This window comes from Terrapene carolina, unplaced genomic scaffold, assembly GCF_002925995.2.
Source record: "Terrapene carolina triunguis isolate 2854851 unplaced genomic scaffold, T_m_triunguis-2.0 Scaffold20, whole genome shotgun sequence".
NCBI lineage: Eukaryota > Metazoa > Chordata > Testudines > Emydidae > Terrapene > Terrapene triunguis.
Genome location: NW_020664371.1, coordinates 1 through 69609, shown reverse-complemented (window position 1 = coordinate 69609; position 69609 = coordinate 1). Strand labels below are relative to the sequence as shown.

Below are 69609 nucleotides of genomic sequence, written 5' to 3'. Positions count from 1 at the left end.
CGGTCGGGGAGGGGTACATTGATCATTCCAGGGAATTCATGGCGGGAAGGGGGGGCGGGGGGGTTAGTTTGGTTTCTGCAGGGATTTTCCCTGTTACCAGCCACGCGGTCGGGGGAGGGGTACATTGATCATTCCAGGGAATTCATGGCGGGAGGGGGGGGTGGGGGGGTTAGTTTGGTTTCTGCAGGGATTTTCCCTGTTACCAGCCACGCGGTCGGGGAGGGGTACATTGATCATTCCAGGGAATTCATGGCGGGAGGAGGGGGCGGGGGGGTTAGTTTGGTTTCTGCTGATGAAGGTTAACAGGAAAACCTCAGCAGTCAACAGGCTTTGATTGGTATGTTGGAAAGGAGGGCGCAGAAGCCGAAAGACAATGGCTTACCATGGCTGCCTGCAAGCTGAATTCTGTTGCCCGGACCTGCGTCTGTGATCTCTAACACCAAAGCCACAGGCACTCAATATTAAGATGGAAAATGCGACCTTGTACTGAAATCACATGTGCTATGTAATGTGAATAGTGTTCACCATGAAAGAGTATAAGCATTGTTCTGTAAAATGTATCATTTTAAAAACTTCTCTACTTTTTTTCAACCCTCCCTCTAGCAGCTACAAATGTTTCAAGCCTCCCTCCTGCGTCCAGAAGGCTATCTCAGATAAGGCGTCATAGAAAGATGACGCGAGACGACATGTTCAAAGAAATAATGAAATCCACCCACAATGAAAGAGCTCATTTGAATGAGTGGAAGGACACTGTATCTAAATTTAGGAAAGATGCCAGTGAACGTGAGGTCTTGAGGGATGCTCGAGATGAGAGGTGGCAGGCTGCAACGCTGGGGCTGCTGCGTGAGCAAACGGACATGCTCCGGCGTCTGGTGGAGCTTCAGGAACGGCAGCAGGATGACAGAGTGCCGCTGCAGCCGCTGTATAACCTACCTCCCCCCTCACCATGTTCCATATCCTCCTCACCCAGACGTGTAAGAACGCGGGGGGGGAGGCTCCGTGCACCCTCTCACTCCACCCCAGGGGACAGCCCAACCAAAAGGCTGTCATTATATTGAATTTGATCAGTGGCCTTAGACTTCCCTCTTATCCTCCTCCCAAACCTCACCCAGATTACCTTCTTGGTTCTCTCCCTATGTTTATAATCACTTAATAAAGAATACATGATTTTTAAACGATAGTGACTTTATTACCTTTGAAAGAAAGCTGGGGGGAGGGTGGGTTGCTTACAGAGAATGAATGAGAATGAAGGGGGCTGGGTTTCATGAAGGGAGAAACAAACAGAAATTTCACACTGTAGCCTGGCCAGTCATGAAACTGGTTTTCAGAGCTTCTCTGATGCACAGCGCTTCCTGGTGTGTTCTTCTAATCGCCCTGGTGTCTGGCTGCGCGTAATCAGCAGCCAGGCGATTTGCCTCAGCCTCCCACCCTGCCATAAAGGTCTCCCCCTTACTTTCACAGAGATTGTGGAGCACACAGCAAGCAGAAATAACAATGGGGAGATTTCTTTGGCTGAGGTCAGAGCGAGTTAGTAGCGATCTCCAGCGCGCTTTTAAACGGCCAAATGCACATTCTACCACCATTCTGCACTTGCTCAGCCTGTAGTTAAACAGCTCCTGACTCCTGTCCAGGCTGCCTGTGTATGGCTTCATGAGCCATGGCATTAAGGGGTAGCCTGGGTCCCCAAGGATAACTATAGGCATTTCAACATCCCCAACGGTTATTTTCTGGTCCGGGAAGTAAGTCCCTTGCTGCAGCCGTTTAAACAGATTAGTGTTCCTGAAGACGCGTGCATCATGAACCCTTCCCGGCCACCCCACGTTGATGTCGGTGAAACGTCCCTTGTGATCCACCAGTGCTTGCAGCACCATTGAAAAGTACCCCTTGCGGTTTACGTACTGGGTACCCTGGTGCTCCGGTGCCAAGATAGGGATGTGGGTTCCATCTATCGCCCCACCACAGTTAGGGAATCCCATTGCAGCAAAGCCATCCACTATGACCTGCACATCCCCCAGAGTCACTAGCTTGTGTAGCAGCACCTCAGTGATTGCTTTGGCTACTTGTATCACAGAAGCCCCCACAGTAGATTTGCCCACTCCAAATTGATTCCCGACTGACCGGTAGCTGTCTGGCGTTGCAAGCTTCCACGGGGCTATTGCCACTCGCTTCTCAACTGTGAGGGCTGCTCTCATCCTGGTATTCTGGCGCTTCAGGGCAGGGGAAAGCAAGTCACAAAGTTCCATGAAAGTGCCCTTACGCATGCGAAAGTTCCGCAGCCACTGGGAATCGTCCCACACCTGCAACACTATGCGGTCCCACCAGTCTGTGCTTGTTTCCCGGGCCCAGAATCGGCGTTCCATGCCTATAACCTGCCCCATTAACAGCATGATCTCCAAAGCACCGGGTCCCGCGGCTCGATAGAATTCCATGTCTATATCCTCATCACTGTCGTCACCGCGCTGCTGTTGCCTGCTCCTCTCCGCCTGGTTTTCCCGGTTCTTGTTCAGCATAAACTGCACGATAAGGCGCGAGGTATTTACAATGTTCATGACTGCTGTCTTGAGCTGAGCGGGCTCCATGCTTGCCGTGGTATGGAGTCTGCTGCGTTCACCCAGGAAAAAAGGCGCGAAATGGTTGTCTGCCGTCCGTTGCTTTCATGCAGGGAGGGGGGGAGGGAGGGAGGGGTGAGGCTGTACCCAGAACCACCTGCGACAATGTTTTGGTCCCATCAGGCACTGGGATCTCAACCCAGAATTCCAATGGGCAGGGGAGACTGCGGGAACTATGGGATAGCTATGGGATAGCTACCCACAGTGCAACGCTCCAGAAATCGACGCTAGCCCCGGTACATGGACGCACACCACCGAATTAATGTGCTTAGTGTGGCCGCATACAATCGAATTTATACAACCTGTTTCCCAAATTCGAATTATCTAAATTCGGATTAATCCCGTAGTGTAGACATACCCTAAGTTCCACAGGCCAGAATGAAAGCACACCCATTACAGCCCACTGATTGGTTTTTCAGTGTCATTGTAGCAGCCCAAACATTACAAAAAACAAAACACGCTTACAACTTGGAACGCCTCTCCTGCTTGCTTCTCAGAAACATTGCTGATATTTATTATCACAGTACATCTCTCTGAAAGCCCTTGTCCAGAGCCAGTCCGTAGTCACTTGAATGCTTTTTGTGATCTTTTATGATTCATACAATTCATTAGTAAACAGCATCCTCAGATATAATTGTCTGAACTTTGCCTTTAAAAGCATCTATTTATCCAGCCCACTCGAGTACGGGGCATGTGCTCCACTTTCTGTGCTTGCAATAAAAAAAAAGACACCCGAGAGCTGCTATGAACTGTCAGCCTTGGATTTCCATGCCTTTGAAAAAGCTGCAGTAGGGCTACTGATGTGAAAGGGAAATTATATTATTCATGGCCATGAGCTGTTTCCACTTAAAATTCTCTCCAGGAGACATAAGTCACACAATGCTGCCAACTGTAATACTATGATTATTGCAACAGCCACGTCTTATCTTGGGGCTGATCTGGCCAGGTGCTGAGTACCCACAATTTCCACTGAAGTCATGTTCAATAAAGAGTTTGTTTGAAATTGAGAGCACTTTGCTCTTTGCAGGAGACAATCAGCACCTTCCCCCACCAGGCCCTTTGGTCGGATATGTAGTTATTACCAGAAGAAGATAAGCACTTACTTTCAATCTGTACAATTTCTCAACCTCTTTCTGCTGCTCCATGCTATCACAATTAGTTATACTTGTAAGCAAGATTGGTAGCAGAGGATGTATGCGGTAAACAGGCTACATTCCACATCCTGGTATTCAAAATACCAACATCCTTAACTGAGGGTCAGACCCACTGTGATGTTCCCCTCCTGTTATGTGGACCGGTGATCTGCTAGGTCACTCCAATCCTTGACTCTGGAAGCCAGCCTTACCCTGCTCTGCTGTGAGAACCCCCACTCCTGGGCTGTACACGTAGAGCCTCTAGCATGTAAGCTGCTCCCAGCTACATGAAAACACTTTTGGCCAGCTGTTGCTTAGATTGTGCCACTGAATGACACTAGCCAGTATCTCCAGTCCCAGACATAACCCTAGAAACCTCTGTCTTGCAGTGTCCAGTTGTGCCCACCAGACGCTGCAAGCTTATATAAGTTAATCAATTTAACAAAGAAATTGATATGTACCAGGCTTGTTATCCCCAGGGGAGTCTCTGACACTTCAAACCAAACGCACTGCTTCGGGTAGAACAAACAAACACGTTTATTAACTACAAGAGGTAGATTTTAAGTGATTATAAGTCAAAGCACAACAAGTCAGATTTGGTCAAATGAAATAAAAGCAAAAATGCATTCTAAGCTGATCTTAACACTTTCAGTGCCCTTACAAACTTAGATGCTTCTCACCACAGGCTGGCTGGTTGCCCTTCAGCCAGGCTCTCCCCTTTGATCAGCGCTTCAGTCGCTTGGTGGTGGTCTGTGCACATGGAGGTGGAAGAGAGCATGGTAAACGTCTCTTCCTTTTATCATGTTCTTTCTTCCCTCTTGGCTTATCTCCCCCTTCCTTCAGAGTCAAGTGAGCATTACCTCATCACAGTCCCAAACTGACCAAGGGAAGGGGGGTGACTCACTCAACAGCCCAACAGATTCTTTGTTGCTGCTTAGGCCAGTATCCTTTGTTCCTGTGAGGCTGGGCTGGGTTTGTCCCATACATGCCCTGATGAGGTTTGAACTGCCCTGCTGCTCCTGGAGAGTTTTGCCTGGGCTTGTTTTAAGCCATGAGGACATTTTCAGCCTCATAACTATATACATGAATTACAACCTATAACATAACTATAACAACAATGCTCAGTGCATCATGAGCCTTCCAAAGACACCCGACATGACAAACTTTGCATTGGATACCACACAATTGTATTATAAGGATGAACATGGGGGTGCAGGGTGTTCTCCCGAGGTACAGAGTGTCACACCCACACATTAGGATGATAATCTAGGCCCTACATCACAGTTCAAAATGAAGAGGATCATTTGGTAAAGATCAGATGCTTTCAAATACAGGCTGCTTAGAAGCCCTTGATTCCAGATCTCTATTCTGTTTCCTAGGCCCATATTACTTTTCACAGCAAATTCCCTGTCTTGATAAGTATGCAGTACTATAATCCCAGGACTACGTGCTTATGAGACAGGTTTCAGTAGCTACATTATTAGCAGCCAGAAATAGGAGGTGTTTGGACAGTTGGAAGAAAAAAATATTCATGTGGAAAGATAAAATGAGCCAGATTCTGTTCTCATTTACACTGGTGTAATTAGGAGTAACTCCAGTGAACTCAATAGAGTTACATCAGGCAATATCAAGGTCAGATCTCAATCTGTTTGTTCACAGTTAAGGTTGCCAAACACTTCCCAGTATAAGACCCTGTTTTCAGTTGTTTATAACATTACCCAGGTTTAACCATTTGGGCTGTCATTTTCCAAGCTGGGTGTCTGCCTGAGGCTAAATTTTTTTTTTTTTTTTTTTTTTTTTTGTAGTTTTAGCAAAAATGATTCAACTTTTTCCAAAAATGAAATGAGGGGAAAATAGAATATTTTTAACATGCAAAATAATGTTTCAGATATTTAATTGAGAAGCTGTAATGAGAAGCTCCAGAGCAAGGACTTAGTGTTAGCTGAGAGTGTTACCCTGTAGTCAGCGTTTTGCTGTTTCCATGAAAAAACACCCACATTTTGCTAAGTTCTAAACCTTTGAAAAACTGCAGTTTGCACATGCTCAGTAGAGACTTGTTAGAGTTTGGCAGCTAAATTCTCTGAAGCTTCCATCTGTACTGAGCATAGTCCAGCCCAGGGCTGCAGGGGCTGAGCAGGACCTTCCTTGCAATTGTTCCTCTTGGCTGTCAGGGACCACCGTGGTGCCAGGAATGGAAACTGAGAGCAGGGAGACACACTCTCCTGTTCTCTCAATGCTCCCTCTGCTGGCACCCAGGCAGTGTGCAGGAGGAGGAAGCTGCCTGACTTGAATGCAGAGAGGACAAGAGCCAGACCGGGAGATGGAAGACATAGGTTGGGGAAAGGAGCCAAGTTGGAGGGAAATTGGCACTGGCTGGGCAAGGAGTCTGGGGCAAGGAGCCTGAAGAAGAGACTAGGATGAGGTACTCAGGGAGGAAGAGCGAGAGACAGGGTGGAGAAAGACAGACTTGTATGGAGAGGCCCTCTTGTGTGTATGCTTTATGACAGTCTGTAGTTACATGGTCATCATATACTATGTTTTTTCTGGGGTGGACCATGCTCTGGGGATAAACCAGGGTTGTGTAATGAAGTGGACTATTGTCCGTAGGGCCCCCTGCCCTTTTTTTTTTTTGCAGAAGTTGGAAGGTGTGTAGTGAGTTGGGCAGGGGATTACAGGAAGATAATAGGTGGTCTAATGGTTAATGTAGTTCAGCGCTGCCCTGCAGAACTGGATTTATCCCTGCCTCTGACACAGAGTTCTTATGTGATGCTAGGCAAATTGCTTGAACCACACTTTTCCCAGGGGGTCACTAATCAGGTGTTCCTCATTTTCCAAGTGCCCAACTTGAGATGCTAGGGCCTGATTTGCAGAAGTGCTGAGCACTCACAGCAGCAACCGAAGTCAAGGGGAGCTGTGCTTTGGACTTGTAAAATGCTATATAACGCTAAGTACTCAGAAAAAAATAAGATCCCAGGAGTTTCAAATCAAGCACCCCACATTAGTGGATACTTTTGACCTTAATCTCTCTGTGCTTCAGTTCCCTGTATGTACAATGGGGATAATAATAGCCCCTCACCTCACAGGAGTGTTATGAACATAAATCAGTATTTGTGAAGCTCTCAACTACTCTAGTGATAAGCACCATAGAATAGCCCATGAGGAAATCAATAATTCTATCTGCAGAGCAGGGTTTGAATAGCATGCAATAAATACGGCCTAGGGTCACACATTGAACAATGAGGAGAAATCAAAATGTTGAATAGCTGCTCATTAAATGAGCACTTTCCATCCTGTGCACTGTAAGACAGAGGTCGTGTGGAAAAAATAGTATGTGATCATATAATTAAAGACTATCATAACGCATACACAAAGGGGGCACAGGCAGCCTTAATTCTGACATTTCCTAACTTTTGTAAACTTATCATTCCTTTAACATTGTTTTTTGTATGTAATATTATTACAGAGTCTCAAAACAATTGGTAAACGGATTCTGCAATCTCATTTCATCTCCTGAAAAACATCAATTGGCAACCTTTACATGCACCGTTTAAGTTTTTGGAAGTTTTGCAACTGATTTCAGTGGGAGTAGGAGTGGTGCCATAGTCCCACTGAAATCAATGGCACTAGTCACATGAGTAACAGCTACTTTCAAGAATAAGGATTACAGAACTGAGTCCCTACCCTACAAAGATGATAAATTTGGAAGTCAATAGAAACCTAATCAGATACTTTCTTACAGTAGCTAAAGACTTCCCTACAAAGGTTCCTAATGATCCTCCTTCTGTGTCATGGCTGAAAATTTCACTAATTTTCTTTCCTTCTCCAGCAAAGACCTGATTTTAGCAGACTCCCACTGTCTCTTTCTTAAGGTCCAGAAGCTCACACTTAATTGCTCTGCCTAGGATTTCAAACCATATTAGAGGTTTCAGGACATAATCCTTGGACCCAGTGGAACGTAAGACCCGTAGGTCCTTAAACCATCATATCATTCAGCTCTCTCTTGGTTTCTTTCAAAGAGACAGTCAGCATATTTAGGCCATAAAGTTAACATTCCTTAAAGAAAGGTAAATTCCATTCAATATCTTTAGAGGCTAAATATTAACATAAACATTGGTTTGGACTTCAACACCATGTCTTAGCCACTGAGAACTTGTATGGGCAGAACCACACATACTAGTGGCCACATACATTTCAGAACATTAATATTTACTAATAATTGTCTTCTGCAATGTGTGGCCGACCCATCTGGCCAAGTCTGAGAGGGCTCCACTAAGATCCTACTACTTACTGTACAGTGGAGGAACTTCACCATCAGGATCTTTAGAAGAACCAGCTCAAGGAGGAGTCACCTTGAGGCCAGGAAGTAAGGGACAGAGAGAAAAATGCTGAAGGTACAGGAGGAATTCTGATCTCTGAGGTGGGACTGGTAAGTGGAGAAGTTTAAATCAATGGACTTGTACCAGGGTTGAATTTGGACCATGGTCTTTGCCTCTTTGTTCTTTTTCTGAAGTTGCTTTTTTGCTATTGATTGTGACTCAGACGGTAAGAGAACCTCAGTGACTGCCATAATATACAAGGCCTCATGAATACTGTGGCAAGGAGCCTGGATTCTGTGAAAGTCCAGGAGAGCAGATTGGAAATTCCTCAGCAGCATCAGGTACATTAAAAAATTAAGGTTTTATTGAATTAAACATTAACATGAATAATACAATCAATACAGTATTACCTGTGTTATTAATTTATTATTACATTTAATTGATTTCATGCAGTCCAACATTTCTAATGTTCCATGTGCTGCAGAATTTGGTACAGAAAATGCAAAAGTTCTTAGGGAGAAAGCTGGATGTTTTGGCAAATAAGTAGGGAATAGTTGGGACTTTTATGCTTTGGAAGGTGTGGGAGACAGTTTGAAATCATAGAGTACGTATATTAGCTGGCTGTTTCTGCTAAAATGATCAGCAGTGAAACAGCTAACTGTGTTGACATTAAATTATCATTTTTCAAAGCGGACCCCACACACTGAGATGAATGGGACAGTGCACATCTTTCTGAGAGTTCTCGTTTCAGGCTGGTTGCAGACTCAGGCAAACATCAATTCATCGAATGGCATTTGGTTCATAGAATTTTTTTTAATGAAAGGTTAGACTCTTGAGCAAAGTTCTGTTGCAAGAGGTGGACTCTGTACCTAAACACTATGGAGCCAGGGCCAAGAAATGAGTGAACACATGGCCCTGGCTCCATAGTGACCTCATTACAATTGTTGTTGGAGATTTTTGTATTTTTATAGGAGAAGAATCTATAAAAGAAAGCTCTCATCCGGTTACAGAGGCCTATCATGAACAAGACAGTGTCCTGACAGGTGATGGTGATGTATGCATGTGAGCCTGGAGGTTTCCAGAGTTTATAACAATGCAGTGACTTTACTGGAGTTATCTCAAGGATGAATCTGGACCCATATTACTGCATGTGGCTTTGGTTACTTCACATACCTATGTCCAGATCCTAAAGAGCTGCTGATCCTAAAGATATTTCCCTCAACTTGCCTGACCAGAGAGATGCACCCCAGGCAGATATAGCTAGGAAATTAATTACTCTTTACGTATTTTATGGTGCTCAACGAGTGCTAGGTCTGGTTTACAGAGTGAATAAAAGACAAAGGGTGAAATGATGACCCTAATGAAGTCAATGGGAATTTTGCCACTGCCTTCACTGTGGCCAGGATTTCACTCAAAGTCAAAGGGTTTTGAATCTAAATGGAGAGGTGAGCCACAGGGTGAGGATAACATACAAACTAAAAAGCAGTGGGGTGAGGGAAGACAAGAGTCCCAGTAAAAATTTCACTTAGTTAGTCCATTTTGTCATGGGCACATCTTGAAGAGTTAAGTGCGTCTCTCTGTATAATGTATATATGTTCTACATAGTCCTAATTCTACCCAGATATTCCACATAATCCTACTTTTACTCAGATATTCCAATGTACATAGGGAAAAAAACAGGGTGGCCTGGTTACAAGACAGACTTGCTTTCTAGCAAACTTTCCACATTCCTGAAAGTTTTCATTGATAAATTAGGCAGTTGGGTTGCTGGCCTGCAGCCAAGCAGCTCCTTTAGTTTGCATCTACAAAATGGCAGCTTTCCAAATAGGAGCCATCAAAGACAGCAGAGCAAACACAGCTCAGAAAACAGCGCTGTTCGTACTTCAGGGAACCATCACACTGCCCTTGGCTTCCACTTGAGAGGGCTACAATTCCCCCACCTGGGCAGAACTCTAGTTCTGTGACTTTTGCTTGCCAGTGCTCACTCTTTCACACACACAACAAAACAAAGGCTCTTGTCCCCTTCTGAACTCAGATCACAGAGGGTGGTTCCCACAAGGACTAGCTCCTTCAGACTTTAGACATCTCTGGGTCTCTCACAGCTTCACAGCAGCCATTGTATACACGCTTCTGCGCTGAAGTGCTCTTTCTGCTTATTTTCTTCCTGCACCAGAATCAGAGGTACTAAGTGGGCTGGAAATGCAAGGGTGAGACAAATTCCTTCCAAAGGGCTTGTCAGTAAAGACAATGTTCTGGGCAGCCTACATTCATTACCTTGGGTGCTGCTCCTTTCACTGGCTCAGCTCCACAAAACACTAAATTAGGAAAAATTGCAGTTGAGTGCTTCTTTTTTTCCCCAGTAATAAATTCCCAAAGGAACATAGGGCCTGATGCTGCTCCTAATGAAGTCCCTGAGAGTTTGCTGTTGAGTTCAATGGATGCAGGAGCAGGCCCCCAATATTTACCAATTCTTTCTTTAGTGAATAGATAGTATTTTTTAAACTGAACCAAGAAGGAACAGAGGGACAGCATTTAAAGGATATTTAGGTGCCTACAGATGCAGATAAATGCTTTTAAAAATCCCATAGGGGAATTTTTAAAAGCACCTAGGTGCCTAACTCCCACTGATTTCTAATGAAAGTTGGGCATCTCTAGGTGCCTACCTGCATCTTTTGGCATCAAAGTACCTTTAAAAATCTGGGTCAAAGCCACCACCAAACAGTGCTTCCAAATCTACATGAAGCACATTTTAACAGAGCATTACTCAAGCTTGCTTTAACATTTACTCTTTCCTGTGCAGAGTAAAATTCACTTACAGCCACTTGTATTTTATGTGCTTCAAAAAGTTCTCTTGTAGCTTTACACCACCACCAGTTTTTCTCTGTCTCGGTTTCTAATTAGCTTTCTTTCTTCTTTTGTTTCCTTATTCAGAATGCTGTCTGATATCCCTCCTCCTCCTCTCTGGGAAGGTGAACAGCTCCCTCATGAGCACCATTCAGTTGCTCATCTGGCACAGGTTAGCAGACACCACTGTAGAGCAGTGGTTTTCAACCTGTGGTCAGTGGACCCCTGGGGGTCCTCAGATTATGTCTAAGATTTCCAAAGGGGTTTGCACCTCCATCTGAAAATTATTAGGGGTCCACAAATGAAAAAAAAAGTTGAAAACCATTGCTCTAGAAAATCAATTTATCTACTCTGCAGTTCATTTTTCTCCTGATCCAATCGCTGGAGTATAAATCCAGGGCTGAACCCAGGAGTGCAATTATAAGCCAAGCAATTGGCTGCCCGTCAAACCAACTCCACTTCAGTGTAACAAAGATGGAAAAAAATTGCTCACTACAACAATATGAAAGTGCACATGGGGAAAGACCCACTTACTAAGCAAAAACTAAGAATTATGTTTGAAAATAAAGGTTCTCAGTAGAAGAGACATTCTTGAGTCTCATTTTGGAAGCCTTCAGGTTGCTGAAAAGTGACAGTTGTGACACATCAACAGTACAGGGATCCCATGTTCTAAGCCAGTTCCTGTCTTGCTTTAAGATAAATTTAACACTCAAAAGAAGAGCTTTACAGTCAACGTGTTATTGGACTGTTTAAGCAATGATGACCTCCAGCTCAGACATCGGTTGGCAATTAATGATCAGCTGGCCATTGACTGCAAAGGAAATGTCTGACCTGACTGTCATTATGCAGGGCCGGGGTCCTGGGTAAGGTGGTGCAGGTGGCTCTGGGCCCCCAGAAGGGGTGGGGCCTCAAGCAGAAGGGGCGTGGCCTTGAGCAGAAGGGGCTAGGGTCAGACTCCCCCAGCCAGCCCTTTCAGCACTGCCCGGCCCGCGCCGCCCAGGGCTCCAGCAGTGATTTAAAGGGCCCAAGGCTCCGGACGCTGGTGAGGTAGCGACGGCAGCAGCCGGGAGTCCCAGGGCTCTGGTAGCAATTTAAAGGACCAGAGGCTCTGGCCACTGCTGGGAACCCCAGACCGTTTTAAAATCGCTGGGCCCCAGGGCAGCTGCTCCTTTTGCCCACCTCACCCCCACCCATCAGCGGCCCTGCCGGTACAGACAGCTTTTCTTACCGGTAAACCATACTGGACCGTACCAGCTTATTTTCACTCCTGTACGAGGTGCTGATCCTGGGGATGGATCACTTGATGATTACCTGTTCTGTTAATTCTCTCTGAGGCACCTGGCATTGGCCACTGTTGGAAAACAGGATACTGGGCCAGATGGACCTTTGGTCTGGCCCAGTATGGCCGTTCGTATGTTCAAAAGCAGGACACTGTCTATGAAAAAAACAAGCTGCTGGCCTCTCATTGCTACTTCTTGTTAATTTTAAACCCTCAGAGAAATCAAGATGTTCATTTGAACTTGAAACTTTCAGCCCACATCATGGAGACTAACAGGTAGCGCACTCAGTCCTGGGAGCCAGACATTTAAAACCAACAGAAAACTTGGGTCTGAGTCAGCATTTTGGACATGAGACGGCAGCGAGAGAGGAAAGAACTATTTGCTGCAAAAGGTGGAGTTCAGCCTGCTCTGTTACAAACACATTTGATTTCAAAGCCCAGCCCATTTAAACAGCGCTATATCCTGCTTCAACTGAAATTAACCAACTTGCTAAAAAAAAATTGAATAAACTAATTAGGAAATAGGCCTTTCGCTGTCAGCCTGAGGGTCACTACAGGACTTCCAATAACACAATCTAAAGATCAATTAGAAATTTACTTCAAGAAATGGATGGAATCAAATAAATGGGGACATCCATTTCCTATAAACAGGGATAAAAATAACAGAAGGAATTGAAATTACATACAGTTAAAGGCATACTGTTAATTGGATGGCTCACTATGCCAATTTCTGACTATAAACCAAAGGAAAAGAAGAAAAATAGCACGAGATCATTTCTAATGATAGCCTTTGATTAAAAGATATCCAGGTTCTTGTTTTTATTGTGAGGGCTAGATATGAGAGTCCACTCTCCATCACTGCTTCAGGTATTTATGCAAGTAATTCTTGCTGGTGGAAGAATTCTCTTCTTACACTGGTGTAAGTGAGAAGCAGCACTATTGAATTCAATACGGTTACAATGCTGTTAAACCAATGTAGTGAGAAGAATCTGGCTTGAATGCCAGACACAGTGATGGAAGAATAAACCCCAGGAGATTCTTCCACTTGTACAATAGAAAATTAAAAAGTAATACAATAAAATAATTAGCCCTTCCACCTTCCATCTGCAGATGTCAAAGTATTATCTAAATGTTAATTTAGGAAGAGATTGTGAACTCCTGGCTCCCACTGGTGAGCTGTTACTGACACGAGTGGTCCCATTGACTTCATAGAGATTGCTAGTGGAGTAGCTACTCATCAATGTGGGGATGGGGATTACCATGTGGACCTAATCCTTAAATCACCACTGTGAAGCAAGCAAGATTATCCCCTTCTCACAGATGAGGAAATTGTAACAGTGATATTAAGTGAATTGCCCAAGGTCATATAGTAAAAGTTGGGATCAAAATCTGGGTCTTCTGCCTCCTGCCCCAAGCTCTATTCACCAGACCACACTTCATCCATGGTACATACAGTATACTGCATCTCTCCTAGACAAAAGAATATGTACCTCAGAGGTGGAAGTTGATCCTGAAAGCATTCACTGTATGTAATTTGAAATGTGTGTAAAGATCTCATATGGGGATAAAAGAGTTTCCTCCTCAGGGAAATTAATGCAATCTAGTGCACACCAAAGGTAAAACATTTGCTCCTCAGAAGTGTTCTGTGATACTCCGAGATTAGCCATCTTTGATGGGGGTTGTATAGCAGTGCTCACAACAGGTTCTGGCAACTCCCCTCCAGCAGTAACTCACATTAAAAAAATTTCGCATTCCAATGACTGCATGTGTGGTTTGTCAGCTATGAGCAGCCAATCTCCAGTTCTCATTAATCCCTCAGAAGCAGACATAATGGCTGCTCTCATTTTTATTAATATTAATGGCCCATTACAATGTTCAAGAGGAAACCTCTGACACTATGGGGATTAAAAAGAGCTGACATTCAGTCCTAGACAAGGCTACTGGGGAAAAGATCAAAAGAAAGGTGTGATGAGATCTAGGATTTTCTTAAGTGTGCACTAGGCTGCGAGGAGAGGAACAAATCCCCATGAAACAAGGGCAAATTCAGTGGGGGAAAGAGGCAGATAGAGATTTGGGTCGTGATGATTCATGCTGTTCTAGCTTTCTTCTCCAATAACTTAAGTTATAGAGCATCATCGGTGTGTACACAGTACTATGTAACTAATAAACTGTGCCGGACAGGTAACAGGATCCCTACCCCAGTTTACAATTCAAGGGTCTGCGCCAATACCCACTGAAATCAAAAGACCCCCCTCAGGCTTCAGTAGTTAGATCAAGCCCTAGTTTTAGGCTCAAGTATGTATATGATATATTATGATGCAACGGAAAGAGAGAGTAGTTTCCAATGCCAACTAATTGAACCTGGGATGACCCTTGTATTAACAACCTCCAGATCCTGGGCTGACTGGACTTGTCGAATATGGATGAGTGTGCACACGGGGGGGCTATACACTTACAAACATCAGTTCTGAATTAGCTTCACGAATTTCCATTCCACCTGCCCTCCCTAGCCCCCAAGCCAATAGTCTTAGTTAGGCTAAAATATATTAATTGTGGTTGATATGACTTATGCTCTCCTAAGAGGTTATGTACGTCAGCTGACTCCCCTCTGAAGATTTATCCACCATGCTGTGTAGATTTGAAAGGTAGTGGTTGTCTTGTAGCTCAGATTTATCCCCTATATACTCCCTGCAGTCTTTGAAAAGTATTGTTGAAATGCATAAGCAAAGTGTGCAAGCCGAGTTTTACACTGCAACTGCACAATGTCAGCCTGACATTTTGATCCTATTGTTCTGGGGTTCTGGCAACCTGTGGCCTTTTCAAATCCTTTATTTTGTGCAAATGTTTTTTTAAACTACAGTTGCAACCAGGTGCTTTTAAAGTCCTCATGCAGTTCAATTCAATGCCAGTCCTTTCTTAAAAAGGGTGACCAGGTCATATATTTCATGTTGGCATTTGCCAACAATTCATCTCAAGTGCAATCCTTTAGTCTGTTTTCTAAACACCAGGGCCCTTTCCCAGAAACTGTACATGCTGTTCTTTACTCATTACTACACCTTTTATGCAAGCAGTGGCAGCAGCTTTGAACACATGGCAACAGGACTTGAGATTTTCCAAGAAAAAGCTGACATCGGACTTCACTATGTTCACAGTATGCAAGTTTAGTTGTAGCTGTGTTAGTCCCAGGATACTAGAGAGAGAAGAAGTGGGCTGTAGCCCATGAAAGCTTATGCTCTAATAAATTTGTTAGTCTCTAAGGTGCCACAAGTACTCCTGTTCTTTTTGCGGATACAGACTAACACGGCTGCTACTCCGAAACCTAGAGAGAGAAGGTGGGTGAGGTAATATCTTTTATTGGACCATCTTCTGTTGGTTAAAGAAACAAGCTTTCGAGCCACACAGAGCTCTTCTTTGGTCTGGGAAGGGTACTCCCAGTGTCTAAGCAAATTGCAAGGTGAAAAGAAGAGGAGAAAGTCCAGGATATACACCTTAACATACTCAAACCCACCTTCACCAAATAAAGACACTCCACCAGAGAAATAGATCACATCATGGAACGGGTCACCCAAATACCCTGAGAGAACCTGCTTTAATACAGAAATAAAACCCCCTCTGACTGCACACCCTTAGCTGTCACCTACCACCCCATACTGGAACACATACGGGGCATCCAACAACTACAACCCATACCCAATGGGGACCCCATCCTGAAAAAAAAAATCTGTCCTGAACCCCAAGCCTTCAAACATCCCAACTCATGGGCAGCAGGTGGAGCCCCACTTTGGGGAGACTAGCCCCCAGCTCCACCCCTTCCGCGGCCAGAGCTCCCCTGCCTCCCCCTCCCATGGCCAGAGGAGTGCTGGGTCAGCCAGAGCCCTGAGCCTCCCCCACTCCCTCCCCAACCTGCTCAGAGGAGCCACCACAGATGCGCCTCCCCTCCGCAGACCCCAAGCCACCCTGTGGGAAAATTCAAAAGTTCTTGGCGTCTTCTCTTTTCCAGAAGAAGAATCTGAGCTTTTGATATGCTGTATGCAGGTTCCGGGGCAGCGGAGGCGGCAATACGTGTTATTCAGCTTTCTGGGTTCATCAGTAATCTCCCTGGAGATCAGGAAGCAACCCAGGAGCTGAATAGCAAATACCATCTCCTCAGTCGCCCCGGAACCTGCATGGGACATAATAAAAAGCAAAAATTCCACCCTCCAAACCCGCAACTGAGGTCCGGCGGCAGCAGCTGGGCTAGGGGAGGACCTATTATACCCACCACCCATGCCCCAACTTCTCCACACTCATCATCAGAGGCAAGCTCCCCACGGCCCAGGACACATGAATGCAAAGCAGCACCGACCCTGCCAGAACAATAGATGCAAAACCTGCAGCCATATCTCCACTGCTACAATGATCAACACTCCCCACAACACACCTTTCAAGATCCATGAGTCCTACACATGCCTATCACAACATGTGGTGTACCTCACCCAGTGCACTAAATGCCCCAACAATTATGTAGGTGAAACCAGACGATCACTATGCTCTTGAATGAACTCACACAGGAAAATGATAGAAGACAAAACAGCCTATCACCTGTGGGTGAACACTTCTCACAAAGCGATCACTCTGTATCTGACCCATCGGTCCTCATCCTCAAAGGAAACCTGCACACCACTTCCAAAAGATGAGCTGGGAGCTTAAATTCATTACTCTGTTAGACACTAAAACTCATGGACTGAACAGACACGCTGAATTTATGGCTTATTACAACAATCTGTAACCAACTATCCCCCCCTTTTGGTCTTATGATTGCAAAGGTGTTAATGGGCCACTCTACCTTGAATAATCCCTTACAACATGTGCTATGTTTGCTAAACAAACTGTTCCACCTTGTATTTGCTCTGACACTGGGAGAACCCTTCCCGGACGTGAAGAGGAGCTCTGTGTGGCTTGAAAGCTTGTCTCTCTCACCAACAGAAGTTGGTACAATAAATGACATTACTGCAATATGCTTTTTAATAAGGAATGAAACTAAAGTGAGGAGGTTGCCACTGTGAACATAAGGATGTGTGTGAGGTAATGATTCTAAATGCTGCAGGACTAGCCTTGCAAACTGTACTGTTTGGAATTAATAGAAGTGCTGTACTTTGGGGTTATTTTAATTAGGGTTACCTCTGGGATCACCGAGAAAGTAAATGTTTGACACAGACATGCCATTTACCTGTACATTTTAAATGTCATACAGCTACCCAAGGCTAGATACAGACAGAAGAGGAAAGTAAGCTGGCTCGCTCTGGGAGCAGAGTGCCAGTCACAAACAAGGCTCCCAGAAAGCCTATTGTGGTTTTTTCCCAGGCAACCCAATTCCTGGCATGACTACGGATGCCACTCCCTGCTCAGTGATCTCTGGACCTTGTATTACACCGTATGGCCATGTTTTCCTGTGAATTAGAACGAGTTGTGTCCGGGTCACATATACTACGTTGTATGACACTGATGAATTTTATATTGCCTGATCCAAATGCTCTAGATCAGGGGTTCTCAACCTTTTTCTTTCTGAGGCTCCCCCAACGTGCGATAAAAACTCCACAGCCCACCTGTGTCACAATAATGGCTTTTCTGCATATAAAAGCCAGGGCGGGCATTAGGGGGTAGCAAGCAGGGCATTGCCTAGGGCCCCATGCCACAGCTACATTGCTCAGGCTTCAGCTTCAGCCTCGGCTGGCAGGGTTCAGGGCCCGGGCTTCAACCCCATGTGGCAGGGCTTCAGCTTTCTGCCCTGGGCCCCAGTGAGTTTAATGCTGGCCCTACTTGGTGGCCCCCCTGAAACCTGCTCGCAGCCCCACCCCCAGGGGGCCCCAGACCACTGGTTGAGAACCACTGCTCTAGATCAGCAGTTCTCAAACTTCATTGCCCTGCAATCCCCTTCTGACAATAAAAATTGCTACAGGAACCCAGTGCCCTGTATTACTCTACAGCCCCACACAGGGGGCTATAGTCTGGGGCCAAAGCCCTCAGGCTTACGCTTCAGCCCTGGACAGTAGGACTCCGGCTTCAGCTTTCTGCCTGGGGCCCCAGCAAGTCCAACACTGGCCCTGGCGACCCCCATTAAAGGGAACTCACGACCCACTTTGGGGTCACGTCCCACAGTTTGAGACCTGCTACTCTAGATCAAAAGAGAGAAGAAAGGATAAGGAAAGGAAGGATTTTCTTGTGGACAATCCACAAGACTGGGAGTTGTGGGTTCTTAGTCCTGGCTCGGTTACTGACTTACGTGCCCTGGCACCAGTCACCCAGCTTTCTAATTTTCAGAAGTGCTGAACAGAGTCACCTCTAAATGAAGTCAATGGCAGCTGAGCATACTCAGAACTTCTGGAAATTGAGCACTAATCATGTAGTGACGTTCATATTTTAAAGCCAGAAATGACCATTGTGATCATCTTATCTGCCCTCCTACCCTCACAGCCCATAAGACTTCTCCCAATTAATTCCTGTTTGAACTAGAGCATCTTTTAGAAAAAACATCCAATCTTGATTTAAAAATTTCCAATGACTGAGAATAGACCACAACCCCTTGGTAAACTGTTCCAATGCTAATTATCCTCCCTGTTAAAAATTTGCACCTTATTTCCAGTCTGAATTTTTCTAGCTTCAACTTCCTACCACTGGCTCTTGCTATATCTTGGTCTGCTAAATTAAAGAGCCCATTATTAAAGTTCTGTTCCCTATTTAGGTACTGTGATTAAGTCTCCCCACGACCTTCTCTTTATCAAGCTAAACAGATAGACTCAAGGAGCTCAATCACTATAAGGCATGTTTTCCAGTCCTTTTATCACTGGCTTTTCTCTGAACCCTCTCCAATTTATCAGCACCCTTGAATTGTTCACACCAGTGCCAAATACAGAGGTAACATGAACTCTATACTCTTACTTGATAGTCTCCTGTTTATACATCCTAGGATCACATTAGTCCTTTAGGCCACAGCACTACACAGGGAGCTCATGTTCAGCTGATTATCCACTATGACCTCCAAGTCTTTCAGAGTCACAGCTTCCCAAGAGAGAATCCCCAATCCTGCACATATGGCCTATGTTCTTTATTCCAAGGTGCCACACTTTACTTTTAGTTGTATTAAAGGGCATATTGTTTGCTTGCACCCAGCTTACCAAGTGATCCAGGCTGCTCTGTATCAGGGACGTTATTATTCATTATTTACCACTTTTACCATGGTAGGTTTTTGTTTGCCATGTGTACATATAACTAGAAAGATTTACTACTGAAAACATCACACATTTTTCTCAATGCAATAACTGATTCTCTCTGTATTTAATCATTTGCTTAACCCTAATTTGTTTGTCTACCTAGGCTCATATGCCACATTCACCTTCATAGTATCGGCGTAAGGAATAAAAAGATATCATAGCAACAGTAGTTTTGTGAAGAGTTACCACCACAAACAGCTGCACTGAGGTGATCAGGAAGTCCCCATGTTCAATGTCCATTCAGTTAGCTCCTTCCTCATTTTTCCCCTACCTGCCCATGTGAATTTGCAGAAAGCAGCAGGTATTGGAATGGTGGACACTGGAAGCAGAGCATGAATGGCTGATGACTGATGGGGACTTTCCGAAAGAGCAAAGGGAGGTCCCCACCCTGAGTCATGCATGGGAGCAATTGACCCAACCAAGGAGGAAAGGGACACCAACCCACGGCCACCCCAAGAGCCCCGCTTTGAGGGGCACAATGAGCTCCTACACCAGATGACCAAGGACCCACAAACCCAACAAGTGATCCAACAACTGCTAGTGCCATGTAAGTTCCAGCAGGACTTGCTGCAGCTGGAACACTCAGTGCCCTGGTCCAGACACCTGGGGTAAGAGAAGACCCTACACTGGGTGGCCCTTAAGTTTTTCTGGACCAGCATCCATAAGGAAGTAAGTGACTTCTGTGCTTCCTGCCCGAAGTGTCAACGCGCCAGTCCCAAAGGAATACCCAAAGCATCCGTGATCCCCCTCCCAGTGGTAGGAGTGCCATTTGAGAGGAGAGGCATGGACTTAATCGGGCCCTTAGAAAAGAGTAGTTCTGGGTTCTGCTACATATTGGTGGTGGTAGACTATGCCACTCAATACCCTGAGGCTATCCCCTTGCATTCAACAATGGCAGCCGCCATAGCAAAGGAACCCTTAGAAATGCTTGCTCGAGTCAGGATACCAAAGAGATTCTGACAGACCAGGGAGCCAACTTTTCATCCCGACTAATAACGGAGCTATGCAAGCTACTAAACATCCAGGCCATGAAGACTTCAGTCTACCATCCCCAGACTGACGGCTTAGTCAAGAGATTTAACAGGACCTTGAAATCAATGCTCTGTAAATTCGTAGAGGATGATCCATGGCATTGGGATACTGTTACCTGCCTTGCTGTTTGCAATACAGGAGATAACCCCGTGGACGCTTGGGGTCTCCCTATTTGAACTGTTGTATGGAAGGCAACCCAGGGAGATCCTGGACCTCCTTCACGAGACCTGGGAGGAACGAGAGTCCTGCGTTACTGGGTCCATCCCATATATATTACAACTGCGAGAGCACCTTAAGAGGCTTGGAGGGTTTGCCCATGAGAATTTAATGAAAGCATAACAGACCCAGGAGCAGAGGTACAACCAGGGCACCCGTCTGCGGACCTTCGAACCCGGTGATCGTGTCTTGTTGCTACTCCCGTCATCTGAGTCCAAACCGTTAGCCAAATGGCAGGGAGCGTTTGAAGTAGTCCGAAGGGTGGGACCGGTAGATTACAAGGTCTGGTTGCCCAGATGGCGGCGAGACCCGGGTGTACCACATCAATTTCCTAAAGGCCTGGAAAGCCCAGGAGGGCATCCTAATTGCCCCTTACCTGAATTAGGGCCAGACGCCCTGATACAACGACAGCTGACATTGGGCACGAGCTCAATGTGGAACGATGACAACAACTACAAAGACTGACCCAGTCTATTGCCCCGCCCCAGGCGGACAAAGATGGTGTACTATCACATAGCCACCAGCCCAGGACAGAAGGTAGCCTTGAGCATGCAGGACCAGCTGTGCTGTTGATCTCCACACTGATCAAACAGGAAATGAAAATTCAAAAGTTCTCAGGGCTTTAACAGGTGGGCGGCTGTTTCCTGCGTACCTGGCTGATGTGCAGTGAAACTGAAAGTGCTCTCCAGAGCAGTCACAGCAGAGCACTGTGGGACACCTCCTGGAGGCCAATTCATTCGAATTACACAATGCAGCATCTACACTCTCCCAATGTCGACTCAAGCACTACGCCTATCACAATGGTTAAGTACAGAAGTCGACTTTACAAGCCCTTTAGGTCGGCGGAAGGGACTCTGTAGTGTAGACACATACATTAACAACTCGACCTAATGCAGCTTATGTCTACCTAACTTTGTAGTGTAGACCAGGCTTAAGTCTTGAGGAAAATGAACCCTTTATGTTCACTGGCCTTACCTAACAAGCAATCAATCCTTACCACTGCAGCAACATTCCCTAGTAATGCAAACGATCAATCTTCACTGGTCATAGAGCAGACAAAAAAATATTCAAACCAATTTGTTAATGAAAAATGCATGACATATATGCACATAGGTCTATTCTCTCTCACTTTCATAGACGCCTCCAGAGACACTTAACATTAAGGAAAATGCACCACCAGATTGTAATTTTATATTATACTGATTTATAAAGTAAAATTAAAGAAATCTATGCAATTAAAGAAAACTATGAAACATTTCAATTGACCCGAAACAAGTTTTTCAGAATTTTGTTTTGTAGAAAACAAGATTTTTTTATTCCAAATCAGAAAAAAACAAACAATTTCAAGCTGTCAGGCTACTACACACTATTCATCAGCCTGCAGCACTGATCAAAACTCAGAAATTGAGTCAGCCATATTTGCCTGTTAAGATAAATAGTAATATCACATTGATTCTAACATTTCTGATTAAGAAGTTTTACCTGGAACTACTGGATACCAAAATGTGGCTGCCTCTCCAAATGATGTGAAACAGTAAAGCTTCCCATCAGAGGGAGTGACTGTACAGTCCCTCTCCTGCTGCCCTCCCTCCAGCTCCTTGCTTTATTGCCGTTTGTACTATCTGCCATCCAACTTGCCTTATTGGGTGAGAAAATGGGCCATCTGATTCCCTTTCCCCACTCCCCCATTTGCCCAATCAATTTAAGTCTCCTCAGCTGGAAGAGGCTCACATCTTACCCCTTCCCCTCCGCCAAGATTGAAGAGAGGTTAGGCACAGATCTTTTGCTCCTTTTTCATCAGGAGGTGAGACCCTGCCACACATCTTCAAATGTTGGCAGATATGTAGGGTGTACTATCTTAAGCTCTCATGCCCTTTCCTCTTAACATGAGGAGTTGTTGGGGCACATAGTAAAGATAGTCAGCCACTCAGGAAGGAGTAGTGGATGAGGTTGGATTTTCCTCTCATTAGTGGGGCCTGGTTCATATGGTCATGTACCCACCCCATCCCCCCTAATACTTCTTGGAGAAACATGACCAAGTGTCTTCTTTCTTTTAATCCCTACTTTGATCAGGCAGCAGAGTAGAAATTTTCCAGAATAAAAGGTTTGGGGATGGCTGACACTCTGCTCTCCAAGTCCTACACGTACCTTTCTTTAGAATCATAGAATATCAGGGTTGGAAGGGACCTCAGGAGCTCATCTAGTCCAACCCCCTGCTCAAAGCAGTACCAATCCCCAACTAAATCACACAACAGCTTGCTATTTTGACTGATGGGACTTAAAATTCTCCACTCATTACTTTGAAATTAACTCCCACTACATACACAACTGATCTTTTATCTACTAAACTACACTCAAATGTCTTGCTATTACTCTTCTGAAAGAGGAATTTTTAATCATTCTCTAGCTCCAGGGAGCATAGCACCTGCTCTCCAAACCATGCTTAAGTGAAAGTCTATATAGTATCTCCCCACATAAAAGTAATAAGCCTATTTATAATCTGACATTTCGCAAACGCTTCTGCTCCAGCTTTTTTCACAGCTTCCTCAGCATCTCATTTCATCCCCCTTTTCATGAGCAGTTCCAGGGATTTCCATAACATGAGAAGTAGTTTTGCCAAAAATTTAATGATCCGTCTTAATCTGCATTTAAGTAATGCTCTTTGTACAAGTTCCTCTTATATAAAAGCACACTGGTCTGGCTGGTACTATTAAAAAAATTGATGTATCCTGTATGAAGACATATTTTTGTACTGTTTGGAGGAAGTCAACAGCAGGCTTCTATCACCATAGATACTCCAGAGTGGGAGGGTAAAATGTATTTCACACAATCCCACAATTGGTAGGGTAGATGCCAAATATTTTGGGTCATCTTCATAAAACATCTGACTATTTTACTTAAAATCTACAGTGCAGAAAATTCACCCCTTTTAAGTCATTGGCTTCCCAGTAGTACTACTTGCCAATAATAAATTAGCAGTATACTTAAATATGAGCTCTTTAGTCAGTGGTAGATGCTTTGTGGTACGTAACACAGCTGAGATGTTTTTATTTGATTAATATTTGTCTAAATTCCTAGGGTAGAATGCTTGCATAGCTCTTACAAAAGCCATTTGCTTTTAAGATGCATTTGGACAGATGCAAAACTCAGCACATTGTGCAGATTTCATGAGACGACAACCTATGCATTCTAGTATAATGCTTCTTTTACTTCCACATAAGGAGCTTCTAATATGGAATCATGGTTATATGTTTCATATTCCTCTGTACTACATTTATAGATGGGCCTACACAAACGCCATCTGAACTTTTTTGAAGTCAATCATTTTGATTCATCTTTACATTTAAAGTTACAACTTTTTCTTACCCTCTTCTTCATTGCAATATTGACCTCTCCTAGCCTCCCAGACAGACTCATGTAGGCTATGTAATCTAGCAAACTGCATATAAAACTACCAATTCCATGTTTAACATGGAGTAGAGAGGAAATATTTCTCTTGCAGCAAAATTTAAAATCTCTGCAAAATAAACTAAAGGATCACAACTCAATACACCAAACTGAAGTGTACAATGTAGTCCTAGTACCTTGTTAAATGAACCAAATACTAGGTTCTCCATGTACTTTACATGCCATTGCATGCCGCTGGTGTTATTTGAATAGAAATTAGTATGCAGCCAAAAAAATCTAAAGTTCACAATTTTTTACAAGAGTAAATTACAACATATGATTATAAATCTGCAAGCTTGACAATACTGAAGGGACTTAAAGAATTGTCTGACCTTCTCAGTGCACATCACTATTTAAAAAAAAAACCAAAAAACAAAAACACCCACCACTGACATGGCTCTCACCTCCGTTTTTCAAGTGGGTGGTCAAATATTTGTATGCAGCTCTCCTCTGATAGCTTTGTCACTTCCATGCCTCCACTGTAGTTTTCATGCAGATATTCCTGATTCAAGACTTCCACAGTATTTTAATGGTAAAGGACCTTTATACTCCACCTGAAGTCAATCTACTTGTGAATCAAGATTACCAACTAAAAATGTGTAATAAGTCACCTGGGTTTGCTAATATTTTAATGGTTACATAACTATCTTTTGACAAAGTGCTGACTTATATTACTCTCCTCACAGATTTTAACGATGTTTAAATATTTGTAATTGCCATGAATAACTGAGATTAAGTTCTGGCTATCAGACAACCAGATTCATGCAGTGTTATAGCCATGTTGGTCCCAGGATATTAAAGAGACAAGTGGGTGAGGTTATACCTTTTATTGAATCAACTTCTGTTAGTCAGAGAGAGAAGCTTTCAAGATGATGAGCTGTGTGTAAGCTCAAAAGCTTCTCTCTCTCTCTCTCTCTCTCTCTCTCTCAACAGAAGCTGGTCCAATAAAAATAATAAAAAAAAAATCATACTTCACCCATCTTGAGACTAATAAGATCCATGAGTTGTATTCCAAAGAATTTGCATGGTTTCCCAATTTTAGTATATCACATTTAACTACATCAAAGTATTTCTGCCCTCTACTTTCACCTCTTCATTTTAAAGTGAAGTTTTACTCTAAAAAACTTACTATAAAAAAGTGACATATTAAACACATGGAACAGTTTTATCAGGTATTTAGTTGTATCTGATTTTAGTGGCAGACATTTTTATTGCTTTTTAGTTCTGTTAGCTCTACAAGCTAATAGTGGGCTGGATTCTATCCGTTCTTGTGCATCAACAGAAATGTAATAAAGTCAAACCTGTGTAAATCCTTTGACGGCAGTGCGGCTGCACAGGTATTACCAAGGATCTAATTTGCCCTTAAAAACCTTTGTTATTGCAATTTTGAGAGAAAGCACACAAACTAAACCTGAGTGTGCAAGGCTGACCAGAAACACACATAAATTGAAGACATTTGATATGGAAGTCTATTGATACAATCACAGACCTCCCTAATGTATTTTTAATCACTTTTCAAGTTATAAGCACACTAATTCAAGTTTAAAGTAGGGCTGTCGATTAATCGCAGTTAACACACGCGATTAGCTCAAAAAATTAATTGTGATTAATCGCAGCTTTAATTGCACTGTTAAACAATAGAATACAAATTGAAATTAAATATTTTGGCTGTTTCTCTACATTTTCAAATATATTGATTTCAAGTACAACACAGAATACAAAGTGTACAGTGCTTACTTTTTATTTTTTATTACAAATATTTGCACTGTAAAAATGAGAAAAGAAATAGTATTTCAATTCACCTCATACAAGTACTGTAATGCATTCTCTACCATAAAAGTGCAACTTACAAATGTAGATATTTTTTGTTACATAACTGCACTCGAACAAAAAAATGTAAAACTTTAGAGCCTACAAGTCCACTCAGTCCTACTTCTTGTTCAGCCAATTGCTAAAACAAATAAGTTTGTTTACATTTATGAGTATAATACTGCCTGCTTCTTATTTACAATGTCACCTGAAAATGAGAACAGGCGTTCGCATGGCACTGTTGTAGCCAGCACTGCAAAGGATTTATGTGCCACATATGCTAAACATTTGTATGTCCCTTCATGCTTCGGCCACCATTCCAGAGGACACACTTCCATGCTGATGACCTCGTTAAAAAATGTGTTAATTAAATTTGTGACTGAACTCTTTTGGGGGAGAATTGTATGTCTCCTGCTCTGTTTTACCTGCATTCTGCCATATATTTAATGTTATAGCAGTCTTGGATGATGACCTAGCACATGTTGTTGGTTTTAAACATACTTTCACTGCAGATCTGACAAAACGCAAAGAAGGTACCAATGTGAGATTTCCAAAGATAGCTACAGCACTCAAGCCAAGGTTTAAGAATCTGAAGTGCCTTCCAAAATCTGAGAGGGACAAAGTGTGGAGCATGCTTTCAGAAGTCTTAAAAGAGCAACACTCTGCTGCGGAAACTACAGAACCCGAACCCCCAAAAAAGAAAATCAACCGTCTGCTGGTGGCATCTGACTCAGATGATGAAAATGAACATGCATCAGACCATATGCTTTGGATCGTTATAGAGCAGAATCCACCATCAGCATGGATACATGTCCTCTGGAATGGGGATTGAAGCACAAAGGGACATAGGAATCTTCAGCGCATCTGGCATGTAAATATCTTGTGACGCCAGCTACAACACTGCCATGCGAATGCCTGTTCTGACTTTCAGGTGACATTGTAAACAAGACGCGAGCAGTATTATCTCCTGCAAATGAACACACTTGTTTGTCTGAGTGATTGGCTGAACAAGAAGTAGGACTGAGTAGACTTGTACGCGCTACAATTTTACATTGTTTTGTTTTTGAATGCAGTTATTTTTGTACATAATTCTACATTTGTAAGTTCAACTTTCATGATAAAGAGATCTCACTACAGTACTTGTAATGGGGGAATTGAAAAATACTATTTAGTTTTTTACAGTGCAAATATTTGTAATCAAAAATAGATATAAAGTGAGCACTGTATACTTTGTATCCTGTGTTGTAATTGAAATCAATATATTTGAAAATGTAGAAAACATCCAAAAATATTTAAATAAATGGTATTCTATTATTGTTTAACAGCACGATTAATCACAATTAATTTTTTTAAACTAGGGTTGTCAAGTGATTAAAGTCAAATCTTTCACTCATTTTAATTCACAAACCCATTAAAAACAACCTATTTTAGCCACTTTTTCCAGTTGATTTCACTGCAGAATTTTTAAGCCTCAGCTGTTTAACATGTCAAATCCCAGCCCTCCCCCCAAACATACAATTTTCTGTGAACTTTTCTACACCTCATTTACTCCCTTCCTCTTCTCACCTCTCCCCCGACAGTTTCTTAGCTCTGAAGTTATGGAAGTTCCCTTTGTGAAATCCACTGCCAGCACCTCCAAGCACACACATGTATCAGGAGCAAGGTTAATGATGTAACGTCCAACCCACAGAACACAAATTTAAATGATTTTTAAGGGCATTTTTTCAGTGTTTAAATGCACCATAAAGGGGAGTATAGATAGATCACTGCATTTTAAATAACAGTAGGACAAGTGAATTTGTGCAGCACCTAGCACAAAGGGGACACAATCCCAATGGGGGCTTCTGGACTCTATTGTAATAAAAACTAATAAAAAGCTTCCACACAGACAGTGAACCCAACACCCCTGTCAATATACTAAAGAACCAGCAAGTGATACTAACTTAACTTGTCATTATCCCAGATATGACAAGTTAAAACAAAAACAAAATAGTGAAAAGTAAATTAGATTTTTTTTAAATGTCAATTTAGTGTGTGTTAGCACCAGAGGCAAGAGAATTATTATATTTGACTGAATTCCTGTAGCTTTTTTTTTGTCATTTAAAACTGAATAATGCTGCATGGTAAGCAAAATGGCACACAACAAGATATCCCATTGGTTGGTTTGAGTTGAATTTCTCATAACACAGATGCTATCCAGTGCCTTCCTATTATAGTGCCTTTCAGTACAGAGAAGCCAGACTGAGAAGATCTGTATGTTCACTTTTAGTATAATACAGTACACTAGACAATATGAAAGCAACATTGTATCACATATCAAGTTCCCATAAGTTTATATGCTGCAATGCAATTCATGAAGAAGTGCCAGAAGAGACACGCTGCTTTACAGATTTACTTACAAAACCTCTTCACCTGTTGGTTTAAACCCTACCAATTCCTTCATGGGCTCATTTAACTGTGTGACTTATTCATCAAAGTGGACAAAGGAAAAATGTAATACTGATCTCTTGGGAGAGATTTTAACAACTTACAATTGACATTCTAATGATCTGTATGTCAAGTCTGTCACACTTTAGGAAATATGCTTTATTGTTCATATACAAAGCTACATGATGCTTTTTAATAACACCAGAAACCATGAAGACTTAAGTGCTACAGTATATCTTGTAGTGATTGTTACATTGTCCCGATATTTAACTGGTCAAATCCGCCATGCACTTCTAGAAAGTTGCTGGGTTTGTTCAAATGCACTATTTATGCATTATGATTGGTATGCTCAAATCCATTCATTATACTGCAGATTAAAGGTCTCCAATAAAAAAAATACCATTTCAATACATTCCTCCACATTGAGTGCTAGAAATCTAGTCATCATATTTATCTTTACTGAAGCTAATATGAATATACAATTAAAGTAACTTCAGATTTTATTCAGAAGAATCTATTTTCCAACAAAAACTTTGTTTTTGACAATAATGAATGAATATTGCAAGCGACATTCTGCAGCAGAAGCTGGAGTGTTGGGACAGCAACTAAAAGTCTACATATCAGCAATACAGACACTTTTACATGAACTCTGACCATTTTTAATATTAACATTAAGAACCAGGTGCTTTAAAGTTTGTGCGCCTGTCAAGCAATTAAAACCTCCACACAGGAAAAAAAAAAAAAAAAAAAAGAGGAAAAAATCCACAGAACACAGTATTTCAGAGACTATAACACTTTAGACACTTCCATGACAACTCAGATCAGATTGGCAACTGAAACTTAACATCCACCTGAGCTTGCTTTGCTAAGGTCACTATTTCTGAAAGTTTCACAACCTGGGGGAGAAAAGGAAATAAAGTTATAAAGAGATAATTCAAGAAATATTAACAGTTTAACAAATGACACTACTAAATTTTAGGAGTTCAACTAGACAGTCTATTTTAGAAAGTGATGTCAGAAAGAGCTTGCCATAAGAAAAAAAATAGATTCATAGATTTAAAGGCCAGAAGAGACCATTGTGATCATGTAGTATGCATGACACAGGCTACAGGACTTTCCTGAATTTAATTTCTGGTTCAAGTCCAATACCTTTGGTTGAACTAGAGCATCTCTTTTAGAAAAAGTTTTCCCTACTGTTACTCACACCACCTTGTCAACTGTTTGAAATGGGCCATCCTGATCATCACTACAAAAGTTTTTTTTCTCCTGCTGATAATAGCCCACCTTAATTGATTAGTTTTGTTAGAGTTGGTATGGCAACACCCATTTTTTCATGTTCTCTCTCTCTCTCTGTGTGTGTGTGTGTGTGTGTGTGTGTGTGTGTATATATACATATATATACACACACACACACACACACACACACACACACACACACACACACACAAATAGAATCATAGACTATCAGGGTTGGAAGGGACCTCAGGAGGTCATCTAGTCCAACTCCCTGCTCAAAGCAGGACCAATCCCCAGACAGATTTTTGCCCCAAATCCCTAAATGGCCCCCTCAAGGATTGAACTCACAACCCTGGGTTTAGCAGGCCCATGCTCAAACCACTGAGCTATCCCTCCCCCTCATCCTACTGTATTTTCCACTGCATGCATCCGATAAAGGGGTTTTAGCCCACGAAAGCTTATGCCCAAATAAATTTGTTAGTCTCTAAGGTGCCACAATGTACTCCTCGTTATTTTTGGATTTAAGAAGTTTCCTGTGATGAAGAATTCACCACAACTCTTATTAAGTTGTTCCAATTGTTAATTACCCTCACTGTTAATATATGCACCTTATTTCTAGTCCACATTTGTCTAGTTTAGTAATCCATGCTGGCCACCTGGCATCTAACAGATGCTAATGATGTTGTTTGTTCATAACGTTATAAAACCAACAAATTGTGCATAAGTAATCTACACAATCATGTGATCCTATTACTGCCACCCTCATTTTTCCCTCTTCCGTTTGTTTGTTAAACCTACTTGCTGCATTATTTTAAAACAAAGCTCTTCAGGGAGTTAGGACTTGTCTACGAAGAGTTAACCTGGAAGTTGCATGTGAATAACACTCTTATTCTGGAACAGGAGTGCCTTGTTCCTGTTTAGTTTAAGCCACGTTGAAAGTGGGTTAAACTAAACAGGAACAAGCCACTCCCATTCCAGAACAAGAAAATGCCCACACATTGCACTTTAAAATTAATCCATGTTAATTTTCAAGTGTAGTCAAACCCTTATATTTTAATATACATTTATACAGTGCTCAGAACAATAGGCCTCAATCCAACTGGGGCCTCAGAGTGCTTTTTTAACACAAGTAAATATTCTCTGGAGAAATTTATGTTATTTTTAAACTACTAGTACCTTTTAAAGTGATTTACCTGTTGGTATATAGGATATAATTTTAGATTAGCAAAACAAATTAATTTGGGTCATGTTAACCTTGACAAACTTATTTCTTCGTTTATAAAATGGTACCAGTAGCTTTGGATGGTGGGCACCTTATACAAATGCAATATAGGTCTAAAACCCAAATTCTCTGCTGCAGAAGCATTGTAATGATCAACCAAGGGCTTGATCAGCTTAACAGAATTTCCACTCTGCCTTTAAACTCAGTTTTGTGGATCAGGGTGAGTAGGTTGTTCCCCTGAACGCAGCTAGTTCTGGAGAGTTCAACCCCAGGAGGTAACATTACAAATGATTCAGATTATACACTGGTAGCACCCTTGCTGATTAGGGAGTTCCAATACTTACCTTGGCCTTGAACTACTAAAAGTGTTGACCTAAAAGTACACTACCAAGGAGGGGTGCACCATTAGAAGTGCAGCCTTTCAGATGAGATTTTCACTTGAGGTCCCCCTTCTGCCCATCTACAAAATTAAAGATCTCTTGGCTCTTTTATAAAAATAGGTAATAATCTGGGCAATATTCCTCTCTAGCAATATAGAGCAGGTTCCTAGTTTGGGGTAAAATAAATTCTGCCTATAAAGTCACCGCCCTACCAGTTAGTTACTGCTTTGTGAAATACACCTCTACCCCGATAGAACGCTGTCCTCGGGAGCCAAAAAAATCTTACTGCATTATAGGTGAAATCGCGTTATATCGAACTTGCTTTGATCCATCGGAGAGCACAGCCCCACCCCCCCGGAGCGCTGCTTTACCGCGTTATATCCTAATTTGTGTTATATCGGGTCGTGTTATATTGGGGTAGAGGTGTACTTTGGATACATAGTGTCAGTGATCTTCAAGGCTTCAAATATTTTATCCTAGACTCCTGTTTTAAGTTGACTGGGGGAAGATACAACTTTACTAAGACTACATATTAAAGCATACCATCTGTTATGAAGAGTTATGCAAAAAGCTCTTTCTTGCTCACCATTTTAGCAGCTTCATCCAAGTCATCACAAGCAAGGATTTTGAGACCACTAGCTGTTATTAAAGCTTTGGCATCATCAACTCGTGTACCTGAAGAAAGAGAAGTAGTTTTAAACAACAGAATTCAGTACTGAATGAAATAATGACCTACTAACTATCCGCTTCAATCAGAGACCATGTGAGCTGGTGATGATCAAGTTTTCCAGGACAGATCTACCAAGACATCTCAAAATTGAGATAAGTACAGTATACACTAGAAGGCATTTACAGTAGCTGCAAGTTAGATTTGCTGTTCTAAAATGTCAACTAAACAGTTACCAAAAAAACAATATGGTAAGAAATAAATATTTAATAGAGTCATCAAGAAAAACACTAGATTTTAGATGTTAGTATATATTTCTCTTTACAAAATATTCTTCTGTATACAAGCAATTTTGCTATGCATTAAGTGAACTACTAAACACAGTGATCACTATTATTAGTATTATTCTAGCACCTAGGAGCACTATTGACAAACAAATCCAAAGGCTTAGATTTACACAGTATTGAAGAGTGCTCACCTTGTAACCGTACAACAATAGGTATTTTTAGGTCCAAATCCTTTACTGCCATAATGATACCTTGTGCAATAACATCACATCGCATAATGCCTCCAAAAATATTCACCAGAATAGCCAGTACCTACATACAGAAAACAGCACGTAAGGTTATACATTTAATGATAGAACACATATCAAGTCCACCATCCTACTAGAATATTATGAAGAATTTTAACAAGCAGCAAATAGCTCATCACATCAGATAAAGGGATTCAGCCCACTCAGATGGGCAAAAATCAGTTCTAAAAATTCAAGCTCCAGAAATTCAGTGCTAAGCACATGGTTTAAGAAAACCTTCATTCATATTCTAGAAGAACTCAGCAGAAAAGTTACTCGTCTCTAAAATAATGTACATCAGAATCCCGTTTATCTGATCTAATTGGGACTGGGAGAAAGATAATCAAAGATTCGGATAATCTGGAATATGGGACAGTGTGAGGCTGCAGCACCATCTAGTGGCCAACATGAGAGATTGCCCGCTTCTGGACCAGTGTGCACTGTTACGTTTATATGGAGTCAGATAATGGATGATCGGATAAACAGGGTTCTACTGTACTGCAAGACAATTATTGCAGGACTAAGTATTATCTAGATCATCCCCAACAGGTGTCTGTCTAACCTGTTCTTAAAAATCTCCACTGATAGAGATTCCACAACCTCCCTGGGCAATTTATTCCAGTGTTTAACCACCAGGCAGATTTTCCTAAAGTCCAACCTAAACTGCCCTTGCTGCAATTTAAGCCCATTGCTTTTTGTCCTATCCTCAGAGGTTAAGGAGAGCAATTTTTCTCCCTCCTCCTTGTGACAACCTTTTATGTACTTGAAAACTGTTATGATATCCCCTTCTCATTCTTTTCTTTTCCAGACTAAACAAACCCAGTTTTTCCATCTTCCCTCATAAGTCATGTTTTCTAGACCTTTAATCATTTTTGTTACTGTCCTCTGGACTTTCTCCAATTTGTCCACATCTTTTCTTAAATGTACCACCCAGAACTGGACACAGTACTCCAGTTGAGGCCTAATCATCATGGAGTAGAGTGGAAGAATTACTTCTCGTGTCCTGCTTACAACACTCCTGCTAATATATCCCAGAATGATGTTTGCCACTTAAACTTCAAAGACGCTCCGTGATTTATTTTTGTTTTTGGAAGGTTCTATATTTGCCCTTTAAGGCACCAAGAGTAGCAGACACTAATAACCATTCCTGATTTGTTAAAAGGTAACTGAAATAAGATGCAAACCAAAGAGAACCTTTTGATCTCTAACAAGAATGTAAAAATGACTGCACCATGACTTTTCTCGATAGTCTTGCTCAACCAATTTTCTGGAGAAAGCAATTACTTTTATTCAAAGAAAAAAAATAATTAAACCTCAGCTATTAAAATCAGTGTCATAACTGTTCCATTTGCCAACAGTTTGGCCTTCCAGTTTAAGACAATCCTGCTAGAAGTATTCCTCAAACTAATACTTTGGCCTGTCACCTGTAACATGAACTCTGTTGAAGGACCTACATGAGAAGAGAGAATGAGCATGCTTTTTTTAGACTGAAGGTCATTAACTTTACCACCATGTCTTGGCAGATTACATTTAATGTTAGAAGTTAGATTATGAGTAAGAGGGCTGGGGCACAGGAAAATGACAATAATTCTTCTTGAGCTCTATTATACAGTCTGTATGACGCTACTGCAAGTGACCAGTTCAACTGGACAAAATGCCCACTCAATACAGTGTGTGTTAAAATAAGTTCTCTAAATTAAGTTCTCTAACATAAGAAAGTCATTTTCAAATACTTCAGCATATTGCAATGTTCATTCTTTTACTTTCCTAGATAAGGGATACAGCAGCTACCATACGGATGTCTTCAGCACCAGAAAATATGCTTTAACACAATATATAGGTGGTAGGGAAAGCAACCAAACAGGCAAACAAACTCAGCTTAGAACAAAAAGAAAAGCTACATTTTAAAAGGTGTTCTTCAGCATTTTAGCCCCCTTTAAACAAAGTCAAGTTTATTGAAACCGTTTTAAATTATTTTAGTCAAAAGGAAAAAGTTATGATCTTCTCTCCTCAAACAAGCCTAGATGGCAAAGAGGCCAAGGCTACGGGACTGTGAGGTTAAAAGTACTTTCAGAACTTGACTGCCTCTCTCAGAGGAAGACAAGGTGGGTGAGGTAACATCGGTTATTGGACCAACTTCTGTTGGGGAGAGAGAAAGAGAAGCTTTCGAGCCATACAGAGCTCTTCAGATGAGATCTGAAGAAAAGCCCTCTGTGGCTCGAAAGCTTCTCTCTCCAACAGAAGTTGGTACAATAACAGATACTACTTCACCCACCTCGTCTCTCTAATATTCTGGGACCAACACACCTACAACATGTCTGAGGGAGTGATTTGATCATTTCTGTAGCTACTAGGTAGGCAATGCCTCTGTGTTGGTACACCGAGGCATGAAAAAAGTATTATGGAGGGAGGTGGAGAAAAATCAGAGAAAAAGTAGAAGGTTGAGGCTCTACAGAAGGGTGTAAGGAGCTTGGCTGGAAAGCAAGCAGATAGGACGCACAGTTTTTTGGTTAGAGCATGTGGGCTGGGATTCAGGATCCTGGGTTCTATTCCTGACTCAGTCTCCACAACATTTCAGTGTGAATAAAAAAGATTTTTAATAAAGATTTACTTAAAACTTAAGTTTCCAACCAGCTGTCAAACACACAAACTGGTGAAAAGTTGTTAGGGGCCCTCACCTAGTCCAATACAACCTTCAGGGCACAGTACAAGGCCCATCTGCAGAAATTTGATAAGGGTGGACAGGGAAGGGATTAACTGGATCACTGTCCTGCTCTCACCACAGGCAACCAATACTGAGAGATGGGAAAGACCAGAGCATCAGCAGTGCTTCAGAAGATTTCAACAATTGATGTGCTAAGACTTTCAGTGCATAAGGCAGCAGGGAAATCAGTGTGAATGCCGATACCTCATGAACCAAATGAGCCAAGTCAGAAGACATGACAGCATGATGCACAAAGAGTGCTTTGATTGCAATAAGTGCTCTGACATTTCTCAAAGCAAGGTCTGCGGCAAGCATCAAAGGAAATACTATGGTCTTCAAGATGAAAAGGAACAATCTGCATATGTCCTCAAACACCACTTCAGATCAGTCTCCCAGTCCTGAATCTATAGGCAGGGCCGGCTCTGGCTTTTTCGCCGCCCCAGGCGAAAAAGCCTCCGGCCGCCCCCCCCCCCCCCCCCACAGGGAGCCCCGGGGGGAGGCTAGCGAGCCCCGGCGGGGGCTCCGCTCTCCCCCCGGCGGCCAGGGGCAGGGCGCCAGGGGGGAGGGCAGCCGGAGCCCTGGGAGGAGGGCGGCGAGCCCCAGCGGGGGCTCGGCTCTCCCCCCCCATGGGCGAGGGCGCCGGGGACGGGGCGGCGGGCCCCGGCTGGGGCGCGGGGCGCCCCCCCGGCGGCCAGAGCGCCGGGGGAAGCGGCGAGCCCCGGTGGGGACAGGGCAGCGAGCCCCGGCTGGGGCTCGGCTCTCCCCCCCGGCGGCCAGAGCGCCGGGGGAAGCGGCGAGCCCCGGCGGGGGCAGGGCGGTGAGCCCCGGCGGGGGCGCGGCGAGCCCCCCTCCCGGCGGCCAGAGCGCCGGGGGGGAGGGCGGCCGGAGCCCTGGGGGGAGGGCGGCGAGCCCCGGCTGGGGCTCGGCTCTCCCCCTCTGGCGGCCAGAGCGCCGGGGGCAGGGCAGCGAGCCCTGCTGTAGCCCCGCTCTCCCCAGCGGCCGCCGCGCCGCGCCGCCCCCCTCCAGGTGCCGCCCCAAGCACCAGCTTGGGTGCCTGGTGCCGGCCCTGTCTATAGGAAGAGGACACTAGAGGCTTTGAGGTGGAGCTACAGAGTTCAGGCTTCAGAACGGAAGAATGCCAGGAAAGCAAATTGCTCTCTGCACTTCCTGCTGATACTTCCCCTGGAGAGGTAAAGTGTCATCCAGTGAGCTGGACCTCAGTACCACTGATATCAGGCACACTGCTTGCAGTGAAGCCCAAGGCTTTGTAGAATGACAATGTCTCAACACTGGGCCCAGAGGGAAGCATAGTGTTGGTATTCAGTAGCTGAAGCCAACTCAGGCTACTTCCAGAAGCTCTTCTTCACAGCATTCTGGGCTAGCCTTGTGCTGATCTTAAATAAATAAATAAATAAATTAATTAATAAATAAATTAATGGAGATATCCCATCTCCTAGAACTGGAAGGGACCTTGAAAGGTCATCAAGTCCAGCCCCCTGCCTTCACTAGCAGGACCAAGTACTAATTTTGCCCCAGATCCCTAAGTGGCCCCCTCAAGGATTGAACTCACAACCCTGGGTTTAGCAGGCCAATGCTCAAACCACTGAGCTATCCCTCCCCCCAAGGGGGTTTTCTAGCTACAGAAAAGATTGGAGGCATTCGCCAAATGCTTGAATGAGACAAATAAGACAATCCCTTCATAGATGCCTGATCCCAGGCAAATGACAGCAAGCATGCTCATCTGTGTACATGATTCATCAGGTCAAGTTTTCTGTACTTTTACTAAATGCATTCAATCATTTTAAGATTTTAAATGCTGCTTTACACTGGACAGAGGTGTTCACTGAGCTACCACAATGACTCAAGGGAGTCATTTATTCTGAGGATGCTACAAGTTCAGAGCCATTGGTGTTCACCCATCACCTTAAAATGTATCCAAGTCAAGTCATCTATCATTGTGCTGTCTAACCTCCTTTAAGGTGACGAACACAACCCAGTTTAAAACCCATCTGTTGTCAGAACTATCTTGATGGCGTATCTGAGGACATCCCCATGCATGAGTTTTAAAAATGTATTTACAGCCCGCTGTGAAGAGATTCTACAGAACACCATCATTTTAATCTGCATACATTTAAGTTAAATTTTAAAGCCCTTGAAATGCTATGATCAGAGAACAAAATTAACATGGAAAAATGGTAAGAACTGTGACCTTATTAGCAGTTAAATGGCAATCATTTAACAATTTTTTTTTAAGACATGAAAGTCTATCTTCACAAAATTAAATGTACATTAAAGCCGCTTTAAGCTATACATGCAAGCATCATTTTTCAGTCAATCAGCCAAATGACTAAAATTTGAATATTCTTTTGTTCTTTAAATTAATACCTGAAAAATATTTTGGTCTTTACATTAAATTAAATATCTGAAATTGGATTCCAAATAAATACCCTTCACAGGGATTATTATGTCATGACTTCTTGGTCCTTGACCAGACATTATATCAACATGTATAGAACATGCTCCATGGGGAGGTTATGCCAGGGGTTTACCAAATACTGTTGATGAAACCATTCCATTGCTACTGGCCACCTTGTATCAAGACTGTTGTCTCAATAGTTTTCATCAGGCAACGTGTTTTTAGGGTTTAAGAGGAGACAGGCTTCAGCCAAGTTTCCTATCAATTCCTGTTGTTGGGTGCTTGAACAAACATGAAATCTTGGGATCCCAGCACACAGTGGTGACGAGCAATTCAGCTTCTATCAAAGAGCTGTTTTGTCAGCAAGCCATCCAAGCATTCACTCTGTATTTACACAGCAGCAGCAGATAAGCCAGCCTGAAAAAAAGTAGATGGTCCTAGCCCACCACACATTGAACATGCATTCCTACTACTACCCAAGAGAGTTTACAGCGTTAAGTAGGCTCTCAATGCACTTTCATACATAGAATGTTGACGGAAAACACTGTGAAGAATCTTTCATCTGAAGAGCTATGCAGAAGTAACATTACCTACTTTATCTTGATTTATAACCTTAGAAAGGAACAGGAGTGTTTTACCCTAATCCTTCATCTTAACATGACAGTGCACCAAGGTCACTGTGTGAACTAGGAGTCAGTACTCCTATCATGCTGCAACCCTTTGGTTACACAAAGCTGGTCAGCTCTCATCTCTCCACAGCTAACTCAGCATTTCCTCCCCTACTAACTCTCAGCCACCTCAGGCTTTTAATGCAGCACATATCGCTGTATTAGTCATCTCTGTTTCCTACCATCAGTCTCTACACCTCTGCTTCCTGTCCACCTCACCTATTGCCCAGGGACAGATCTCCTATCTTTTTCCCAGCTCCCACGAACCTCCATCCCTCTGGAATCACTCGCTTCTCATCACCACAACCCTCCAGCTGCATAACTGTCACTAGCCATCTGATTTCTTCTTCACTCAGCATTCCACAAAAAGATAATAGTATTGTTCTTAATTGTACTAATCTCTCCCTTCATCCACTAAATGCCCCACTGTTATACAGAACCACAACTTACATCCATTGTATCTGCCAGCCAGCCCTTTTCGCTGCAGCCTTAACCCTCAATGGAGGTGGAATACAAGCAAGCAGTGATACCATGGATACCAAGTTCTATTTGCCAGCGTGACTGATAATACAAAGTCAAAGGGGTACTTCATAAGCAAAACCAGAATTGCTCTAGTGACTCACTTCAAGCTCTTCTCCATTCTGCAGGGAGAGATGAAATACTCCAAAAAGATACTGATGAGTACTCATGGGCAATACTGCTTTGTGATGTGCTTTGAAATTGAGCACACTGAAGGAATGATTTAATTCAGGAGGAAAAAACAGGATTGGGGGTTCAGGGAAAGAAGATGGGAAGACGGAACAGAGTGACCTTTTTAAAACCTTCGCTGGATGATTGGGGAGAAAATGTGAGCAGATAGTGGGTGGGTGAAGGCCTCAAACTTAAAGTGAAACGTTGTTAGTGCCAAATAAACTCAGCTTTCCTTCATGGTATTACTCCTATCCATCAGTAAATGTATGTCACTAGGGAAGCCATAGAGTTCTTCCTCCTGTTGCCCAAAATTATACTCAGTTAATCTTTAATTAACATTCAAATAAAATTTATATATTATTCCAACATAGGTTCAAAGATCCTGGAACTCTTCAAAATAGTACTGGGACATTTGTATCTTTCCAGACAAGTTATCAAAATAATTTTATCTTGCAATGTTACTATGTTACCAAATAGCACCTTAGAATCTTAACGTTTATGTACAAATCAGACAATACCCGTTACAATCTAAGTCTGGAATCCTGCAACTGGATCTGCATAGACAGACACGTGCACCAGCATGAATCTAGTTGCAGGTTTGGTACCCAAGTCAGAGATGGACAAGAGTCTAACATGACACCAACATACATACAGTTTCAAATTCCTTTTCAAACAAGGAAAAGACATACTTAGGATATTCTAGGAAACCCCATATTAGCCTAGCTGGCCACTGATCTAAGTACAAATAATTTTGGTATTGCTAAAGAAATTCTGCTTTATCTAGTGTAAAATAAGACAGCCTGGTTTGAAATCACTTAGTTTATTCAGCAAGGACAGTTAAACAGATTTAAGAATTTTTTAAAAGGGTAATAACAGCACCTCAGTACTTGCTTACAGTACTACAGACGTGATTTTTGAAACTGGGGATCAAGTTACTGGTGTTGTTCATTTGAGTCTGCTAAGTGTATTTGCGCTTTAAAAAAGTACACTAGAGCTGAAGCTGCGAAGATAATTAAAAGGTAAGCTGTTTACTATTTATTCTGAATACATGTAACAATGCATCTGCTCTATGTTTATACTGCATCTAAATGACTTTCATCAGCTCCTAGAGAATAACTGTTTCTATTTAATTTGCTACTATCTTTAACCTCCCTTCAAATTACATAGGAAAGTGTTTATTTATTCCCTTTTCTCATGCTAATTCTATTAGAAAATTCTAGTTTTATTTTTAAAAGGAGTATTTTTAATTCCCACTAAAAAAATGACTTGCAAAGAAGGGAGTTTGGTAGCCTCCTCCTTTTAATAAAAAACTTTATACATAAAAATTGAGTGTTTTCTTCAGAACAGGGTTTGCTACTTCTCCCCTCCCCTCAGATACATTACAAGTGTTAGGTATCCTCTACTAATTTTGCCAGTTAACTGCTTTGGAAAAAGTAGAGAACTACTGTGAATTACATCACAACTGTCTGAAATCTGTGCAATTGACAGACATTTTGAGAAAAGGCTCTGTGGGAGATTCAAATACTCATGCTTGTCCCTTCAACTGAGGGCTGAGACTTCCTACTTCAGTTCTCCTTCCTGTTCTTTGCTGAAGGACTGAAGACTGATATTCCTGACAAGAAAGAAACATGTAGGAAAAAACCTTAACATGTTTTTCAGGCACATTGTAAAGTAGCAAAGACAGCACAGTTCTCCCCTCTTTGTAGCTCACCTTTAAAATCCATGTCTACTAGTGGAAACATACAATACATACATTGTCATAAGGCATTTTAAAATAATTACTCAACAGTGCAGAACTTTGAAATACTAATCCTTGTTTTACCTTTTTATCTGAAGTAATAAGTTTAAAGGCTTCTGTTACTTGATGTACTGTAGCGCCACCGCCAACATCAAGGAAATTTGCTGGAGTGCCTCCATGAAGTTTAATTATATCCATTGTGGCCATAGCCAAACCAGCACCATTCACTGTAAGAAAAAAAGTTACAATTAAGAATTCCATTAGCAGCAAGTACATCAAAGGATTCTAAACATCTATTATGTAGAACATACATACCTAAACACCCTATGTTTCCGTCTAGTCCTATGTAGTTGAGGTCTGCTTTAGCTGCATCCTTGTCTCTCTCATCCTCCTGTGTCCAGTCCTGCATATCAAAGATTTTCTGCTGACGATAGAACGCATTGCTATCAAAGTTTATCTTTGCGTCCATACACATCACTTGGGAAAACAAACAAAAAAATTGTTTAATGCCTTTATCTTTAAAAAGGTGAAATACTTCTCTGAAATACTTATTCTATTGTATATTAGGGCACCAAATAATTCTTTTTTGGCATTACATGCTAACTCATGCAGCCTTCATTCCATAAATTTCAAGGCCAGAAGGGACCATTGCGATCATCTAGTCTGGCCTTCTATATAACACAGGCCATAGAACTTCCCCAAAATAATTTCTAGAGCACATATTATAGAAAACATCCTATTGGATTTTAAAATTGCCAGTAGTTGAGAATCCACATGACCCTTGGTAAATTGTTCCAATTATGCCTTACCATTATTAATATATTCTTCATTTCCAGTCTGAATTTGTCTAGTTTCAACTTCCAGCCACTGGATCTTATTACATCTTTGTCTGCTAGATTACAGAGCAGTTTATCATCAAATTTCTGTTCCCCACTTATTTATAGACTAATCAAGTCACTCTTTAACCTTCTCTTTGTTAAGCTAAACCAGGGATCGGCAGCCTTTGTCACATGGCTCGCCAGAGTAAGCACCCTGGCGGGCCGAGCCTGTAGCGGTTTGCCGCTGCAGGCCAACGGGGGCTCGGGAAGCCGCGGCCAGCACATCTGCGCTGCTTCCCACAGCCCTCATTAGCCTCGGACTGAGAGCCGCGGCCAGTGGGAGCCGCAATCGGCCAAATCTGTGGACGCGGCAGGTAAACAAACCGGCCTGGCCCACCACGGTGCTTACCCTGGCGGGCCGAGTGCCAAAGGTTGCCGATCCCTGAGCTAAACTGACTGAGCTCCTTCAGTCTACTCACTATTAAGGCACATTTTCTAATCCTTCAATCATTCTCATGGTGCATCTCTGAACCCTCTCCAATTTATCAACACTCTTCTTGAACTGTAGGCATCAGAACTGGACACAGTATTCCAGCAGTGGTCGCACCAGTGCCAAATACAGAGGTAAAATAATCTCTCTACTCCTCCGAGATTCCCTTATTTATGCAAGCAAGGATCACAATAGCCCGTTAGGACACAGCATCGTACTGGAAGCTCATGTTCAGTTGAATACTCATCACGAGCCCCAAATCTTTTCCAGAGGCCATGATTCCCAGCACAGAGTCCCGCATCTTGTAAGAATGGCTTATACAGTGGAGTCGCATCTTATGCGGGGGTTAGGTTCTAAAGTCAGCATGTAAGGCGAAAATCGCATATAGTCAAAATTACCCTTGAAAATCCCTTAAATTGCCCATAAGTACAGTATACTTACATGGTTTTGTGTATACAACCCTGTACAGAAGTATAATAAAGAGTACATATGCAAAATATAATTTACAGTACTGTATTTTTAATTACAGGGGGTCGTCAGGGCTTGATGTCGATCCAGGAGACGGAGGTGACAGAGCTTAGGTGACGGAGAGCAAGTCGTAGACGAAGTGGTTGGCTCTGGTTCAGCTCGAGAAGTTGATTGCGTAGGCTCATCTGCTGCTGGTTGTTTTTCCTTGAAAAAAAACCTAGTGATCGGCAACTGTCGCTGTTGTCTCTTGAGCTGCTCAAACATTTCTTGATATGGTCTCAAATCGTCCGTAATACTATGTGTGATTTTGAGGCTTCGTTCTATAGAGGGATAGTATTCAGAAATTAAATCATTCAAGTGTTTCGCTGCTTGGAACACTTCAGCAAATTTAGGAAGATTCCAACTTGCTGGCTCTTCTTGTTCGTCATCATCATCATCATCATCTTCGTCTTCCGTAGACGATTTTATCAGTTCCTCTAACTCTTCGTTAGTCAATGTTTCTCTATGGCTCTCAATTAATTCTTCAATTTCTTCCTCAAGGATGTCGATGAAGCCATCACCACCCACTTGCCTGGCCACCTGAACAATGCATTTCACTTCTTTGTCAATGGTTGGGAAACCTTTAAAATCATTCACACATTCTTTCCATAGGTTTTGCCAACATGCATTGACTGTTTCAGGCTTGATTGCATCCATTGCCTGTTTAATATAAGTGATGCAATCGGCAATGTTTAAGGACTTCCAACACTCCATCCCATTAAGATTGGGATCAGCATCCATAGCACTACGTATCCGTGAGAACGTAAGCCTTGTGTACGTGGCCTTGAAACAGTGAATCATGCCTTGGTCGAGAGGATGGATGTGGTATTGGGGGGGGAGGGGAGAGAAGAAAGACTACTTCAACATCGTTATGTGCAAACCGGAGTGCTGCAGGGTGGCCAGCAGCACTGTTTATGATCAGCAACACTTTAAAGTCAAGTCCTTTCTCTTCGAGGTACCGCTTGACCTCCAGAATGAAACACTTGTGGAACCAATCCAGAAATATTGCTGCCATCACCCAAGCCTTTTTATTTGATTGCCAGAACACAGGCAGATTTTTTTTCTTGCCTTTTAGGGCATGGGGATTTGCAGCCCTGTAGAGCAAGCCAGGCTTTATTAAATGCCCAGCAGCGTTGCCACAAAACAACACAGTCACATGGTCTTTAGCTGCTTTGAAGCCAGGGGCTTGTCTTTCTGATTTTGAAATGTAAGTGTGGTTGGGCATTTTTTTTTTCCAGAAGAGCCCAGTCTCGTCAGCATTAAAAACTTGTTCCGGAAGACAGCCCTTTTCTTCTATGATTTTCTTTAATTGTTCGGGGTAGGCTTTTGCTGCCTCTTCATTGGCAGATGCAGCTTCACCAGCAATCTGCACGTTTTTGGGGTTGAAGCGGTTCCTAAAACTGTTAAGCCAACCTTGGCTGGCTTTGAATTCCTTCTCATCAGAAGGCTGTCCCTCTTCAGCAGGAGGTTTGAACAGCGTGTAGAGGCTAAGAGCCTTTTCTCGCAACGTGTTGCCATCAATGGGCACACGTTTACGATTCATGTCTTCCAGCCATAACTTTAATGCCTTTTCAGTCTTCACTAGAGTCTTATCATGCACCTGGCTCGTCACCTTAGCAGTTATTGGAGCACTTGATGCCACGGCTTGGCAAATTTCTCTCTTGAATCTTGATGGCACAGATGCTAGATTTGTTGCGGCCATATTTACGCGCCACATTGGAGACTGACATACCGTCTCTCAATAAGTCCAACACAGCCAGTTTTTCCTCCAGCGTTGGAACAGATCGCTGTTTCTTCGGTTGAGCACCAGATGAAGTAGTTGGCTTGGGTTTAGGGGCCATGTTGTACGAAAAAATACATATCTTTAAACACTAGAATCACACTCAATGCGGCGAGATGCTCACACTATGAGAGGCACGCAGGAACTGAGACCGACTGAGGGAACAGCAGATTCACGTCTCCCATCTCATGCTCACTCCGGGGCACACGCTCATTGACTGGAATGGTGGGTGGAATCGCCCGCACTATTTACAGGTATCTTGTTGTTTTTCTTTTTTTTGCCGAGTGCGTATAGTTGAATTCGCGCAAGTTAAATGCGCGTATGATGCGACTCACCTGTACTCTTTTCTCCTAGATGTATTAAATGCACGCGGTTTGCTTTTGCCCAATTTACCAAGTGATCCAGATCACTAGCAGTGACCTGTCCTCCTCTTTATTTACCACTTCTTTATTTACCACTCCTCCAATTTGTGTCATCTGCGAACTTTATTAGTGATGATTTTATGTTTTCATCTAGATCACTGATCAAGGTGTTAAAAAGCATCAGGCCAATCAATCAATCCCTGTGGGACCTTACTAGAAACACAACTGCTTGATGACTCCCCCCCCCAAATACAATCGTATTTTGAAACCGATCAGTTAGTCAGTTTTTAAACTATTTGATGTGCCATATTAATTTTGTAATGTTCTAGTTTTTCAGTCAAAATGTCTTGTGGTACCAAGTCAAATGCCTTACAGAAGAGGTTTTAAGTATATTACATCAACACTATTACCTTTATCAAACTTATAATCTCATCAAAAAATCATTAAGTTAATTTGACAGGATCTATTTTCCATAAACCTATGTTGATTGTTAATCAACCCAATTACCTTCCTTCAATTCTTGAGTATTAGTTGCTCCTTTATCTTGCCCAGGATCAATGTTAGACTGACAAGCCCATAACTACCCAGGTCATCCTGTTTACCCTTTTAAATATTGGCACAACACTAATTTTCTTCCAAATGTTACTGCAAATCAACATTAATGGTTCAGCAAACTCCTCAGCAAGCTCTTTTAAAACCCTGGGATGCAAAGTTCTGCTAAAAATACTTTAGGTAAATATCACAGGACTAGCTAATACCAGATTACCTCACATTAGAGGCATTACCTGATCTCTGGCCTCCTAACTTGCAAGTATCTTTACACGTATAAATGCATTTTTTGAAGAGCGATTTTTACAATATTTGTTGCATTTTTAGTAATAACGTGTCTAGAACAGTTAACACAAACTCACCTAAATAAGGGTATGTCTACACTTACCTCCGGAGCGATCGATCCAGCAAGGGTCAATTTATCGCGTCTAGTAAAGACGCGATAAATCGACTGCCGAGCGCTCTCCCGTCAATTCTGGTACTCCACCGGAGAGTGAGACCCAGGCGGAGTCGACAGGGGAGCATCAGCAGACAACTTACCACAGTTGAAAACGCCGTGGTAAGTAGATCTAAGCACGTCGACTTCCGCTACATTATTCACGTAGCTGAAGTTGCGTAACTTAGATCGATCTCCCACCCAGTGTAGACCAGGCCTAAGAAACTGTGCACCAGATTAATCCTTCCACCATGCCCTTTGTATATCTTTAAAAAAGCCACCCACTTAGGCTTCTGCTTTTAAATTAAACTTATGTGCTTCTTAAAGAGAGCATATAACTAAGTCAAAAGAAATGCAGAAAGTCTCAGCAGAACACCAAGGAAGTTTTTCCCACAGATAGTGGAGGGACATTGGGGAAGATGATATTAAAAGCCTAAGCAGACTCCTTGCATCAATGAAATGCCATGTATAAGGTTAAGATTTTGTCACAGTTATTTTTAGTAAAAGTCATGTACAGGTTACGGGCAAGAAACAAAAGTTCATGAAGCCCACAGAATTATTGGGTGGGGAGCTGGCTGAGGGGAGACAACTGAAGCCCAGGCCCCAAGGGGGAAGAAGAGATCCCAAACCCTGGTCCGTGGGGTGGTGAGGAGGAGTCCAGATGGAAGCTCCACCCTCCTTCCCCACCCCCCCAAAAGCAGCTGAGAACTCCGGGCCCCCTTTCTTCCCTCTTGCAGCAGCTGGGACCTCCGGGCACCCTTTCCTCAACCTCCCGCAACGGGGGGGGAAGCTAAAAATGTCATGGAGGTCTCTGAAAGTCACAGAATCCATTACTTCCTTGACCTCTGACAAGCTTACTTAACCATGTACTAAGGAAACTGACAAAAAGGAGACCCAATTACGTTAGGTTTAAGTTCAGAATGTGAAGCACAGTTTCACTAAAAAAAGTGACATACAATACAGTCTTCATCCTAACACTCTTGTATAAAAAGTGCACTGAACTGCCTGCACAAACTAGATGTGCAAATCTGAACAGCAAGGATCAAGCTGAGACTAATACTGAAAATGTTTAAGGAGGAACAGTAGAGATGTGCCAATTCCTACAACATTCCAGCAGATTTCAAAAGAAATACTTACTAACAACAAAAAGCAAACCTGTAGTGGCTGAAAGACACTTCAAGTGTGTAGCTGTACTTTCACCCCACCATCACAGATACTGGGGAAAGTTAAGACAAATGAGAAACAAGAGAAGGTGCAAATACCCAATCTAACCGTAGAACTCTACTGAAAGGACTATAACTGGTTGTTATTTAAACTACATTTCCAAATTAAGATAGTGTTTTCATTATAACTTAACTACACACCAAGAAACTGCATGAAATGCTGTAAGAAGCTTTGGGTGAAGGAAGAATAGCTATAATTTAACCTTTGTTGTATCTGAATTCAAGCTGTCTGAACAAGTCTTCTAAGACTATCAGTTGCCTTTAAGGCAGGTATTCTTAATTGCTGCAAAGTCAAAACTGAAGAAAAGAAATATCCTCTAAAGAAGCAATATTTTATACACAGACTTTTGAGATAGCTTTATTTCAGAGAGGAGAGTTTAAAATAATCCACATCTGATTAAAAACTGCATTTCTTGGGTATCCTGTAGTCATAGGCATAGTTTGACTTTTATATTTTGAGGGGGGGGGAGGGGAGGGGAGGGAGAGAGACAGCTCCAGTCTGGCTAATGTGGCTGCGCATGGGGGGAGGAGGGGGGAGACACAAATTCTGTACCTGCCCGAGGCTTGCAGTTTGGGGGGCAACACCCAGTGTTCCCCCAAACTACACCCATGTCTGTAGTCTCTTCAGAGTAGGAGATCTAAATTAAGGAACAAACCCAACTCAGACAAGAAACAATCTTTTGGATTTAGTTATCTGTGTTTGGGCATCGAGAGAGTATCTACTGCTGGCAACGTAAGAGGTAGGCAACTAACCCTAAAGAGCAAAGTGTCTTCAAGCACCTAGAGTACATTTGGCAAGGAAGTGGGGTTAAGACATTACACTTCCTTCAGTGTCTAAGATGAAGAGTCAGAAGTCACTAGTATTTTGGGTTGCTCAGTTTTTGGGTGCCAGCTTGAAAAAAAATCTTAGATGGACCCAATTTTCAGAAAGGGCCTAATGTCTGAAAATTGCACTTTCAAAGTGCTTTAGGTTGGGCACACAAAAGTGAAGTCACTTCTTAAAACCTTGTCTGAAGAGTTCAACATCAAAGCCAAAAGGGAATAAGATAAATTTGTAGTTAAAGAATTGCAAGAGCTTGGATTCTTTCCAAGAGGAAAAGCTATTATTGCACACAATTGAATGCAACTTCATTCTTGTTCTTCTCCTCAGGAAAAAATACTTACTCTGATAGACTATACTACCAAAGCTTGTTATAACACCAGTGTCAATCTCAATCTGAACGTTAAACCTTGGTTGCCTTTATGGATTACCATGCATGCAGCATTAGGATGCATTCAGTAGTAGCAGCATGGTCCACTAGTTTTGTATGCTCTGAGAATGTATATTTACAGCACAAATATGTCACAAACTACTTTAAGTCCCACCTTAATTACTATTCAAAAACTGATTTGAACATCTAAATATATAGGGCGTTAGCATGAATACTGCAGTCCACATTTACAATGAAAGAAAATTCCAAAAAGCATTAGAGAAATTTGAAGCCAGCCCCCAGTAATTTGCATAGAATTCACGCCATGCAGAGGGCTCCCAGATCCAGTGCTGAATATTAGGGCTGTCGATTAATCACAGTTTTAATCGCACTGTTAAATAATAGAATACCAATTGAAATTTATTAAATATTTTTAGATGTTTTCTACATTTTCATATATATTGTATTCTGCTTTGTAATTGAAATCAAAGTGTATATTATTTTTGATTATAAATATTTGCACTGTAAAAACAACAAAATAAATAGTATTTTTCAATTCATCTCAAAAGTACTGTAGTGCAATCTTTTTGTTATGAAAGTGCAACTTACAAATATAGTTTGTTTTTTGTTACATGACTGCACTCAAAAACAAAACAATGTAAAACTTTAGAGCCTGTAAGTCCACTCAGTCCTACTTCTTGCTCAGACAAACAAGTTTGTTTACATTTACAGGAGATAATGCTGCACTCTTATTTACAATGTCACCAGAAAGTGAGAACAGGCATTTTGTAGTCGGTATTGCAAGGTATTTACATGCCAGATATACTAAACATTCATAGGCCCCTTCATGCTTTGGCCACCATTCCAGAGGACATGCTTCCATGCTGATGATGCTCATTAAAAAAATAATGCATTAATTAAATTTGTAACTGAACTCCTTGGGGGAGAATTGTATGTCCCCTGCTCTGTTTTACCTGCATTCTGCCATATATTTCATGTTATAGCGATTTCGGATGATGACCCATCACATTGTTCATTTTAAGAACACTTTCACTGCAGATTTGACAAAATGCAAAGAAGGTACCAATGTGAAATTTCTAAAGATAGCTACAGCACTCAACCCAAGGTTTAAGAACCTGAAGTGCCTTTCAAAATCTGAGAGGAACAGGGGGGTTGGGGAGGGGGGATGGAGCATGCTTTCAGAAGTCTTAAAAGAGTGACACTTCAATGTGGAAACTACAGAACCCGAACCATCAGAAAAGAAAATCAATCTTCTGCTGGTGACATCTAACTCAGATAATGAAAATTAACATGCGTTGGTCTGCACTACTTTGGATTGTTATTGAACAGAACCAATCATCAGCATGGACGCATGTCCCCTGGAATGGTGGGTGAAGCATAAAGGGACATATAACTTTATCGCATCGGGCACGTAAATATCTTGCGACGCTAGCTACAACAGTGCCATGCAAACACCTGTTCTCATTTTCAGGTGACATTGTAAACAAGAAGCAGGCAGCATTATCTCCTGCAAATGTAAACAAACTTGTTTGTCTGAGCAATTGGCTGAACAAGAAGTAGGACTGAGTGGACTTGCAGTCTCTAAAATGTTACATTGTTTTGTTTTTGAATGCAGTTTTTTTGGTACATAATTCTACATTTGTAAGTTCAACTTTCATGATAAAGAAAGTACACTAATACTTGTATCAGGTGAACTGAAAAATACTATTTCTTTTCTTTTTTTTACAGTGCAAATACTTGTAATCAAAAATAAATATGAAGTGAGCAGTGTACACTTTGTATTCTGTGTTGTAACTGAAATCAATATATTTGAAAATGTAGAAAACATCCCAAAATATTTAAATAAATGGTATTCTATTGTTTAATCACGATTAATCTTTTTCATCGCTCCACAGCCCTGATGAATATGCTTGCAGATGTTTAGGTGCCAGTGTCAGTTTTTACTACATTTTTCAACGTACCATGTTAGTGCTAAATCCTCTTACTGTATATAGTTGGAGAAACTTTAGCAGAACCCCTAAAACAGACATGTTCTGTGCAGATTCAAACTGCCCATCTAAAAAATTCTATAAAGAAGGTACTTTACCAACTCCTGACGCATCTTCTACCATAGGGTTTATTTCTACCATGGTGGCATCATATTTCATAAAGAGATTATATATCTTGATCATATTATCTGCTGCTTCATCCACCAGGTTAGGGGGAAATCCCATTTTCTGGGCCAACTGAAAGTAAAACACAAAGTATTTTGGTAATCAGTTTATAACATTAGGCATTAAAATATTTTATAAATTATTATATATTACTTATATATAATAATTTTATATATTAAATATATAAGTATGATTATTATTAAATATTACTTTTATATATTATTTTAACACAGCTATACAAGTCTAGCCTGTAGCTACAGAACTTTACCTACCCTGCAGGGAGTGGCTCCTGGCTTTTGGTTTTTTTTAAAAACAGTCAATCACATTTATCCTACAAGGGACAGTGAAATTAAGGTTCCCAGGCTATACACTGGCCTAAGTACCCACATCTGGAGCTAGATTTACATTCTTTATTGCAAACTAAACACTACATTAAAATATCTAGTAATAATTTACTAATAATGTTTGGAAGTGTCAGTTTTCTTTAGTCAGCCAAAAGGCTGTATAAAATTTACTAAGTATATTTACAAAAGCAAAACTCCCTCTAACTATGATTGTGTGGAAATGTACTCTTTAGTACCCTGACAGCTTGTTCCTTTTTGATGCCTTCCACAATATCAATGGGTTCCTTAATTATCGCATCAGGAGTCTCTGCAGCAACATCTTCAATGTTAACACCACCATGAGAGCTGCCTATAAGTACAGGACCCTAAAGAAAGAGAAAATTTCAATGTAAGATTTGTATCATTCACTATGTTAATTCTTTCCACAAATATTTCAAAGAACCTCTTGTTCTCAGTATGAGATTCTTGGCTTTTGGCAATCCATTAAAGTTGTCTTTTATTCTCTTACTGTTGCTATCTTTTCATTCAAGATACTTACACAATACTTTTATGATATACGATCACCAAAGAAGTTTTCCAACTCTAAACTCTTATATCAAAAGGAAGCTTTTCCTAGGTTATCATATTTATACTATGGGAAGAACATACCATACTGGCTTAAAGTTAGGACAGAAAAAGGCAGTTATGAAATGGTACATCACACCCTGTGTATCACTTCTGGTTACGCTGTCAGTGTTCATAGTTTACCACACTCCAGCCTCTGAAGGTAAATCTAGGTCTGCACAGCCATTTGCAATAGTTGTTGCACTCTATTTCTATTCACCATGGATCATAAGCCTTGATAACTATAACCACCTCTGAAAACTTCTCACACAGTGCTTGACTGTTCAGTGACATGAGTTAAGTGGTGTCAATACCGTTTCACAGTGCATAAAATGTGTCAAAAAAGCCACTTTCACAATTAATCCCAACAGAGGCACCAAAAACTCAAAGGGCATGGAGACTGAACAATCCTATGACCCTGGAAATGATCCATCAAGTTCAGGGTTGAGGCATGTTTGCTCATATGAGTGAACCAACATTCATTGTCACTACACGTGTAGTACTTGTTGCATGCATAATGAGAGACTTCCACTAGCTAGACTATTAAGTCAGTACTTCCAGTGAGCATCTAAGTAGGGTTTAAAAAACATACTTCACAAGTGTAACTTCAATTACAGTTGTAGAGAGCATGGTTGTTGCTGCATTGGACTGGCTTTTTTTTTTTTTTTTTTTAAATAAAAAGAAAATCATGTTGGATGCTCTTCTTCCAAAAGAAAGATTCTAGAACCATTTCTTAATATTTTGACAACTACATAATGAATGCAGCTGCAAGGAGAGCTACAAGTGCTTTTGAAAACTTTCAGGCATAATTACTACTCAGTATCATTAGAGCCTAAAAGTATTAGTTTTGCTTAAGCCATGACAAGTACATTTCACTCCTTCAGCTGCTTCTGCCCGCAAGGGTTTTATTTTTTTGAAGCAAGGTTTGACACTATCAGAATGCAGGATATACACCACAGAATCCTCATATTTGGGTTTTTTTAAAAAACTCTTACAAGTCTAGGAAAATACATATGGTGTTAATTGGGTGCTGATAATCACCCATCACTAGGAGAATTCTTATCCAAAAGAGAAGAGTCCCCAAATTTATAAGCAATAAACTAAACCTCTACCTAGATATAATGCTGTCCTCGGGAGCCAAAAAATCTTACCGCATTATAGGTGAAACCGCGTTATATCAAACTTGCTTTGATCCGCCCGAGGACCCCCCCCCCCCCCCCCCCCCCCCCCGGAGCGCTGCTTTACCACCTTATATCAGAATTCATATTATATCGGGTCGCGTTATATCAGGGTAGAGGTGTAATTACCAATGCAACCCTGTCAACACAGTTTTGTTTTACAAGTCAAACATGAAAAAGGCCATCTACTTTGGTTAAACTTATCATGGCTGAAACTTGCATGATAAACATTGTTGTTTGAACAATGAAATTTTTAGAGGATAAAATATAGCTATTTGTGGTATTTTAATGCCACCTTGTGGCATAAATGAGGTAAACCTTTTTAGCCACCCCCTTGTCACTCTTGTATAGAAATTAGACAGCTCTGGATGTCATGATAAAGCAGTTTAGAGATTTTTAGATGTTTAACATTGAAATGTTGGACAGTTTCCTATGAAAAGGAAGAGGCCCCTTAACCTAAGAGGAAGAGCAGGGGGAAAAGGAGTAGATAGAATACAAGTTAAACATTTACCAGTTCACCGATTATGCCTGATTTGCATACAAGTTCTAAATCAGAGAGCAGATATCGTTTCCCAAAAAGTTCTTATAACATAAGTGAGAGTGATCTACAGAATTTACTGAACCATCCTCTCTGCGGGCTTTCTAGCATTATTGCACCAACCAAGGAAGCTGGCGGAGGCCATCTGCTCCAGGTCTGAGCTTTAATGATGTAGTTGTACTTTGTACTCAACAGAAATAAGCCTAGCAGAAAGGCGTAACCTGGGGAGAAGATAGTTCTGGTGCTCACACCACCACCACCACCTGGACAGTCCCACAGTTTGTGCAGGACTCAGCTGCAATCCTACGCACACACACCACTGACATCTCCAGGAGGCATCACTATCCTTAAGATAAAAAGGAAGGAGCTTTGCTAGACACTAGAGTAAATAACTTCTTATAAACGTTGCAATGGATCACCACCACAGAATTACATGTCACCCTCATTGGGCTAGTGTAATTTTAAGTTTAATGCTCATCCCGTATCTATACTGCTTGTAAATTTGATTCAGTCCTCTAGAGACCAGAAGGCATCTTCTTTCCTGGAGTGAAGCCATGATGATTTATTAATTTTGTTCATATATCAGGTAACTTACAAAATTTATTTCATGAAATGTGAGGTACTTAATAGACAAATCAACTAGCTCAAAGAAAATCTGCTGCACACATTTCCTCTATAAAATTAAAAATTGGGCACCAATACAACCAGAGTCACACAGATGACTTCAAGGAAGGCTACTAAGTGTTCAGATCTGAATTAAACAGGAACAGCCTAAACATCCATTGTATAGTAAAGAAGAGGGAGGAAGGCGAGACAAACATGCAATAACCTGTACAAACATCATATTAAGTTAAAATTTACTGAACTAAGCTTGTGGGCTTGCGGGTGTCCATTGTATTAAAAATGCTAACATTTATATCAGTGGTCAACAACCGGTAAATCGCGATCTCCGGTCGCTAAAAGTCTGGCGGCGCAGCGAGTCCAAGACAGGCTCCCTGACTGCCCTGGCCCCATGCCCCTCCTGGAAGCAGCCGGTATGTCTCTGCAGCCCTGGGTGGAGGGGGAAAGACGACTCCGCGCGCTGCCACTACCCCTGCCCCCTCTGTGAGCTGCCAATGCCCTCGCCCCCCAGCACGGACTCCATAGCTCCCATTGGCTGGGAACTGCAGCCCGGGGAGGAGGGCAGCAGGTCTCCGTGCATGGCCCATGCCTGCAAGCACCACCCCCGCAGCTCCCATTGGCCGTAGTTCCCAGCCAATGGGTGCTGCAGAGTCGGAGGGCGGGGGCAGTGGCAGCTCACGGTGGGGCCGCAGAGACATGCCAGCCACTTCCGGGAGCGGCGTGGGGCCAGGGCACGCAGGGAGCCTGCCTTAGCCCCGCTGTGCCACCGACTGGGAGTCGCCTGTGGTAAACGCCTCCCAGTCAGAGCCTGCATCTCTCACCCCGTCCCGCACCCCACACTCTGCCCCAACGCAGAGCCCCCTCCTGTACCCAAACTGCCTCCCAGACCCCACACCCCCTCCCACACCCCAACCCCTGCCCCAGTCCTGGGCCTGCACCCAAACTCCCTCCCAGAGCTTTCACCCCTCACCACCTCCTGCACCCTAACCCCCTGCCCCAGGGTCAGCCCAGAGGCCCCTCCCACACTCCGAACCCCTGGGCCCCAGCCCAGAGCCTGCACCCCTTCCCGCACCCCAACACCATGAAAGTGAGTGAGGGTGGAGGAGAGCAAGTGATGAAGGGAGGGAGGAAATGAAGTGGGTGGCATAGAGGCTGGGTTGATCTTAAATTCAAAAAGTGATCCTGTGCGTAAAAAGGTTGGAAACCACTGATTTACATACTATTTTTGGATTGTATGTAACTTCTCTAGGAGGGGGAGATATGCTAATATAATTCCTCCAGTTATCAGCAGTTTAAAAGTCAGGTCACCTACATGTTTAAACGGACATAGACACTTGACTTTGGACACCCATTTTTTAAAATCTTGGTCATCTTCTTGCTCTGCACCTCTTTGACAGATGTGGCTGCATGTTTAAAATTAATCCCCAGCACTTAAAATTAAGTGTGGTCAAGGAGACAGAAATTAGATCATTTCTCTATCCAACTGCAATGATCAACTCTGCAGTTCAGAAATGTCAGTACTACAGATATCCAGTTATGTAGCATTCATTTAATTGCACTGTGCCACAGCAAATTGCTTTGGTAGTTGAAGTGTTTAAAAAGCATGCAGTCCAAGGTCATGCTACCAAACAGAAGGTTAAGTTCACGTACAACTCTATAAATCAGTTTCAAATATAAATGTGACCCATGTGAAGAACAGCAGTAATATTCTTTCAATTCCAAATATAGCAAATTCATTTTAAGAGCACTATTTCTATAGTTACTCACTTGAAATGACCTTTCCATAGTTATTGCAAAATAGTATTCTCTCCTGGGATATCTGCGCTCACAGATAAATACTTGATTGCATATCCTGCCCTTTTCTCCTGTCTGCTTGGTAAACAACTTCTTTCCAATCATTTTGGAGGAAATCTCTTTTGCTTCTTCTGGACTAGAATAAGAGAAGCTTAGAATGTGACAAGAGAAATGCTGGAGTAAAGAGAGTAGAATGAATTAATTTATGTTCTGTATATTAGTCTACAGTAAATATATGTTCTTACCTAGTTTATGTCTTCATAGTTCACAAGGCATTTTAATCAAATTAAAATTCCAAGCCATATAAATGGATTGAAGATATTTTCAATTTACCTGATAATTTAGAAATACAACTTACGAAAAAACTATTTTCACTCCGCCTTTGAGGCCACCTTCAAAGGTTCCTTTTCCTCTACCACCAGCTAAAACCTGAGCTTTTACCACAAGGTCCTTTGAACCTAGAATTAAAGGAAAAAAAAAAAAAAAAAAAAAAAAAGCTATAAGCAGCTCTCTTTAAATTTTCTGTCACTATCAATCTCTTTGGTATAAAATATTTGAAGACAGTTTGTGAGTTAAGATGTGAGTACATGTAGACTTACTATGACCTTTACATCCAAGAGAATTATCTTCACAATCCTATTCCATTTTTATATCTACTGAATACTGGATGTCATGTAGATTAGACCAGGGGTTCTCAAACTTCATTGCCGTGACCCCCTTCTGACAACAAAAATTATTACACGACCTCAGGAGAGGGGACCAAAGCCTGAGCCTGTCCGAGTCCCTCTACCCCGGGGGGGAGCTAAAGCCCAAGGACTTCAGCCTCAGGTGGGGGGACCTGTAATCTGAGCCTCGCCGCCCAGGGCCAAAGCCCTGGCTGTGAGGCTCGGGCTTCAGCTTCAGCCCAGGGTAGTGGGGCTCAGGCTTCGGCCCCAGGCCCCAACAAGTCTAACGCCAGCTCTGGCAAACCCATTAAAACGGGGTCACAACCCATTTTGGAGTCACAACCCACAGTTTGAGAATCACTGGATTAGACTAATATTTTCATAGAAGTCATAAAAGAAATACTTGGACTCTTATTATTCATGTTACCCTTCCGTTAGACTATTCTGTCTTCGTTTAGTTGTACAAGCCTTATGTTTAGCGTCAAACATAAGGTAACCAACCACCAGATATAAACAAGATTAGTGTTCATTGGCCAATGATATTGCTATACACTCTGCTCTGCAAACAAAACAGACCTACCCAGTGGCCTATTAGCTACTGGACCAATGGGGCCCGTCTCCAGGGACCCCAGCCAATTGGGGGGCCCACAGAAAAATGGGAACCCCGCCTGGCGCTTGTGCCAGGGAGCAGGAGCAGGGGCTTGCCCGCTCTGCCTGCCTGGCACTCCTGCCAGGGGACTGCAGGCAGACGGGGGAGGAAGGGCCCCCACTTGCTCTGGCCCAGGGCCCCACAAACACTTAATCCGCCTCTGGACCTAATACTCAAACTCTACAACATACAAACAATCTGTTACAAAGAATACATTAATGGAGAACTGACCCAAAAAAGTTAATATGCAACATGGGTAAAAGAAAAGTAGAAACAGGTACAAAGGCAGGACAAAAAAAAAAAAAAAAAAGACATCCTTCCATGACAGATAGAATCCACTTGGGTGGCTTTATGAAGATCAGAAGTTATACTCATTTCACTATGAAGATTTTCACAAAGATGTATATTTGGTATTTTGATAACAGTAGAGGAATACTGCTATACATCAAAGCTCTTCATCAGATACTCAGTAACCAGAAGAGAGGATAATTTGTCTAACGTCACAGGGTAACTCAGTGGCAATGTTGGGAAGAGAATCCAGTTCTCTGGACTTCCAGTCCTGGGCTAAATCTGCAAAGCAGTAGGTGCCTCTCTATAGATCAGGGATGGCCAAACTTACTGACCCTCCAAGCCACATATAACAATCTTCAGAAGTTCAAGAGCCGGGGTGCACCTGACAGGGCTGGGGGCTTCAGCCTGGATCCTGCGCCAGGTGGGGCTGAAGCCCCGTGACACTCCCTGCCCTGCACGGCTGAAGCCCCAAGACACCCCCCCTTCCCGCAAGGCAGAAGCCTCTGCCCCATCACCCTGCTGCAAGGCAGAGGTCCTGAGCTCCCCTCAGCAGTCTGGTAGGTGAAGAATGGAGGGGAACCTTGGGGTCTTCGTGAGCTGCACTTTAATGGTAAAGCCACATGAGCCACAGTTTTGCCACCCCTGCTATAGATGTTTTCAGGCATTGTTTTTGATTGACACCAATATTTATTAGCCTAATTTCTCTAAGCCACTAAGTTTACTCAAAGATTTTCTGCCTATAAGCAGACAAATCCTGAATATCTAGAATTCTATTTTAACCCCTCTTTCTAGCCATCATCATACCTACTAGAACAAAAGTCAATATCCTACCACAGCAGAGCCAGGTGCCAGAGAAAGTAGAAGGAGCAGCTTCAGCTAGAAACACGCAAACAATCTTTTTGTCCTCCCTTAAGAAGTTGAAAGGGACAGGTTTGGAGAACACGAAATGGACACAGGGGTGTTTGTATGTTCCACTTTACAGGTATAAGCAGAAAATGAACCGTTCAAACTCAAGCAACAGTGTTGTGGGCAGCTGTGGAGAGCACCAGCAGTATTTGCCCTTCTGAAATGCTGACTAAAGAGAGAAAGGGGATTCTTTACTAAAGCAGGTTTTGTAGTTTTGGATTTTTGTTATTGTTGTTGGGTTTTATTTAAGTCTCTCTCCCCTTGAGTAGGATTAGACTCTGGAAAGCTGACAGCCTTGGATTTAATAAATTTCCAACAAATGAGCAGAGAATAAGTAGTGAAGAATCTGAGTTTATTTTTCATTAAAGTTTTCTTTAAACTGTAGACAGTGCAGTTATAATACATATATAAATTGAGACATGTTATTGGTACACAACCTCTCTGTCCACTCCTTAAGTATAACAAGCCATTTCAAAATTCAACAGACCACAGAGGAGATTTTCAAAGCAATTCAAGGGATTCAGTAGTGATGTGAAACTATTACACAGAATGAGAAATATACAGCAGAGTTTAGCTCTACCTTCTCTTGCCATGAAACATGAAATATCCTAATTCACTTAAACAACCAACCTGTTGGACTACAAGAAGCAACAAGAAATCCAAAGTATGAGAATATAAGCTTCAGCATTTTCTGTTCATCTAAGAATAGGCAAGAAACATTAAAGGAGATCTTATCTGAATATACTATCTAGTAAATGTGTTTCCTTTTATTTGCTTCATTAAACTATGGGCTAATCAGGTCATAGAATATCAGGGTTGGAAGGGACTTCAGGAGGTCATCTAGTCCAACCCCCTGCTCAAAGCAGGACCAATCCCCAGACAGATTTTTACCCCCGTTCCCAAAGTGGCCCCCTCAAGGATTGAACTCACAACCCTGGGTTTAGCAGGCCAATGCTCAAACCACTGAGCTATCCCCCTCCACCCCCCACTGTCTAGAAGTATCTCAGGGGAAAAAATGAGTTTGGCTATGATGAATTCCATTTCCTGTATGTCTACATCTCTATTCAAATTTCTCGTGAGTCTCCTGAAGGACCCAAAAAGATAGCTGTGATCAAGATTTGAAAAGTCTGCTATTGAAAAGGAAATAGATAAAAAAAATAGATATTCTAGCCTTCTTTCTTCAGCTTGGCTTCAACTGTGTGTCCGCTGCAGACCTTCACCACCCATTTCCCCCCTGGGGGCCAAAACTAGCACACTCCAGTTCTCTATTTAGAAACACTGTTGAAAAGAACCTTTTGCTCTGACCTATGTATTTGTGATACCCTGTACCCCATGTTCACCACTTTTATATGGTTATGATATATTTTGTACAAAGTATGCCTTGTGAGTGATCATTTGAAAATTTAATCTGCTGAATATTATCTTGTTGAAACATATGCAAACATCACTGCATGTAAAATGATGAGATTTTGCTATGTGATTGTTACTGAAATATGTTGCAAATCTGGGTAACACCCACAAATTATTTTTTGAGGGCTTGTTTACACTGGCAAGTTTTGTCGCCAAAAACTGCCTTTTGGCAACAAAACAGCAAGAGCACACACACACACACACACACGCTACAATGGGACTTTTGTCACGGAGAACACACAGTTTTGGCAACAAAAAACTTCCACCCCAGGAGAGACTTTTGTCTTTTTCCCCTCCCTTTATTGTCAGCAAAGCCAGTGTAGACACTGCTAATTGTTTTGTCCACAGAACTGGCTTCCGCCAGTATCCCACAATGCCTGCCCTGATCCCTCTGCTCAATGTTTTGATCTCTGCTGCCCTGCAGGCATGCACTCCTCTCGTTTCAAAGCTGCGGGGAAGTATCTGTGTGCTGCTCTGTTTGAGGAACAAACAAAGAGCAAATAATTGGAATGCTCCTGATCTGCCCTGCACTAGGGACACAGCAGCAGGCAGACTGCTGCTGCAGGAGGAGGGGGACAAACTGCTGTGCTGCTTTGCCATTCCTCAGCACAGAGAGCTCACAGAGCTACTTATGATGCTGCTCTCCGCAGCTGAGGGGGCTGTGGGAGAATGGGAGAGAATCCCAAGATGCGCAGCAATCAGCTCTTCCTTCCCACAACGCTGCACTGTGGGATACATACCCATGATGCATTGCTCACCCTGTAGATGGTGTCCCCAATGTGGACATGATCTGTGGACAGAAGGAGCAAGTGTGAACACCCTTCGGCGATTTGTTTTGTCGACTTTTGGCTGTCGACATAAGTTTTGTCAACAAAACTTGGTAGTGTAGACAAGCCCTCAGAGACAAAGGCACACTAGCAAGGTGCTAAAGGGCCATTACCTGGCCCTTAACTGGCCTACTATACTTAACTGGCCATCCACCAGCAGTGGAGAAGGTATAAACAAGAAATTTACATTTCATCCCAGAGACAGTTTGAATCTCATGCACACAGATAACTGTTTGTCTACAACCCAGGGGGTGGGAGGGATAATCCTCAAAGAGAGGAGAAGGCTATAAGGGTATGTCTACACTACGAGAGTAGTTCGATTTTAGTTAAATCGAATATGTGCAATCGATATTAGAAAGTCGAACGTGTGTGTCCACACTAAGGACAGTAATTCGACTTTGTCAGTCCACACTACCGGGGAAAGCGTCGACATTGGAAGCGGTGCACTGTGGGCAGCTATCCCACAGTTCCCGCAGTCCCCGCTGCCCATTGGAATTCTGGGTCGAGCCCCCAATGCCTTCTGGGTAAAAAAATGTGGCGAGGGTGCTTTTGGGTAACTGTCGTCATCCGTCAGTCACTACCGCCCTGCCTCCCTCCCTCCCTGAAAGCGCCGGCGGGAAATCAGTTTGCGCACTTTTTGATCAGTGACAGCGCGGACGCCACAGCACTGCGATCATGGATCCCGCTGCGACCATCGCTGCAGTTGTGGCCGTTCTCAACACCTCGCACCTTATCATACACCTTTCCCTGAGGCAGATGCAGAGAAATCAGGCGAGGAGGCTACGGCACCACCGTGAGGGCCTGAAGTCGGAGAGTAGCACAGAGCTGTCAGAAACCACGAGCCCCAGCGCCCAGGACATCACGGTGGCAATGGGGCATGTGGATTTTGTTGAACGGCGATTCTGGGCCCGGGAAACAAGCACGGACTGGTGGGACCGCATAGTGCTTCAGGTCTGGGATGAATCCCAGTGGCTGCGAAACTTTCGCATGCGGAAGGGGACTTTCCTGGAACTTTGTGACTTGCTGTCCCCTGCCCTGAAGCGCAAGGACACCCGCATGCGAGCAGCCCTGACTGTCCAGAAGCGAGTGGCCATAGCCCTCTGGAAGCTTGCAACGCCGGACAGCTACCGGTCAGTCGCGAACCACTTTGGCGTGGGCAAATCTACCGTGGGGGTTGTTGTCATGCAAGTAGCCAAGGCAATCGTCAAGGTACTGCTGTCAAAGGTAGTGACCCTGGGAAACGCGCAGGCCATCATAGATGGCTTCGCTGCGATGGGATTCCCAAACTGCGGTGGGGCTATAGATGGGACTCACATCCCTATCCTGGGACCGGGCCACCAGGCCAGCCAGTACATCAATAGAAAGGGCTACTTTTCAATGGTGCTGCAAGCACTGGTGGACCATAGGGGACGGTTTACAAACATCTACGTCGGATGGCCGGGCAAGGTTCATGACGCTCGCGTGTTCAGGAACTCTGGTCTGTTTAGACGGCTGCAGGAAGGTATTTACTTCCCGGACCACAAGATAACTGTTAGGGATGTGGAGATGCCTACAGTGATCCTCGGGGACCCAGCCTACCCGCTAATGCCCTGGCTCATGAAGCCCTATACTGGCGCCCTGGACACAGAAAAAGAACTGTTCAACTACCGGCTGAGCAAGTGCAGAATGGTGGTGGAGTGTGCTTTTGGCCGTCTCAAGGGGAGATGGAGAAGCTTACTCACTCGCTGTGATCTCAGCGAAACCAATATCCCCATCGTTATTGCAGCTTGCTGTGTGCTCCACAATCTGTGTGAGAGCAAGGGGGAGACCTTTATGGCGGGGTGGGAGGTTGAGGCAAATAGCCTGGCTGCTGATTACGCCCAGCCAGACAGCCGGGCGATTAGAAGAGCCCAGCGGGACGCGCTGTGCATCCGGGAGGCTTTGAAAGCCAGTTTCAAGGCTGAGCAGGGTACCCAGTGACTTTTAAGTTTGTGGACACAGAAGCAGAACTTGCCCCCGTTTCTTTACCCAGTTGCCGTCGACTATCCTCTCCAATTACATACCCCCTTCACCCCCTTCCCAAAAAATAAAATCTGTTCAGTTTTGTTAATGGACACCGTTGTCTTTATTACTGTTTTCGCGGGAATGTTTTAAACCTGGGACGCAGACTGTGGCGGGGGGCGGGTTTAGGGTTGTGATGCAAATGATGCTTCTAAACTCCAGGAATGACAGGCTCCGCGGTGGTGGACTGGTTGTTTCAACGGAGCCTGCCAGCCCTCCTGGCCGGGACTGCGTGTATGTGTCGGCTATGTGACTGTCTTGCAGGGGGAGGAGGGTTACAGATCCCCTGCTGCGCGGCTCTGTGATGCAGGGTAAGGACCGCTGCATAAGATCTGTAACTGCCCTCCCCCGCCACCAAGTCACAGAGCAACACCACCCCCCCCCACCACATAAAACATGAAAACCACCTCCCAGACTGACCAGGATAACTAGTCACTGCACTGTATATGTGCCCTGCTGCTGCACCTGCCCCCTGCTAAAGGTGACTGTCCTGTCCAATGACCAAGCCCCTTCCCCCCCCTTCAGACAGACTCCCCTCCAAAAGAAGAGGATGGAAACAGAAATGAACAGAAACGTATTCTTTATTAACAACCGCACATGGAACGGGGGCGTGAAACTTGGACGGGGTCTTGTGTGAGGCGGGTAGGAAAGGACTTTTCAAATTTTGGGGAATGAGAGCCTTCTAGTGGTAGAGCAGTCCGCAGGGGTGGAGTGAAATTTTTCACGGCCCCTTCCACCCCTCCGTGTTTGGACTTTGGGTGAGGGGGGTATGGGACTTGGTGGCGGGGCAGGGCAGTTACAGAGAGACTGCAGCGGGGCTCTCTCCTCCTGCCTCCGGTCCTGCAGAACATCCACAAGGCGGCGGAGCGTGTCCGTTTGCTCCCTCATTAGTCCAAGCAGCGTTTGAGTAGCCTGCCTGTCCTCCTGTCGCCACCTCTCCTCCCGTTCAATGTTTGCCCGGTGCATTTGGGACAAGTTCTCCCTCCACTGTGTCTGCTGGGCTGCCTGTGCTCGGGAGCATCCCATTAGTTCAGCAAACATGTCTTCCCGTGTCCTCTTCTTCCTCCTCCTAATGTGCGCTAGCCTCTGGGCAGATGTGGCTGTGGGAATTGGAAAAAGGGAGTGAATTCCTGAGACAGAGCAATGTATCTGTGAACAGAGAACATAGTCTTTCTCTGTGAACAAGACCATGCAGAGCACCTATCACACGCGCACTGAGGACAAGGTCGAATTTTCGGGCCTCGCTTACAGTGCCTGCGGTCTTGCTGTGGCGAGCGGAGGAGCAGGGCTGGACACCGGACTTTGTCTAGCTGGCAAACATGGTAAGCCGTAGACTTGTGGCCGCTTAAAACTTTAAGAGTGGCACTGGCCTCCTTTCACATAGAAAGCAATGCGAGTCTCTGCTGGCAGCAATCCTGCAAGCATGAACTCTGGCCCTGTCCCACCCCCTCGCGGCTGTAAACCGCGTGGCTGTAAACCGGCGGTTGCAGTTCTGTAAAGGGACGGGCAAGCAGTCCCAATACTAACTTTCCCCTACCTAATTCACAGCAGGGAGTCATGCCAGACATCACCCTCCTGAAGGTCTCGGAGAGCCAGAAGGAGAAGATGCTCCGGGACAGCCTGCAGAAACCGGGGCCATTTGCTGCAATGCTCTGCAAGGCCATGATCCCGGAGTACCTGCTGGCGTTGTGGCAGGGAAACGTGTCCTACCACGGGGGGCCTAATAAGCTCTCCCTGCCCAGGAACCTGCTCATGAGGCTGGAAAAACACCTGCAGGAGGCGTATGAGGAGTTCTCCCCGGAGGATCTCGCCTCTATCCCCGGTTACATTGACCAGTTCTTGGCTTAGGTGCTCTTGGAGGGACAAATGACTGCAGGGTTTTGGGCACTATAATCATGAAGCGGACATTGTGAAATTTTTTGAAAATGGTTCGGACTACATATTGAGGCGCCCAAAGACAGACTAATCATGATACACTTTGCACAGATTCCCCTTTTGTTTGACTTTCCTGTTTACATGTTTTGAAGCACTTTACCCACTGTTAATATTTTAAATATGCCAGTTATGTTGTAAATAAATGTTTAGATATTTAAAACACTTACTGCTTGATCCTTCCCCTGAATCTGTGTCTGGGGTAACGGGGGGGGACGGTTGGTAGGGGATCTCTGTCAGGGTGATGAAGAGCTCCTGGCTGTCGGGGAAATCAGCGGTGCCAGCGCTGTCGACTGCCTCGTCCTCCTCATCTCCTTCTTCATCTTCCCCGTCAGCTAACATGTCGGAGAAACCGGCCGCGGACAATATCCCATCCTCAGAGTCCACGGTCAGGGGTGGGGTAGTGGTGGCGGCCGCACCTAGGATGGAATGCAGTGCCTCGTAGAAACGGGATGTGTGGGGCTGGGATCCAGAGCGTCCGTTTGCCTCTTTGGTCTTCTGGTAGCCTTGTCTCAGCTCCTTGATTTTCACGCGGCACTGCGTTGCATCCCGGCTGTAGCCTCTCTCTGCCATGGCTTTAGAGATCTTCTCATAGGTCTTTGCATTCCGTCTTTTGGAGCGCAGCTTGGAAAGCACGGACTCATCTCCCCACACAGCGATGAGATCCAAGACTTCCCGATCCGTCCATGCTGGGGCCCTCTTTCTATTGGATTGCACGGCCATCTCTGCTGGAGAGCTCTGCATCGTTGCCACTGCTGCTGAGCTCGCCACGGTGTCCAAACAGAAACTGCGCTTCAAACTGCCCAGACAGGAAAAGGAATTCAAATTTTCCCGGGGTGTGGCTGGTCAGAGCATCCGAGCTCGGACTGCTGTCCAGAGCGTCAACAGAGTGGTGCTCTGTAGGATAGCTCCCGGAGCTATTAGCGTCGATTTCCATCCACACCTAGCCTAATTCGATATGGCCATTTCGAATTTAGCGCTACTCCTCTCGTTGGGGAGGATTACAGAAATCGATTTAAAGAGAGCTCTATGTCGAACTAAATGGCTTCCTGGTGTGGACGGGTGCAGGGTTAATTCGATATAACGGCGCTAAATTCGACATAAAAGCCTAGTGTAGACCAGGCCTAAGAAGAAGAGAGTGACCTCCCCATCACCCCTTTCTTCCTCCCATCCCTCTGCTCAGGGCATCAACAAATACTAAAGCACATTGAACTGAGGGACCAGTCCCTGGCTGAAAGAAAATCCAGCCTGTGAACTGTTACAGCTCATGGCGAGAGATATTTGGCTTTTAAGTTCGTTTAGGTAGTAGCTTGTGTTTCTCTTCTCATCTCTTTTGTAACCAATTCTGACTTTTATATTTTATCACTATTAATCCTTAAAATCTATTTTTCTCTACATGAAAAACTTGTTTTATTTAAACCGTTGTGTTTGGGAACCTCTACTTAGGATGACAAGGCTGGTGCAGAATCATTACCCAGTGTTGGAATGACAGATGAGCTTACACTGTCCAGAAGAATACAGAGCAGTGCAAGACACGCATTTCTGGGGCACAAGGCTGGGACTGGGTATATGCAGGTGTCGCCGTGTAAGTAATTTATGTTTGGCTAGGCTTGTAGCACTCAATACTGTGTAGCTGGGAGCAAGTTACATGCTGGAGGCTGTCTATGAACAGGCCAGGTGTGGCTGTTCTGGCAGCAAGTCAGTGTAAGAGGCATCCCAGGCTAGAGACTTAAGGGGGCACCGCTGTTCAATAGTCCAGATTGTACCCTGGGGAATGTCACAGTGTTTTAATACTTTACAGCCCCAGTAACTTGACTTTCTGGCTCCATTTCTTTTCATTTCTGTACTTCATGTACTTGCAAATTCTCTTTAGGGGAAGAGATTGTCTTTTCAAGAGAAGACATTACTTTTGATTCCATAATGAACTTAGACTAGGCAGACCTTTTAAACAGCATGAAAGCTTTGGTATAACCTCCAAATATCCTGACTATTCAAGAATTGAGTCTGTATTTTAATTGCAAGACAAGAAGTTAGTGTGGAGGATTGCATCTTGGTGATCCAGTCAATGGGTTAACACACCACAGCTTCTTCAAGACTTTAAAAAATGTTGGCTAATATCAAAAAAGTCCTCAAATTATCACTGAGCTAGATTTATAAAATGTTTTATGGACAGGACCTTGTACACTGATTTATCAGATAAAAAAATCTAATGCCTAGTGCTTCAATAGTCATTCTTTAAGAAGTACAGTGAATGAGCTTACATGCTTGATTAAAGGTGTTGCACAAATTATTGTGTAAAAATGTCTTGATTTGTTTGATAATTTTATATGTGTACCTGCTATTAAATGGAACAGATGTAGCGATATCACAAATGTTAAGAGATTCTACAAAACTGCATATCATTAAATTCAGTTAGATACCCAGTGCTATTAGAACAGGGTTTTTGGTCATCTCCTCCTCACACTCCCACCCAAACGGGCAAAAAACGGTAGTAAAGAATTCAATAAAATAAAAACAAAGACAGGTTCACTTAACCTTTGGCTCAGTTTAAGAAAGCAAGCGCATTACTGCTGCCTCTTTAATTGGGGTGGAATAAGATGCCACAACAAAATCCTGCTGGAGAGTACTACAAAGCAAATGGCAAGGGAACATTATTTACATGCTCAGTAGCTATCTATCTCAACACACAAGACTAGGAAACGGAGCTAGACGCCTCAATGCTGGCTGTCCATATCATAGGGCAGGGGTAGGCAACCTATGGCACGTGTGCCGAAGGCGGCACGCAAGCTGATTTTTAGTGGCACTCACACTGTCTGGGTCCTGGCCACCAGTCAGGGGGGCTCCGCATTTTAATGTAATTTTAAATTAAGCTTCTTAAACATTTTGAAACCTTATTTACTTTACATACAACAATAGTTTAGTTATATATTATAGACTTATAGAAAGAGACCTTCTAAAAAGGTTAAAATGTATGACTGGCAAGCGAAACCTTAAATTAGAGAGAATAAATGAAGACTCGGCACACCACTTCTGAAAGGTTGCCGACCCCTATCATAGGGCATGTCTACACTTGCAGATGTAAAGCGCTTTGAGTTAAACCAGCCTTCATAGAGCGCAGTAGGGAAAGCGCTGCAATCTGTCCACACTGACAGCTTCAAGCGCACTGGCGTGGCCACATTTACAGCGGCATTGGGAGTGGTGCATTATGGGCCGCTATCCCAGCATGCAAGTGACTGCAACGTGCTTTTAAAATGGGAGGGGTGGGGTGGAGTGTGACAGGGAGTGTGTTGTGTGTATGGGGGGGGAGAGAGTGGGTTTTTGGGGGGCTGAGAGCATGTCAGCATACTGTCTTGTAAATTCAGACAGCAGCAGACCTCCCTTCCCCCTCCCCCCCACAGCATTCCACAGTAATGATTGCTTTGTCTTGGAGCCGGCTGTCAGAAACTGAGCTTTCAAAGTCGCATTCCTAGGCGAGTTCAAAACAATGACAAGAGTGGCCATTTCACTTAAGGGGATTATGAGACATTTCCGGAGGCCGATCAGAGCACAGTAACGCAACACCTCGTTCACATTGACGCCAGGGCGCTGTAGCCAAGGCGCAGCAAACGTTATTCTTCTCACCGAGGTGGAGTACCAGCAGCACTGTAGCCGCGGAGTCAGAGCGCTCTACATGCCTTACCAGTGTGGACGGGTAGGGAGCTAGTGCGCCCGGGGCTCCTTTATTGCGCTGTAACTCGCAAATGTAGCCAAGCCCTTAGTTCCATAACATTTTTGGGCTCTAAAGCAGGTAAACTCCATAACACCAAACTTTTGAAGAAACAATGTCAGAACCACCACTCAAGCCTACTAGCTTCAGTGTTCCAAGTGATTTTCAAGTTTGTGGCAAAATAGATTTCAGACAGAAGGGCCACAAGTGAGCCAGACGCTGGCTGTTAGTTCGGGCACCGGAATGGTGTGAGGTGTTTTAGGGAGCATAGTCCCAGGGATAAGTGCTCTGCAAGGCTTGGATGTATGATAATGTGACCGATAAAGAACAAAAGTTAGCATCTACACAATAAGGAGTGCAACTGTACATATGCTGAAGTATTGCACCTCCACCAAAGGAAATTGTGAACTTGTAGCTCATATTACAGTGAACAGGAAATGTCAGTGCAATATCAAGAAATCATTTGATACAGCCACTGTTTATATTAAATTCTAATTTTATTACTACTTTGTCCTATTCCACTCTCCACTTATTTGCTGTAGCCATCTGTTGTCTCCCATCAGATGCTAAGATTATGAATTTTCTGGGGCAGTTCTGGGCCTATTTATTACGGGTGTATACAACACCTAGAACAAGGCCTTGATAGGGGCCTCCAAGCACTAAAATATAAAATAAAGTGATACTTTCCCCTTTAAATATAAAGTGAGCATCTACTTTTACTACTACAATGTTATGCCTCAAGTGGTAGTTCTCTCAGTGCTTGTCTACATGGGAAATTTTTTCTAGTTATACAGGTATAGTTAAACCGTTGTAGTTATAGCAGTGAAACTCTCCATGTGGACACACTTACAAAACAAAAACACACTTACTCTGGGGTCCCTCCCATTCATCTTATGCCATTTCCAAAGTGACATAAGTTAATATGGAAAAAACTCATACTGGAATAATATCTATAAAACAGTCATATCTATAATACTACAGTGGTTTACATTTACACCCTACCTCATACTGGTATACCTTCCATTTAAACAAGTACTCAAGCACAGGAAAGCTACATATGCAACCTACAAATTTCAAAGCGAACAGACACTTTCATTAGTAGTTATAACATTTCTGTCCAAGAATCTCTCTAGGATTTTATCAAAATTAAAAAGGAACTTAAATACAATGGACTTAAGATCAGAAATTGTTCAGACAGTTGGTACAATGAACACTGATGAAAAGAGTGGCTGCTTGAAAGTTAATTATACTTAGATGCAGCATCTGTTCAGGACATCAAAATCTGAGGTGCCAGTATTAGGATAGCTCCATTAATTAATATATAACATCTCCTAGAACTGGAAGGGACCTTGAAAGGTCATCAAGTCCAGCCCCCTGCCTTCACTAGCAGGACCAAGTACTGATTTTGCTCCAGATCCCTAAGTGGCCCCCTCAAGGATTGAACTCACAACCCTGGGTTTAGCAGGCCAATGCTCAAACCACTGAGCTATCCCTCCCCCCCTTATGAATATCCACAGTTTATTAATTGGGGAAAAACTTCAGACAGGGACCAGCCCTGTGTTTGTCTCTTGGAACATTAATTTATTTGCTTATTTAGGAGGAATGAGGGAATTTCTAGAAAGACAAAACATAATAAAATGACTGGAGAATGTTTTTTAGTGGAGATGTTTCACATATTGCCTCAATGATTCTGTATCAGGTTAGGTTAGTTTGAAAGTGAAGAGATTTTTTTTCCGAATTCAAACTGAGTTCTTTTCTGTTCGAAACAATGCTAGTAACAGACCCTGCAGGCCAAGTTCTGCCCTAAAATAACCCTGGGCAACCCCATTGTCTTTACTGGGATTGCACTGGCTTAGGGGTGAGGGGATGAATGGGGGGGGGGAATTGGTCCTGCAAATCAAACTTAATTTTGTACATAT

At 43.1% G+C, this 69609-nt stretch overlaps 1 protein-coding gene across 1 annotated transcript; it reads right to left on the bottom strand.

Moving 5' to 3' along the window:
• Positions 1 to 29099: 29099 nt before the first annotated feature.
• Positions 29100 to 55719, bottom strand: LOC113407433 (succinate--CoA ligase [ADP-forming] subunit beta, mitochondrial). Its single transcript, XM_026655987.2, has 9 exons — positions 55623 to 55719; positions 55238 to 55400; positions 50767 to 50895; positions 50120 to 50258; positions 40973 to 41134; positions 40742 to 40884; positions 32346 to 32466; positions 31787 to 31875; positions 29100 to 29258 (listed from the first exon to the last, which is right to left on the bottom strand). Exons 2-9 carry the CDS (start codon positions 55367 to 55369, stop codon positions 29184 to 29186), a joined length of 990 nt encoding a protein of 329 aa, XP_026511772.1. The 5' UTR covers positions 55370 to 55400; positions 55623 to 55719; the 3' UTR covers positions 29100 to 29183.
• Between the last annotated feature and the right edge of the window lie 13890 nt (positions 55720 to 69609).

Bases quoted from the DNA above. Each gene is read 5' to 3' on its own strand.
- LOC113407433 (XM_026655987.2), bottom strand. From the start codon at position 55,369: ATGATTGGAAAGAAGTTGTTTACCAAGCAGACAGGAGAAAAGGGCAGG. The intron at 40,885-40,972 runs GTATGTATGTTC...TTTTTCTTACAG, and splicing joins CGGAAACATAGGGTGTTTAG to TGAATGGTGCTGGTTTGGCT. The intron at 31,876-32,345 runs GTGAGCACTCTT...CTCTTTCTTCAG, and splicing joins TATTGTTGTACGGTTACAAG to GTACACGAGTTGATGATGCC.